The 62,621-nt window shown below is 36.7% G+C and overlaps 3 protein-coding genes across 3 annotated transcripts; 1 reads left to right on the forward strand and 2 right to left on the reverse strand.

Moving 5' to 3' along the window:
* Nucleotides 1–7,431: 7,431 nt before the first annotated feature.
* On the reverse strand, nt 7,432–8,168 carry LOC109022065. Its single transcript, XM_019004864.2, has one exon. The coding sequence runs from the start codon at nt 8,016–8,018 to the stop codon at nt 7,608–7,610; it is 411 nt and encodes a 136-aa protein (XP_018860409.1). The 5' UTR covers nt 8,019–8,168; the 3' UTR covers nt 7,432–7,607.
* A 34,105-nt stretch (nt 8,169–42,273) lies between these two features.
* LOC109006857 (aconitate hydratase, cytoplasmic) lies at nt 42,274–58,051 on the forward strand. The gene is made up of 20 exons (XM_018986267.2): nt 42,274–42,858; nt 43,790–43,894; nt 44,113–44,273; nt 44,352–44,444; nt 50,427–50,612; nt 50,852–51,013; nt 51,195–51,339; nt 51,443–51,585; nt 51,666–51,722; nt 51,910–51,989; nt 52,115–52,190; nt 53,461–53,646; nt 54,407–54,474; nt 54,586–54,704; nt 54,814–54,935; nt 55,826–55,924; nt 56,008–56,487; nt 57,000–57,098; nt 57,176–57,418; nt 57,704–58,051. The coding sequence occupies exons 1-20, from the start codon at nt 42,534–42,536 to the stop codon at nt 57,770–57,772; spliced, it is 3,018 nt and encodes a 1,005-aa protein (XP_018841812.2). The 5' UTR covers nt 42,274–42,533; the 3' UTR covers nt 57,773–58,051.
* A 1,990-nt stretch (nt 58,052–60,041) lies between these two features.
* Nucleotides 60,042–60,473, reverse strand: LOC109006854. The gene has a single exon (XM_018986265.1). The coding sequence runs from the start codon at nt 60,471–60,473 to the stop codon at nt 60,042–60,044; it is 432 nt and encodes a 143-aa protein (XP_018841810.1).
* Nucleotides 60,474–62,621: the final 2,148 nt, after the last annotated feature.

Genomic DNA, 62,621 nt, shown 5'->3' on the forward strand with positions numbered 1-62,621 from the left:
TCATTTCCCGAATATTCTTTTGATTATTCTGTAGATATTTTCCTATTGTTAGAGAATTACCATTTGTGGTAAATTAGCAGTTAGTTTGTTACGCTTCAGATGTATAAATATTCGTTAGTTGTACAGTGCTAGGGTATCAATATACACGGGAATATTCAAGCATTTTCCATCTCCTTCGTATGAAATAGCTCTCTGCCCTCTTTGATTTCTAAACCCTATTAATAGAAGAGAAATGGGATAAAAATGAAGTAGAAAGATGGGATCGAAATGAGGAAGATTCGCAAGAAAAGTTAATCTCGAAATGGGGCTTTCTACAGAAAGGGCAACACGAGAGAGACGAGAGATGTTAGAGAAGATTGCCAGTGGATTTCAAAATTAGTGAACGTTATTGAAGTAATGATTGGCCGAGTGAGATGAAAACATTGAAATATAAAATGAGTGCTTGTTTTCGCAGATTATCTAACAGTACGAAAACTTAGAAAAATTTTCAAATTTTGTATTTTATCTCTTAAAGCAAATGAGACTCGACACCGATTTATAAATAAATCCTAGAATAATAATAATATAATAATTTTTTTTATAATTAATGTTGTAGGCTCAAACATCAATAGAATGTTAGTCTATCAATAAACAGGATTGAAATATAATTATTTTAAATAATCTGTCTTTCGATTATATTTTCCTTTTTCAAAGCATTGTAATTGCATTTTATGTAGATATTGTGATGTAACTATGCAATCTTGTGTAATGAACATGGAGAGGACATATTTAATTTCGTGTAAGAAACTATAAAATATGGTAATCTCCATTTCTTTCTATCCCTTTAGTTGTGTACTTGATGATAGTTGTTGGGTAAGTGAGAGATTGATTGAGCTCAATAGGGTGTTACAAACACATAAGTTCTGAACGTGCTGAACTTTGAGACAGAGGGCGGGATAACAATCATAAAATAAGAGAAAGACTAATATTTCAAACAATATTTAGATTCAGAGATGAGTTGAGATGATTTGTAAATAGTAAAATAAAATATTGTTAGAATATTATTTTTTAATATTATTATTATTTTGAAATTTGAAAAAATTGAATTGTTTATTATATTTTTTTATGAGAATTTAAAAAAATTATAATGATGAGCTGAGTTTCTAATCCAAACAGAAGCTTAATTTGAAACAATGGGCCAAGATCCTATAGATCAAATGAGAGAACCAGGTTTAAACCTCCACCCATGTATCAAAAATAAATTTGAAACATAGGACGGGCACGCGCGCACACAAACATATATGTTCATATTGACTATGCCGACATTTTCAAACAAAAAAAAAATTGTCAGTATCCTTGGTACATTAAATAAAGCAAACTAGAGGAAAATACAGCTCGAATACAAAGATACATATATTTACACACACAGGGCATGCACACAAACATATATATTAAGAGAAAGAAAAATGCTATTAGTAACCGACTAGAGAAACTGCCAGGGAATCACGTCCGACGTGTCAAAAATGAAACGACCACGTTTCATTCAACTTGTCAAAACGCACGGTTTCTTCTTCATCTTGTTAGATCCAAGAAGCCCCATCTCCACGAAGTCACAGAAGTCTTCGTCTTCTCTAGAGCGACTCCCCCCTTCATCTTTTCCACGAACCTAGAGAAGTCCCTTTCGTCTTCTCCACCCACATTTGAAATCTACGTACCCAAAAACCCACAGAGTTCTACATCAAGCCCATTTGTCACCTCTTCATCTTCCCAAGTACTCAGATCTGAAATCCCCTTCCCACGAATCGAGCATAGTTCGTTGTTGCTGTTCTCTTACTTCTCTCCGCTCCTTTATGATGAACTCCACCTTGTTGTTTTCTTCAACGTCCTATACTAAAACAGGTAAACCCCAAAGACAAACACCCTCAAAGACCAAACAAAAGAACCTAGAAAAGTGAAACAAGAGAAAAAGACAAAGAAAAGTCAGAAACTGAGTTTGGAGAAGCAAACAGAGACGAAATCTGTAATTCTTAGATTCCCATAAAAGTGGTAAGGGATAGGGAAAGTTTTTTTTTAGGAAGAAAATAAGAGTGGAAACAGCAAAAATGCCCAAAACATTTACAACTAGATGGAAAATCAACAATTGAAAAGAAAGACATACTGGAACAATCAGATTAGGGATAAATAGTCAAAAAATCAATAGTCAAAGCCTTATTTTTCCCCCTTCAAGCCACGAACCATTGACTACAACAGACTACTCAATTTCAGTTGGCACTATCTCTGAGCAAGCAACTACTGGAGCATCTTTGGACCACAGAACCAACAATTCAAAGAAATGCATATTCTTCAACAACGCAAAAGGAGCCCGGGGGGCATCTAGTCTTTGTATTGTTCATGGGGGTAGACAGAGATGCCAAAAACCAGGTGCAACAAGGGTTCAGGGAGCCGAACTCCCCATTGCAAGGCACATGGTGGAGGGAAGAGATGCCAACACTTGGGTTGCACTAAGTGCCGAGGGGAAGACAGATTATTGCATAGCACACGGCGATGGCAGAAGATGTGGGTTCCTAGGTGGGTGCAAGTCGGGCCTTTGCATTAGACATGGAGGTGGTAAGATGTGTGAGAAGGAAAACTACAGTCGAAGTGCTGAAGGACAGGCTGGTTTGTGCATCTCCCATGGGGGTGGACGATGTTGCAAGTACCATGAATGTAAAAAGGGTGCGCGCAAGGGAGCACCATGTTCTGCAAGGCACATGGTGGAGGCAAGCGTTGCATATTTGTTGGGTGCACCAAGTGTAACACCTCGTATTTTAGTATATTTTTAATTGAAAGAATATTTGTTATTAATTTAAAAATTGATTCTCTTGTTTTAAATTTTCATATTTTAGTGGGTTTATTTTTATAATTTTTAATTTGTGAAAATTAAATTTGACATGTTTTCTTAATATTAATAATTGTTAGGCATTTAAATTTCTCTTTATTTTAAATTAGTTTATTGTTGGGTTTAATTATTTTATTTTCATTTAATCACTACGTTTGAATTATTTTATTTTACTTGTTGTTTTGAAACAGTTTCTGATGGATCATTTTTGTGACCCAAGATGTGAGGATTGAATCTCATTTCTTTTTCTCACTTTTTCTTTTTCTCTTTTCCTTTTCTTCTCTTTTTCTTTCTCCTCATTTTCTCCCATGCTCTTCCCGCATGTGAAGGCTTCCTCCCTCTCTTCCCCGTGCGATCCCATCTTCTCCACCTAGCCACCGCCGCGTGCCGCCATGCACCACACCGCCCAGTCCCCCCTCCTTCCCCACCTGCCGGCGACCCCTCCCCTCCGATCTCAGCCCCTCGCGAGCCGCCGTTAGACCCCACGCGCATCACCAAGCCGCGACCTTCTCTTTGCTCGTGCGCTGCAGTCGCGCCACCTCCGGCCACCATTTCTTCACCACTTCATCATCGACCTCCTAGCAACTCAATGCACCCAACCTCAGCTCCGATCCGCCACCGGTGAAATACATCCACTTCATTTCCGCTTTGGGTATTTTTGCACTTCAAACACCCTCTACGCTGCCACCCACGGCCAACCACCACCACCACTAGCTTCACCGACATCCCTGAGCCCTACCCTAGCAATCTCAGGTCTTGGTTTGTTTCGGTTCAAAAGTGAGTTTTTGAGACCCATGGCCACAGTGCATTTAGCACTGTTTTGTTGCTGCGTTGCCGCTTCTAGCACCTCCGGGATCTTTCAAAAATTATATTATAGCATTGTAAGTATTTTTCCAAAGAACTTTTGAGATTTAAATGTATTTTCGCGCTAACTCATATTTACTTTGAATTTGTTGGTTGTGTCGGACTGAGTCCGAGGGGTCAGTTGGATTGGATGATGGAGTTGTTGGTATGATTGGTTTATGCTATGAGATTTGTTGGCTGTTTCGAGTTTAAATATTGGTATTTTGTGTTTGACATAAATTATGGTGGATATGGATAATTTTAGTAAATGATGATATATTTTGAGATTATGGGGGTTTTAAGTTTTGAGAAATTAAAATAGGTTATTTAAGAAGCTTAGGATTAAATATCGAAATCCGTAATTGATTGAAAACTTATGGAAATTATGTGATTATTTTTATAGGTGATGATTTATAGTCGACTCGACATTGTTTAGAAAAATTCTGAAAAGCTAAGTCGTCCAGGTAAGCGGGGTTCCTATGCTTGATTTGCATAAAAATAAAATAGACTGAGATTGATTTTTGAAAATATGCATGTTTTGTTATGAAAAGAGATTTGAACTACCTTAATTATTTGTTCTGTATTACTCATGAGATTCTGTTTAAGAATAAAATATTTTTTGGCATAACTGGTGTAGACATAAGTTATTTTGCATTTTGCTTCTGAACTGTGCAAAAGAGAGCGAATATGAAAGTTTGTACATAAAATTATGTTTTGTGATTTCTGAAAACTATGTTCTGTTCTAAAGACGTTCTGTACTCTGATATGGTGTGACTTCTGAAAACTCTGTTCTGCTCTGAAGATGTTCTGTACTCTGATATGATGTAATTTCTGAAAACTTTTGGCATGACATTTTGAATCGGGATGTGGTTTGTGGATGGTGACTTATTTCACCTACCATGAGTGCTAATAGTGGCTTCTGTTTGGGTTGGTACCAACTGTTCTGTTTCTAGTGCACCCACTTTGGAAACAAAGTGGTTTTCTGGTGGTTTTTCTTGTGTGCACACTCAGGGCTCCGAGAATAAATAAGGGGAAGATTCACATTCTGTTTCTACTCGGTTAGCTACCGGGTTTTACACAATCCTACCACGGGGGTTAAACATGGCTTCTGATGTGATATGATGATCTGGTACGATAGTGGTCAATTATGTTATGCCAAAAGACTTTGAATAAGAATATTTTTTGAAACTTTCGCTCTGATATTTTTGATAACATGTTCTGACTCTGCATTCTGAAAATAAAAAACGTTTTGTTCTGCATTCTAAAATCTGTAAATGCTCATGTTTGCATAGTAGTATATATTCTCTGCTTACTGAGTTGTTGATAATTCACCTCCTTCTTATCTCCATTATTTTCAGATGATTTTTAGATATTTCAACTGAGGATCAAGACTATGAAGAATTGAGTGAGATGACTTAAGAATAGTGGATTAAGAATATAAAGTTTTCGATGAGTATTAGTGATTTTTATAATTATATTATTGAAATGTGGATTTAAGTGACATGTAGAGAAGTTGATAATTTTTTAGATTACTGTATTGAGGATTTTATATACGAGTATGTGTGGTTAATAAAATTTAAAGTGTTTACGTATGATTTGAAGCTTTTGGAAGAATATTAGCAATGTTAGAATTGATTATCAGGTAATATGAGTTAACTCTCCAGACACTCGGGGACGGGACGTTACACCAAGAGTGTTAACAGGAGCACGCAATTGCTTCCACAAGACCAATTGCAAATTCCTCACACCCAGTTTTTCTTGCAACCAAGTCAAGCTTCGTCTAAAATCAACTTTCCCTCCTTCCCGTTTCGTCTGTTCTATTTTTTTTTTTTTTGTTTTTTTTAATATATTGGCCACGACAGCCACAGTTCCCTCACAATTTTGCGAGCTCGGTTACTTGTAGCACTTCTGTAATAGAAAATCTAGGTGGACCAAAAAAAGTACATATTTACAATACTCAAGTACATTAACCTAATGTGCAAAAACAAAGTACATTAGCTCAGTCAAATTGATTGTTAGAACATAGAACATCATATGGTTGGACTAATATGTGCTTGAAACAACTTCAAATATCCCATGTAAGCATAATTCTATAGATTTTGAAAAGGCTTAAGTTTCTTAATTATACTCATCTATACTACTGTGCATCCAAAATTTAAGAATCCTACCTTTACAAATACACAAGGGTGGCATTCCAAGGTCACTCTACTCTTCATCACCCTCCCTACGTCTATGTTACATTTCTTCAAAGTATTTCCCAAAATGAAACATATAATCACAACCCTACAAAGCACTCCAACAAGACAAACATGACTTGATTTTGTTCTCTTAAGAATATATCTTAGTTCCATAAATATTTTCCTTAAGAGGAAATGGTAAGTATCACTAGACCACAAGGTTATTGTTAATATGACATTGTCATGAAACAAAAAGATATCATATGCCCAATTGATGCTACTATCCATAATTTGGCCAAACTTCATCAATTACATGGTCGCGAAATAAAAATATAATCAGAACCTAATGCACACCTAATTCCTCCAAAAATACTAATTCGATGGTGTAAAACTAGCTGAAGCAATACTCAAAACATGGAACTTGAGTTCAAATGACAGTTGCAACTACAAAATTGATGCATGCCAAGGATAAAACCACAGCATAATGCAAAGCCTAAAGCTCAAAAACATATCCGGTACACTTCTATAAATGGGAAGTCAATCTAAAGAACGCTAAAGTCCCAACAGTAATCTATGAATGCGAGACTCATCAACATTATCAAGCCATGTCAAGATTAATAGTTTACTATAGCACTAGAATCTTACTATTACATGTCTTAAAAATGGAATTGCTAACAGTCAACAGGGGCAAGCACAAACAGATTGGCCTGACAAGTTAATGCATGCTAACAACTTGATACCCAACACAATAAACCCAATCTACATTGTGTTTAAAAGTACATCATATCTATTAACAAGCGGTACTCACCACTAACCAGTGGTTTCAAAGTCCCACATGCCCAACTCAAAAACAAAATGCAAGAAAAGATGGAGCACTGGGGTCTTCTCACCTAACTGAAAAACAAAGATATATCTCTGGCCACAAATGGAAAACCGAATAATTTATCACAATTAGACGAAGCTATTAATGGTAGGCATCATGAGACCTATGATCTCTCGTACTGTCATCCCCAAAGACAAGTTGTTCCTCAAGCACTCAACATGAAAAGTTATACAAGTCAAGATGGTTAGACAATAAACAGACTTAAAATACAGAAATAACTACACAAAGCAAAGCAAAACAAGAATCAAGTCGTAGATAAAACTTTAGAACAAGCAAGATTGGCAGAGCATGCAAATGGAGAAAAAACCGAAACATGAAGACCAATTAAAACTTCAACTTCTTGCGCAACGCTACTGTTAACTCGGATAATTAAGCCATAGCATATTAGGTGAGGAGCAAATCAATTCAACGCAAAGCCTTCCCTTTTCAGCATTACATCTAAAACCAGTTTTTGCACTAGAAATGAAAAGAAAGATAAATAGCCGCATTGAAGAATTCAACCCGCAGCATCAAGTCCGGAACAAGCAATACTGTGATTTATAGTAAAGATCACTCAAAGTTAATGACTAATAGACTAATCACAATTTACTGAAATTAATTCCCAATCCAAGCAACAATTAGAACTAGAAAAACTCGGAATATAATTGAAATAAGCACTGGATCTGCAATTATAGATCTAAAATTGGAAGTTTTGGATGAATTTATTATCATTTTTCAGTTCTGTCTAAGAAATATTTTTTCCTTTTTCACATAAATGATCAAAGTACAACCAACTACAAATAAAAATCGCTCTACAAGATGAAAACTCCTCAGTAACCTCCACAGAGTGAGCTAAAACTACTTCATTTCAATGAGCGACGAGAATATCATTACTGAAAGCGTCGACGACCGGATCGGGCGCGTCCGGGACCGGGCTAGGGTTCAGGAACAAGACAGACTTGGCTGCCACGAGCTTCTTCCTCTGCGGGCAACGCGGACCGTAGATCCTGCTGGCAAAGCAAGGGATGCCGTCGCCCACACTAACCGGGAGTTGTTGACTGCCGTTGCTCGAAGGTGGAGATGAAGGCGGGGTCGAGCGGTGGATAGAGATCTGGGAAGAGGAGGAGATCGAGTATAGCAACCTGACTCGGTGAGTCCGAGCGCTGATTCGCAAGTCACGGATTTGGGCGAGCATGCCTGGTTTAAGATACTTGTGGAATGGCTCGGACCGGCTTGGGGATAAGGAGCATTTGGTAGACGCTCTGACCCTCCGGTTCATGGCAAAAAGCGAGAGAGGAGAGATTCGAGTATTCAGAGAGAGCTGATGAGATCAGGTTGGAGACTTGAGAGAGAGAGAGGGAAAGAGAGAGAGATGGAAGTAGGGTTTTTAACGAGGGGAGGGGGCGCAGAGGGGCGGGAAAGAAATGGAGGGAGGAAGGGTTAGGGGGGGGAGAGGGTGGGGGTTTGAAAGAGAGTGAGGCGCGGGATGGATTATTTGGGGTCTTGGATGACCTACTTTTTCACATGGGGTCGACGCGTGTTTTGTTGTGGTCCCTTTTCCTACATATCGTCACTACGTCAGCATTTAACTTGAGAGTCTGCGCAACAAGTAATTATTCGGTGCTATTATTAATTTGAAACATTTTATTAACTGCTCTAATTTATATTATTTAATTTATTTTTTTGATGTACTTTTTTGAGTAAACAGGTGTCAACCTTCATTAAGAGAGGACTTACAAAGTTGATTTAAAAAACAAATCAATTACAAACGTTACTAACTCCCCAGTACACTTTCGTGACTGACATGGTCTAGTCCAGACAGTAAATTTCTAAAGACCTAAATCTTCAGAGAGAATACCTTCTCTGTCCAGGACAGAGATTACAAAGCCCCATACCCTGACTAAGCAGGGTAGGGTATCCCAAACCCCAACAACTCCGTCAACGCGGAGGGGGGACTAATACTCCATTCGGACCAAAATCCGAAGGTACTAATTTTTTGGATTTTTATTTATCCTAGAGACTACATTACACAAAGAAAACTACAAAGAAAAAACACTGCAACAAAACAGAACACAGGAGCTGTTGTGGCGCGTGCAGTGCACGCGCCACTCTGGGGGGGGACCGCCAGTCGACCTTGGAGGTCTCGGACTCACAGACTCCAGAAACGCCGCACGTGGTGTTGGCGGAGGGCTCCCGGGTGGTGCGTGGAGGCCACACGTCGACCGACGCCGTAACTTCGAGCCGCGCGTGCGGGCTACTCGCCGCTCCGTTCGGTGCCGTATTCGGTGGTCTTTAAGATCGGCGGCAGGGCATCACCATGGCGGGGCGCGTGCTGGCTTGTGGCGGCGGGAAGACCTAGATCGGCGGTTCACACTTATTTCTCCTGAAAAAACACAAAAACACAAAACAAAAACAACAAAGAAGATAAGGGAAGGAGGAGGAGGAGGAGGAAGGGAGGGGAAGGGAGCCGAAGCTCCCACCCCTCACGCCGGATCTATGACCGAGTTTTTTTTTTTCGGCAAACCGAGAGAGAGCGCTCTATTCTCTCTGTCTACGAGTTGTTAAATTATTTTTTTTTGATGTACTTATTAGAAAAAGGTGTTGTTATATGTATTTATAATTTTATTTATATTCTTACTTATAAGATTTATTTTATTAATTTTTCTTTGAAATTTAAAATTTAAAATTTTATATTTTTCAACGTATCAATAATTAACATATGAAAAAATATAAGTTTTTTTTAAATATATTTAACATTTTTTATTAAAAAATTATATATTCAAAATAAAATTACACTCTAAAACGTCAAAAAAAGGAAGATTCAAATCTTGAATTCCTCTACCTTTTTATATTTGTATTTTTAATTTTTTTTAATAAATCACATAACATCACATTGTAGTATCACGCCAAGAAATAAATTTAGTGTAAATTATGGGACATAATAACATTGTCCTCTTAATTTATTATAATAAAATAATGTGATTTTATAATTTTTATTAATAATTCTTAATTACATCATTTTATTTTTGCACGGGAGTATTATGTCCTTAGTCTTGAAATGCATTTATGTGATACCATTGTAGAATATTATGTTCGTAGAAACTAGTGATCATATAAACTTTTAATGGCATGTTTTATGATAATATATAAATATCACACACTTTAAAATATCGATAATAAAGTTCTATGCACAAATACCGTACCGTTCTCCCACATCTTAATACAATCCTCCTTTCTTATTTCTTTTTTTTTTTCAACCAATTAATTGCGGAATCATTAGAGTCAGAATTGTCTACTATAATTATAAAAATTAAATAAATTAGGGGTATAACTAATCCGATTTTAGACATATTTTAAAACTGAACTTATATACATCGGTTTTGAGAATTGAAAAATCGATATCGGACTGATTCATCATTGAAACTAGAATTTTTGATTTTACCGATTCCAGTCAAATTTTTCCGATGTAATTTTAATGATGAAAACATCACAAAGTTTTATAATGATAACATATGATCAAATGTGTAGAAATATGTTTCTAAAAAAATATATATATTATAATTGCCATAAAATGTATATATCAAAAGTAGATTTATATTAATAACTTAATATTAATGTTCATGTTCAAGATTAAATCTTTATATTATATTCATTTTATTATTTTATGTTGTAAAATTAAAATTTATATGTTATATCAAATGTTATAACTTATATTAAGATTTATAAAATTAATTGTATATCATATCAAATGTTATATTAATTTTACATTATTAAATTATTCGACATGAATAATAAGATTTTAAAATTAGATGTTATATTAATTAGCAATTTAGCATATAATATACAATATAATATAAAAAATAAAATATATATATATGAACCGGTTTTGTCCGATCCAGTGTTATAAAAAGCAAAATTGGAATCGGACCGGTTCAATTGCAAAATTGGAACGAATACCAAATCAAATTAGTTTTACACCAGACCGAACACACCGGTTCGGTTCGATTCACTGGTTTTCCGATTTTCTTTTCAGCCCTAAAATCAATACATCAATCAAGCATCCATTCTCTACTCCCTCCTAATCATTACCCCTTTGTGATCAATAATTGATTAAATGAAATAATTTGTTTATGCAACTTCCAACTAATCTTAATAAGGTGAGTTCTGACACAAATATAATTAATGTGAGCTATGACTACATATTTAGGTCTAGGGTTGTGCACCAACTTTGTTGAAGTTAATATCCAAGAATCCGACTCTGATTTAGTCCAAATCCAAATTCGAACTCCAACTTCGAAAAACCCAAACTCTACTTAGGTCCGACTCACTAAAATAGGGCAGAAGCAGGAATAGAGGTTGGATTTGGACCTTTTTGTGTGCCACAAAAGCCCCTGCATTTAGGCCCCTGTAGCGGGCTCCATCTTTAAACCAGATTGTGCGTAGTACTAAATCGTTTCTTTGTGGGCTTTCAAGTTTTAAAATTACTAAAATTGTTACCAAAAAAAAAAAAAGATTTTACATATGAAAAAAGAAAAAGTATAACTAAAAATCTTTCATATGCTATGTAGACCTAAAAAGAAAAGAAACTTAAATATACAGTAGGCCCTTTTGACTATCCTTCATATACTATTTTTCATATTAAAGTCTTAGACTCCCAAAGCAACTAAAAACAATAAAATGATTATTAAACAACTACTAGTTCTACCATGGTTCCATCTAGTAGGGGTGCTACTTGCACCATACAGTGCGGGGCCACTCCCTCCTCGCCCCAGCCACTCAAGGGATGGGGGTGGGGTTTCCGCCCCCAACATTCGCCCCTGTGGTTCGAGGGCGGGGTATCCTGTCCGAGTACAGGGAAGCGAAGGTGGATACCCTATTCGCCCTCCTCCTTCCCCAAATGGGTCATGGGCCTAGAAGCTGTTTATGGACCCAAAATGTCACAAAAACAAAATGTATAATAATTAAATAGCAATAAATAATGCATTGAACTTACAAAAAAAAAATATAAATTGAGAGAAAATGAAGTACTACTAATACTCCTAAGACGTAAATCCTAAGCTATTACAATTTACAATAATACAATTTATAATATAACTATAATAACTAAACTATTACAATAATACAAATTAAGAGAAAATAATTACAAAATTACAAATAAGGGACATTGTATCAACGTTACAAAAAACTGAATATGTAAAATCTAAATGCAATTGAACATAAATGATAAAAGTAAACTGTTTGAACTTTGAATTTCACATTTGGGGCCGGTGGCCAAAGGAAATAGAATTTAATGTTGCCTGCTGAAAGTCGTGAGATCATAAAATTTAGAACATTAACAATTGTATAGGAAAATAAATTAGAATTATAACAATAAACAAAAGTTAAAATTACAAAGAACCATTAGAAATGAAAAAATTACAAATTAAAATCTGACTAAACAAGATGAGATGGGGATCAAGATCCGACATTAAGAATATATCATTTGAATTTCAGCTTGAAATTATAATTAAGGCTTGAAGTGTGCATATGATAGTAAGATTATAAAAACAATTAGATACCAGAAATTATATAAATACGAAAAAAAATTAAGGAACAATACAAATTGTACAAACCTATGGCAAATGACAATGGTGGGTCAGTATCCAATATGGTGAAGTCATACTGCAACGGAAGTAGACGTCGTATCATGCATGGCTACAACAATTAAATTTGAAATTAATACAAATGAAATTAATACAATGAAAATAAATCAAAATAATAAAATGAAATCAACAATTACCATATCTAGGCTGATCGCCACCCTCCTCCTCATCGGCCTCATTAAAGTCAAGAATATCTGAAATATGAATTTGAGTCCCTTTGATCCAGTTCTCTGTGCAAATCAATATCTCCACAGTGGTGGGGGATAAAGAACTCTGGAATAGATTCAATTTGTGTCCTTCAGCACTAAAGGTCAGTTCTAAAGCTACGGTGCTAATAGGGATGACCAAAATACTGCAGGTTATCTCTCCAAGAACGGTATACTTCACGGCATTACTCTTCCACCCTTTCGTATATGGGAGAAGATCCCCTACCAAATATTGATCTACCTTCAACTTTGCCTCTGTAGATTGATGAACCAATTGGAGGTTCTGTGAGAGACTTTGGTCCCATACCAACCTATGCTTTTTCTCAGCCCCAGCTTCTGGAAGAGACGCTGGGATAGGTGTAGGTGTAGGGCGCTACCACCCTTAATCATGGTAAACTCTTCAAACAATCTACTAAAGGTGTCTCTAACCATGCCCTCAATAAACTCAGCCCATGCGACCTCGTGTACAAGTCTCAAATCATATATTATGTCATCAATATTGAGCTGGGGGTCAAAAATAACAGCCAAATAACACAAAAGATTTTTCCTACTCAAATCCCCCCTCAATACTTGTCATATTTGACCCTCATCACTAATGTCATCTCTTGCATCCTAGGATGGTCACTCATATACATATCATCTAATTCTTCTTTCACTCTACATATTTGTTGAGTGAACTCATTAAATGCAAGGTACAAAGAACCAGATATTTTCAATGTCACATCGATGAAAAGCCTTAAAAAATCTATAAAGATTGCAACTACCTCTCAATCATCATCAATAGGCTTTCCTAATCCCTCGTGCTCATCAAAATATCTGACATATTGGATATCTTCATCACACAGTATTTCAAAAGTTGCCTTATATTCTTAGGCCATCTCCAACATCAAGAAGGTTGAGTTCCATCTTATAGGAACTTCAGTATAAATGTCATTCTTGGATGTTATGCATGCATTCCTTACATCAATTTTGAATTTCTCTAATATAACAGGAGAAAATCTCACAAATCTCACAGTCATTCTTACTCATGCAACCGAGTTCTCAACATCTTTCAAGCCATTAGACATAATTAAATTTAAAATATGCACAACACATCTTACATGCAAACAATCACGACCTAAGATTGTCTTATTTGCTTCTCTAATATAAGTCTTAAGATATTATAATGCGACATCGTTAGACAAGGCATTATCAACTGTAATGGTCAAAACTCGTGTCAACCCTCACTCCTTTATTGTTGCATCCAAAGCCTTCCCAATCGTCTCACCCTTGTGATAAAAAATTTGACAAAATTTCACAATTTTCCTATATAGTGTCCAATCACAGTCAATGAAACGCACAGTCAAAGACATGTAATTAAAATTTTAGACGGATGTCCAAGTATCGGTAGTAAGGTAAACAACTTGACCCGCCAATTGGCCCCTCAACAAATCCTTCTCCTTTTGGTAATGTTTTTTAAAATCTTTTGCCACAGTATGGCAAGATGGAATATTAAACGTAGGTTCCAAGCAACTGGAATATTTTTGGAACCCTCTCCCCTCCATAAACTGAAAAGGTAGCTCGTCCATGATAACTATACGAGCTAACTTTCTTCTACATTTATTGGAATCATACTTAGTATACTCCTTCAAAGTAGAACCTCCACTACTCTCATCCGCCATTTTTTTTATTCCAATCTCTAGTCTAGATTCATTCTTCTCTTGTAAGGATCTCAATATTAGACTCTTCTTGCATTGTTCTTCTAAGTACACGTGATGTACCATATTTCCTATAGTGACACCCATAAAGTTTACCACAGTGATTACACTTTGCTTAGGGGTTATTGGGGTCACCACCCTCCACCCTCTAGTTTGGTAAAGTGAGACCAAACTATGTAAACATATTTCTTGCTTTGTGTGGGCATGGGGGCAGGGAAAGGTTACGACTAAGGTCTGTAGGGTTAGTGCTTGGTGTCGGGTTAGGTGTTGGGGTAGGCCAGATAGGGGTAGGATAGCTATCACTTAAATCTAAAGGAGTAGAGGAAGACATTCTCCAAAACAAACAACGAATCTAAAATTAAAACAAAAACATGCCACTAACATCAACAATCAACACATAGGGTTTTATCGGAGTCTGCAGTCTGCAAGTGCACATGTAATTCAAGGAAAAACTCTCTTAGTCCAATGGTTTAAGTGCATGAATGAAGAGTTTTGAAATATCGAGTACGTCTATCCAATTTTGAGCATTGGCAATGGTTAGGCTATTGCCAAGTTCAAAATTTGGCTAGAATTTCAAGTTTTGGATATAGTATTAACATTTGATTAGGTGAATCCGCATTGGATTAGTCATCTTAAAGTCAAAATATTAATATAATATTATATATTTTAATAATATCTTACAACCTAATTCTACCCAACAATTTTTCTATCAATCTCAATATCAATAAGTAGGCAATAACCAACGTAAATGATGTCAAAACGGTTATGAAGATAACTTTGAGGTCATCTGGGCATTTTAAAAAACATCTTCTATGGCTTCATATGAATTCCACCAATTACCAAGTAAAGCTCCCACAATAGTATCAGATTGTTAGGCAAACCGAAAAGAACAGAAGCAAGAATGAAAGCAAAGGATCTCTCCAATGCCAACACTCAGACGACAAACAAATTCCATGGTGATGCCCCAACGCCAATACTCAGATGCAAGAATGAAAGCAAAGGACCATGGTGATGCTGAGCCTCTTCCCCCATGGAGCTCTTCGAAGAAAAAATTCCAAAATCCACTCAGTTACCAGTCCATGGTCACCGATCAAGGAGGTGGTGGAGGACAGTCATGATGCACAATCCACCTACAGAAACATCTTCTCGAACAATGGAGGCCTCAAAACTCGTGCATATCTTCGATTAAGGCCAAGGAGTCGAGTCTGTTACTGCACTCACTATTCCCACCTTCCCAACTGTTTTTCCTGATTTCTTTATCAGAAAACTGAAGAAAATAAAGAGACTTCGATAATACTGAGATAAGAGGGAGAGAAGAGCGACGAAGAAAATATTGCATAGAAAAGAGGGAGAGAAGACCGAGAGGAACGTAAAGAGTGAGGGAGAGAAGAGGCTGAGGAAGAAGACGGGTTCAAAGAGAGAGAGAATAGTGAGGGAAAGAGAGAGGATGGTTGGTGGAAATTATAAAATGAGTTCTTCTAGGGAGCAGCCGTTGTAGTGGTGCATACATTGCACACCCTAAATGGCTACTAAACCAAAACGTCCTGCGAAACCTTAATTCAAAACAAAATGTCGGTTTCGAATTTTCATCTCCATTCGAATTTGTCCCGCGAAACCTTCCTCCCTCAATAGCAACCCGCTTCAGCTTGCTCTGCCCAGTGCTTCCCGGCGACGCCGTGTCTCTCTTCAGCACCACCGAGCGACACTCCTCCGTCTGCCCAGCGCCGCCACTCCCGGGCGAACTCATTGAACGGAGCAAACCATATTTGAATCTAGCAAAACCCACCCTCCTCCCTCGCCATGAACCTGCGTCACCTTCCTCTTCCTAGCATCACCTCGTGACGGCGTCTCTATGTTAAAGGCCACCTCGCGACGCTCCTCCGTCTGCCCAGCTTCGCCACTCCTCGCGAGCTGATTAAACGGATCTACCCAGCGACAAGTTTCAAACAACTCTGTTTTGCCACCATCACTGCTCAGCTTTGTAGGTAAATGTTGTACTATTTTTCCTTCCATATGATTATGTTCTTCTTGTTTATTGAGATAGGTGAATTTTGGATTTTGTGAGATGGGTTTCGAAAGACTTTGGACATGGAGAAAAAGCCTTGTTTTATGCTTTTGACGACCTCTGCTTTTATAAAGTTTTTGAACTCATATTTTTTCTTCTACTGGAGAGAAACTTTAGTTTGCAATACTCTTTATTGCATTAGTAAATACGTATAAGTTAACTCTTTGCCTGTTGCCTTCCTTTGTGTGCATTGGAAAAGTACTGATTACGTCGATTTGTTTGGCTTGGAGCATCTAAGTCCCAAAGAGTGCACTGATGTTGATGTTTTAAAAACTAGAAAATTTAGAAATGACAAACAATGCACTGATGTTATTGTTTCATCTTGCTTAGTTGGGAATTAGTTTAAATCAGGAAATAGCAAGTATTAAATTAAGAGACACAAACATATACTAAACAATATTAGGAAAGTTTGAGAATATTATGATAACAGTGATGCTTAAGAAATAAGCAGTGTACAATTTGTTTTTGTAATTTATAAAGAAATAACTATAACTTTTTGCATCAATGGAGGTCTTTCCTGACGAATTTGGGGATATTAAAACTCGAAAGGTTGCATTCGTGTTGTGGGAGGTTTTGGGTGGGAGAAAATTGCCTTATCTTGTAGCATTCTTGTCGCATACCAATCAAAGAATGCTCACTGAATCTTTAGTAGTATGTATGGTTTTGGGTTCAGAATTTTATCAGAAATAATTGTCTTAATTATATATAGGATTTTAAGTTGTGCAAGAATATTCTACCGCTAGGGCCTAGTTGGAGACATGTCTTTTTATCAATATAACAACTTTAGGACAAAAAGTGAGCTACCCTAGGGATCCACCTGGCATTCATGAAATCATAAAGATGATCATGCATATTTAGTTACGTTCTGTTTTTTATCTGGCACAGGTAGTTGAAGTTAAGCAACCCAACATGAATGGTTCCTTGGAGGATCATCTTCTTGGTATGCTCCAAATTACTTAATTTGCATCATATAGAGACAACATTGCATGCTGGTCAAGGGCTTGTGATGAGATTCTAATGATACTACAACTTAGCACAAGGTTGATGATCACTTGAAATGTTACAAAGTCAAACAAACTAAATTTGAGAGTGAGAGTTTATTTTCATTTTCAAAGTTTTAAAACTTGGCACAAGCAGTTTCAAATCTCATGCTATCTTTATTTTATTGTGTCCATTTTTTCAGAGAAACCATGTACAAACCATTTTTTCAGACAAGCAGTTTCAAATCTTATCCTCTTCACAATTGATGGTATTTGATTTCTCTTTTTCATGACTTTGCAATGTGCCCGTAGCTATTTTTAATTAAATATTTGGTATCTACTTATCAAAAAAGTTGTTGATAACTTGATTGTAATTGTGTATGAGGTTGATTTTTTCCTGCTATGGTATAAGAAGCATCTTATTTCGTGTAAAATGACTTTTTTCACAGGTTGGATGACTTGGGTTCTACATTCTCATCATCTTCAAATATTGGAGTAACTAAATGTGGATTTGATGTTGATGGATTTCACCATGCTTCTCATCCAAGAGATGAAACATCTAGATCGTTTAAGAGGGGAAAGAAAAAAAGTTATGGTAGTGTTATTATAGTGTTAATACAGTGTATTACAATGCTAAGACTGTTATATTTCACTTCATAGAAAATGTATTTGAATTTATTGATTCACAATTTTTCCTTGAAAGGGTAGTCCTCTCTATTTGCTTTTATTTTTTTTTTCTTTCTCATATTATTCCAAAACTAGATACAGACTGTATTATGTTATTATTATTCCGTTTGCATGAAATCGAAAACCAGATACAACCTATGTTGTAATCTTGATGTAGCCAATTCTTATAGTTTTATTATGTTGGGTAACTAAATATGTTCTGATTGGGTGCCAAGATTATGAGGTAAAAGGAAACAAATTCAAGCTGCGACTAATTGCATAATTTTTAAAAAACCGGTACTATCAACCTGAGAATGCAATTGAAGTTAGGTTCATGTTGCACCATTAGCAATAATGGAATCAAAACTGAAATCATTCATGAGATGCGCACAAGCTATTTTCATTACAAAAGTTAACTTAATGAACTTACAGATACTCTTTTTGTACATCATGACCAAACCATAGGAGGAGTACCATAACAGTTGATCTATTCAATAACGATATAGTCCATACAACGTGCTATTTACATACAGTTTATCTAACCAATCCAAAAGTATTACAATTGTGACAACCCAATTTGATAAACTTGTCTGCTACAGCGGGGAGAATATTTTTCATCTGTGTATTTTTCTTCTACAGCCAACCATTCGTTAACTTTTGTATCAAATTGAAGATTCATAATTCAACTAGAAACGCTAGACTGCAAATACTTTTCTTCCACCTAACTCTTCCATATCTTATGCATATGTTCATTAATTTTAAGCATAGCCTGAGCATAAGAAAATAAAAATCAAACCTAACTTACTCCGTGTGTGTTCAAGAATACTATAGTTAGGGCTGATCTCGGTCCGGTCCGGTCCGGTCTTGGGCCATCATGTGGACCGGACCGGACCTATTCGGTCTACACTTTCTTCACCCTGGATCGGACCGACTCACATATAGGTCCGGTCCGGTCCGGTCCATTTCGGTCCGGTCCTGTCCAGGGTCGGTCCAGTCGGTCTGGACATGCCTAAAATGGGCCATTCAGCCCATCTAAATGTGATTTTTTTTTTGTCCAATTTCAATTATTTTCGGTCCATTTCAAATTTGGTATATTTTTTTTAACTAAAACTATTTAAAAAACTTGATTTTGAAAAATACAATGATAAAAAAAAAGTTAAAAGTTAAAACTAATCTATATAAAATAAAAAAAACCCAAAAAAAAAAATAATAATACAGAAGTTATTACAAATTACAAATTATAATCCAAAATTAACAACTTAAACACTTGACATATATGCATCAAAATTCTAGTTGCTACTTGCTACATCCAGCTTACTAATCTTCAAGTCAGACTTCAGTTACTCAAGAGTTAGGACAAGTAGGGCTGCGACAAAAAAAGAAAAAAACAATTATCAAGTAGAAATCAAAATTCTAGCTGCTACATCCAAACTAGCATAATCAACAACTTCGATAGAATTTAAAGCTTATAATATTCTCACATCTTTAGTCTTTAATCATCATTGGGTATAGGGCCAGTAGGCATTGAATTTGACCCCTCCACAGAATCAGCAAAGCACGGGTCCCCAACAAGTTCTATCCATAAAAATTTAAAACAAAACAAGTTAAATAAAGTTACATAACATAAAAGATAAAACAAAATAAACCACAAAATATATCAAAGGTAATTTTATTACATACCCATATCCAGCTGCTTCTCAAATTCCTCAACTTCATCCATTAAAGTCCTAAGTCTAATTGGAGTAGAAGAAGAACGAAGCCAGTTTTGTGCACATATGAGACCCTCAACACTCATTGGATTTAAACTACTTCGGAAAGGGTCAAGTACACGACCCGCAGTGCTAAATGTAGATTCAGAAGCCACAGTAGATACCGGTATTGCAAGCACATCACGTGCAACCTTTGAAAGTACGCGATATCTAACTGAATTCACCTTCCACCAAGTTAGAAGGTCAAAACTATCATCTTCATCCTCACATTTTTCAGCTAGATATCTATCAACCTCTGACTTACTTTCCAAACTATCTTCTGACTGCAACTGTTGCTTAAATTTAGCCATAATTTTTGCCTTTCTACTAGCCACATTCTCAGCTGAAAGAGCTACATCTTCATGTTGGGAACTTGTGCGCTGAGGAGAATGCCCTTCTTCACTTTCCATGTATGCATCATATATGTGGATAAATGCATTTTTCACCTTCCAACTAAAATCAAGTTTTTTTGCATGATTATGTGCATACATTTTCCCCAACCCAAAATCAAGATATCGCATCTTGTAGCGAGGATCAAGAAGAACCCCAACATAAAGCAACATATTTTGATTTTCCAAATTCTCCCAATACTTATCAAACTTTCTCTTCATATTTGTGGCCATTAATCCCACCACGGGGTTTCGTTCTTCACACTCCATATTAATGGCATCTTTAATAATAACCAACTCCGGGAAAAAAACATTACAAGTTACATATTCACCCCCCGAAAATTTTAAAGTTGCATCATGAAATAATGCAAGGAACCTCACAAACAACTGTACCTTCGCCCAATCGGATGCATTGGGAGGCCCTAACTTCTTTGATTTTCTCGTATTCACCACATGGTCTACATTTTCATCATCGACATCGTCGTCATCATCATCTCTAATACTACTAAGGAAGCATGGATCTTCTTCCTCCAACCGATCAAAAGCCCTTTTAAATTTTGAAGCCCTCTCCAACATAAGATATGTGGAGTTCCACCTAGTCGGTACATCTAGGCAAACTTGACTTTTAGATTGAATATCTTCCAACCCCACACATTTCTGATATGTACTCCACCTTTGAGGGGATGATTTAACATATTTCACAACACCCCTCACTTTCGCAATAGACTCATCATATTCTTTTAACCCCTCACGAACAATTAAGTTCAAAATGTGAGCACAGCATCGAACATGCAAGAATTCATGTTCCAAGATCGTGTCTTTCCTATACTTTGTTTTTTTTTTCAAATAAGAAACATCTCCATTATTAGAACTTGCATTATCAAGTGTCAGTGCAAGTATTTTTGGTCGCCCCCAATCATGCAAACACATCTCTATGCCCTTACTAAAGGTATCACCCTTGTGATTTTCAACCAAACAAAATGAAAGAATCCTCTTGTGTAACTTCCAACCATCATCAATAAAATGTGCTGTGAGACACATATAGTTTAGGTTTTGCACGGATGTCCATGTGTCCGTAGTGAGAGAAACTCGCTGCCCTCGAAGAGCATTTCTCAACTTTTGTTTTTCTTTTAAGAACAAATTAAAGCAATCATTGGCAACCGTCATACGGGATGGAATTCCTACCCACTTAGGGCAAACCACAAGCATAAACTTCCTGAAACCCTTCCCTTCAGCATGCCTAAATGGCAACTCATCAAAAATAATCATCTCTGCTAAGGCTTGTCGGCAAGTCTCAACACTAAATGCAATAGACACAAGTCCCCCACTACCACTACCACTACCACTTCCTCCCTCCACCTTCCAAGCTAGAGTCATCTGAGATTTATCCGTCTTCTTAAACGGACATTTCTTACACTGGTGCTCAATGTGATACTTCATGTTTTTCGTACCATTGATCTTCGTATCACATGCATACGAAGCACCACAATAATTACATGCAGCCCTAGGTTTAGTTGGATCACCTTTTGGAATTTTTGTAAAATGATCCCAAACAAATGACCTAACTCTACCTTTTTGTGACCCACCAACTGATTGATCACTTACAGTGGGTGGGGGTGGGGGTGGGGGTGGAGGCATGTTTGGTCTTGACCCTTGCACATCACTTGTAGAAGACTCCATCTATAAAATGGAGTCGGGACAAACAAGACAAAAGAATAAAAGAATTAGAAAACAAGGAAAAATTATATAGTGTTAAAGGCTTAAAGCCTTGTAAATTCAGAATAAAAGAACTATATATTATATTATATATATATAATATATATTATATATATATAACTTATGTATATATATATAATATATATCAGTCAACAACTCAACAAGTTCTACAAATTAATGCATCTCATATTATCAAGTTCTCAACTATATGAGTTATATTTTTCTACAAATTATATGCATCACAGTCACAGATTCCAACAAAGCCTTTCTACAAACAGCAAGAGTGCCAAGTTCCAATACTGCCAAGGGCCCAAGAGTGCCAAAATTTATACAAATTTTATGCATCTCATATTCCCAAAATTTCTACAAATTATATGCATCTCAGTTCGACCAACAAAACAAAATTTTGCTTCAACCAAAAAAAAAAAACATTTCGAAGTCCCTGACCCCGTGAGTCCGTGCTCACAACAACTTCACAACAATTTTTTGACACACATCATCCAAGCTCACAACAACTTCACAAATCACAACTAAAGTCAAGAGTCACCATAACACAAGCTCACAGAACCAACATCGGCGTTCGGCGCCGATAAATACCAACATTCATGATCAATATAGGCGACGATTAAATACCAGAGACTAGAGAGAGAGAGCGAGAGAGAGAAAGAGAGAGAGAGTACCAAAATCTCGACGGAGGGGGGCGACCGACGGGCTGGAGGAGGGTGGATGCGAGTCGCGACGGCTAGGGTTTTCTGAATCGCACACGGCACACAATCGCCTTTCGGGGGAGAGGGGGGGCGAAATGAGGAACTGGGAAGGGGGGAAAACTAATGTTGAAACGGCGTCGTTTGGATTGAAATTGGACCCAAATGGCGGCGTTTCAACATGCGGTTTATTAAAAAAAAAACTGAGTTGCGTGAAACGACGCCGTTTCACGCAACTCAATTTCAAAATCCTGCCATTTCACGCCCTCCTGGACTTAAACGGCGCCGTTTAGGTCCTATTTTATACTAAACGGCGCCGTTTCGGCTTCTTGGCAGTGGGCAGTGCCCAGTGCACTTGAGTTATACAGTACATATTAATTTTAATATTACATAATACATTAATAATTTAATACTATAGAGTATAGACTTATATATTAATATTAATATTACATAATACATTAATAATTTAATACTATAGAGTATAGACTTACATATTAATATTAATAATACATAATACATTAATAATTTAATACTATAGAGTATAGACTTACATATTAATATTAATAATACATAATACATTAATAATTTAATACTAAAGACTTATAGACTTATATATTAATATTAATAATACATAATACATTAATAATTTAATACTATAGAGTATAGACTTATATATTAATATTAATAATACATAATACATTAATAATTTAATACTATAGACTTATAGTGATTAGTATAATTTTTTTTTAATACCATAGGTCCTTATTAGAGTCTATTAGTAAACTAATACTATATAAGTTATAAATTATAACTATATATAATATAATAGATTAATAGTATTAGTAATTTAGTACTAGATTAATAGTATTAGTAATTTAGTACTAGACTATTAGTATATTTTTTTCTAATACCATATTAGAGTCTATTACTATACTAATAGTATATATTATATAATAATACATTAGTAATTTAGTACTAGACTATTAGTATATTTTTTTCTAATACCATATTAGAGTCTATTACTATACTAATACTATATATTATATAATAATAGTATTAGTAATTTAGTACTAGACTATTAGTATATTTTTTTCTAATACCATATTAGAGTTTATTACTATACTAATAGTATATATTATATAATAATACATTAGTAATTTAGTACTAGACTATTAGTATATTTTTTTCTAATACCATATTAGAGTCTATTACTATACTAATACTATATATTATATAATAATACATTAATACTATAGAGTCATAGACTTATAGTGATTAATTATTATCAATCATAATTAATATAAGTTATAAATTATAACTATATAATAGATTAATAGTATTAGTATTGGACTATTAGTAATATAGTATAGGCTATAGCTATATATTAGTAATATACTAATATTAGTTATAGTGATTTAGTATAAGTTATAACTATATTACTATAACTATAAGTCTATAAGTCTATAACTATTAACTATTGTCTTAGACTCTTACTCTATGTTAGACTATTACTAATTTACTAATATACTATTAGTATATATTTTTATTAATACCATATTAGACTTTAGAGTCTAGAAGTAGAGTCTAGACTATTAATATAATACTTGTATTAGTATAAATATTAATAATTTAGTATTACTATAAAATTATAAATATTACTATTAGTATAAAATTATAAATGTGTATTAGTTAATAATTACTTAATGATGAATTAGTGATAGGATTAGGTTAATTAGTCAAATGAAAATTATAAACTTAATATATATAAATTATTAAATTATATATATATATATTTAATTCGGTCCGGTCCGGTCCGGTCCGGTCCGAAAACCCGCCGGACCGTGGACTGGACTGAATTAATTCGGTCCTCTGATTTTTGGACCGGAACAACTCTCGGTCCGGTCCGGTCCGGACCGAATTGGCCGGTCCGGTCGGTTTTCCCGGTCCGGACCGCCCGATTCTCACCCCTAACTATAGTCAGATGCCATATCTTCAATAGACCATATAGAATGCAGGAATGATGATCATCATACTTGGACCAAGTGTTGTGAAAACATAAACAAAAGCTCACCTCATGAAAGTGATACCTTCTTCAATGTTTAATTAACAATTCTATCTGTGGCACTATAAAACATATTCATAAGTATTGTCTTCCCTACAAAAACCGCAATAGTTATTAGTTACTTTAGTTAATTGTATTATTTTTCAGTAAACCATTTTGAAACAAGCTAAATGGACAGAGAAACTCAAAATGACTGTGAAGGAAAGAGGCTTAAATCCACAACAACATATTTTGCAGTGATGAATGATTCTCAAAAACCAAAGACAAGTTCAAACACAAGAGTCTGTCTCATTTACAGAATTGAATACATAGTAATAGAGCCTAGTGAATGCCTTTGTTAACTAAGACCATCAAAAAATTTACTCAAGCACTGGATTTCAAGGAAGCCAATACCAGCAACTCATAGAGGCACAACCCATGCATGTATGTAGCGATGACAATTTTAACAATCAAGTACCATAATTCTATACTTTATGAAAAAGGGGCTTCTCGCCCTTCATTAATTGCCAAAATGTTACATCATTCAAAGTACATAAGGTTAGTCGCCTTAAGGGTGGATTGATTACAGATAGTCACCAAACTTAATAATGTACAACCTAATTGAAGGCACATGGTAGCTACGACAAAAACAAGTGCTAAGGCGGGTCCCATTCTCTGAAATCAGGAATCGGTCGGGATTGACTCTTCTTCCTCGGCTGTCATGATAGGGTTTGAACCTACATCAAAGTCTAAGGTCCTGCAAATGAAACCATATATAGGTTAGGCAACTATGACAAGACTGCTAATGAGAGATAGTGCTATCGAAGATGCTATGAAAACTTTTCATATAAATGCTGGACGAACACATATATGTGTGGAAATGAATCACCCTCACTTTTATAGCTACGTGCATTCTCAAAATCTAGCGAGGAATCACCATTTTAGTTAAAACATATATACAAAGGCATGACGAGGAATCACCCTCTAAGGACAGTGCCCTTTCTTTATGCAAAATAGATAAAAACTAATTAGTAATATTATGGCGATGAATAACCAATCCCCATATAAGTAGAAAACCTGTAAAAACTAGTATTCGACCTATTTCAACCTAACAATATTTTTCCACCACCCAGGTGCTCATCATATTGATATTTGCCACACAAGCATTCGTTCACTGTACAGGCAAGTGTTCACCACACATGCATATACACAAAATTACTTGTTACACTGGTGATGCTACTCTACTCGACCAACCAACTTGAGGACATCATCACGTGACACGCCGGTAGATCCCACATCCCAACTATTAGGTATGGAAAAATATAGCATCGTTCCACCCTACTCCCCACAAGGTATTCTTCTTCTCGTGTGATGTATGTGATAACGACTCACAGAATCGTCTCGAAAAATTTTCTGTCCCATACCACCCACCCACCACGATATCAAGGGTTCCCCATAGGGTCTCATTATCAAGTATTGTAAACAATTAAAACATTGAAAGTATTGAAAATTAGCAAGTACATATAGATAGAAACATAATGGTTGAAATACTTATGGGTTAATTACACTTTGCCCCCTCAAATTTTCACTCAATTCACAATGTGCTATTGAAACTAATAATTGCATCAAAGTGAACCCACTTACTTTCAAAACTTATCAATCCCTCCCTTCTGTCTATCAGCAGCGTCAAATGTAACGGAAAGTGCCTTCATGTGCTGCTCTTGTGCATAACATTCATTGTAAAAATATAATTTTCATCTAATTTATTATCATTGACCATAAAAAAATATAAAATAATATATGCTATTAATTAATAATAAATCATAAATCATATGATAATTTAGTAAGTAGTAACTATCAACATCATAAATATAATTATAGTAAAATATTTTTTTAATAAGTTAGTTACATAATCCACATTAATAATTCACTTAATTTTAATTTAATAATTTAAACAAATTTTTTTATTAATTTATTTGAAAAACAAAACATGACAAAAATAATAAAACAATTAGGCCGGAACGGACCGATCAGACCGGACCGGACCGACATAGGTTCAGAGAAAATGATGGATAATTACTACTTACTAACTTAGACTTTACTCTTTAGTATGCATAATTATTAATAATATCATACATTTTATATATGGTTAATGAATATCAAATAATTTTATTGTGTACATAGATTATTCATACTTGCTTGCAATTTAGGTTACAAATAATTTTATATATAGTTATTCATATATGATTTATTATTAATTGATAGTATATATTATTTTATATTTTATATGGTCAATGATAATAAATTAGATGAAAATTACATCTTTATAGTGAATGTTATACACGTGAGTAGCACGTGGAGACATTTTCCGTTACATTTGACGCTGTCGGTAGACGGAAGGGGGATTGATAAATTTTGAAAGTAAGCAGGTCTACTTTGATAGAATTTTTAGTTTCGGGGGCACATTGTTAATTGAGTGAAAGTTCAAGGGGGAAAAATGTAATTAAACCAATATTTATTTATGCTTGTAGAATATGGAGAGAAGTTACAGAATTAATACAATGCTTTTTATACACAACATTTACCCCATATTACTCAGCATTGTTTTAGAAGTTAACCTACCTTCTTACGCTAGAAGTTCTCTTGTTTTCTCTCTGCTCCTTACTTCCTACAACAGTTGTCTTCACGAGCTCTTTAGTGAATAAGGTCTCGAATGTGAGATCTTGTCCCACGTCTAGGTCTTTTAAATAGAGTAGGATTATCATATGTCCTTTTTGGCGCATATCTGACTCCAAATATGCTTGGATAGGAGTCATGCATCATTGTCTTGTCATACTGTTGGATGATAGAGATAGATGGCCAGGGCATGGTCTGCACACCCCTACGACCTGCCAACTCCTCAGTCCTCCCTTGAAATAGGGTTTTCCACTTGGCTTCGGGCCATACTTCTGAGTCCTAACGTCATGACACAACTTATTATGCCTTCACATATCATTGCAGACCCACTCTGAATGTGAACCTTCAGATGGAGTGTGAGATTCTGCGTATGACACTAACACCTTTCTAAGCTCTTCTGTGCTATCTCAGAAAGTTCCCACGTCTGGGTTGGTATGTCCTTAACCGTTGCTCATCTAGGACGAGTAATCCTATATTTCCTTGGACGAGTGATCCTATCTCACCTTTGGCAAGTAACTCTTCATCCAAGTTCACCAGTTACTTCAGCTCATCATTCTCGCCCTCATATTAGGCATCTTTTCTAGCTTGCCTACCATGATCAAGACACTCATCCCCACCTACTGTTGATTCCTTAAACCATTGAAGTTGTTCTCATGTTTGACTTCCACTCAACTCTGACAATGGTTTGTCCCCTTTTGCATTAAGCAGTACCCTTACATCCTCCTTTCCTTATAAAGAAATTCGTCATCAAAATTCAGTGAATGCTCTCCCTTGTCTAACCCTCTAAAGGGAGGCGAGTTCAGATGGGGGACCCGGCGATGCCTTCAGTTGCCTTCAAATGCAGATGGGGCTTTCCCTCAATTGCGTCAGCAAGCTGACCTTCTTCATCGAAGGTCGATACATGAGATGACTTATGTGTCTTTGTCTTCTTCTTCTACCGTGCCCACTAGTCATGGTCTCTTGTATCTTAGTACTTAGGCCAGGTTTGGCTTCACAGGACATCAGTAAATCCTCATCCTTGCCCTAATTTTGCTTATCACATTCCAGCACCGTCCTATTTTCTCTTCGTTGTGCCACACTTGTGCATGCATGGTTCAACATTTTGGATATTAGATTCCTGGCCTTCTGAGCACTCTCTTGGTCTCGGCAACGTTCCTCCTCAAACCGTCATTGTTCAATCTCTCTTTTCTCCTTCTCATGTCGCTCTTCTAACAACCAAAGTATAATTTTGGGAGGCATGGCTACCTTCCTGCCAGTTCTTTTCTCCCACACCATTTTGTCCCTCAAGGGTTGCAAATTTGAGTTGAGGATTAGGGAAAATGATGGCATATATATATATATAGCCTCATCCTTCCTCATATATTGTCTATCTTATCCCTACCTCATGCATTATAGCTTATAATTACGGCTCTAATAAATATGAGAACTGCTCTCGCATGACCTGCTCGTTTTCCCATGTAAACTTCTAGTTTCCTTCATTCTCCCATTGCACTTTTACCAAGGGTGCAACTTTAGATCTCAATCTCTGTTCTTTCCTATCTCCAATACGTACTGACCTTTAATCGTACGCAAGATTTAGTTGTAGTAGAACTAGATTTGGTTCAATTGCTCAAGACTGTTGGTTACAGAAAATTCTCTTAAGTGAGGAAACATGGAACACGTTGTGAATACATTCATAATAGCAAGCAACCAAGTTCGATACACTACTAGGCTAACTCTTTCCATCAAAGTCCAATATATCTTGGGCTCAACTTTCCTTTTAGCTCAAATCTCTTAACACCTTTCATCGGGGACACCTTAAGGTACACTCAATCACCTTCTTCAAATGTTCTTTCTCTCCTCCTATTGTGGGTGTAAATCTTCTGTCTACTTTGGGCAATTGCCATCCTTGCCTGTATGAGTTTGATTTTTTCCATCATATCTTGGATAATCTCTAGTCCGAGTAACTAAGCCTCTCCTACTTCATTATTTCCCAATAATATCCCTTCTTAAAATCTCGATACATCTTTGTTCCTCTCGGATGCATGTTTTTTAGAATAAATGGTTTTGAGAAATGAGCTTTTGCCAAAATTTCCTGTATGACCTTTGGGTTACTCGAAATCACTTTCCATCCTTCGTACATCTAGATCCCATCCTTGCCCAAACTAAAATGGGCAGGTCCTTTACCTATGCAACTTTCCATCACATTTCCAACAACTTCCGATCCCTTTCCTATTGCTCTCACAATTCCTTAAAACCATTTATCATCAACTATTGTAGAGCGGCGAGAACCTCTTCTGATTACCTGTCTTTCACCCGTAGGAGCCTCATGTCTTGAAACAGCAAATATACCTCTGAAATTTTCCCCTTGCCCTTTGTCTATGACCTACAACTAAGGGCATCAATGACTAAGTTAGCCTTACCCAGGTGGTATTCAATCTCACATTGGTAATCGTTGACGATCTCCAACCATCTCCATTATCATTCTTTTGCATAAACAAGTGCTTTAAGCCCTTGTGATCCATGTATACCTAACACTCTTCCTCATATAGATAATGCCACCATATCTCCAGAGCAAACATTACTGCTACTAATTCCACATCATGAGCGAGTAATCTTTTTATGATCTTTGAACTATCTAGATGTATAGGCTATCCCCTTGCCTCCCTATATTAGAACACATCCTAAGCCATACTTCGACGCGTCCCTGAATACCACAAATGGCTTAGTTGGCTCTAGTAAGGCTAAAACGGGGGTAGTGGTTAACTCTTTCTTCAGTTCCTCAAAGCTCTGCTCTTCAAGTGATCTCCATGCTCCTTAGCATTTCGGGAGTATATTAAGATATCATCTATGAATACCACTACGAAAAATTCCAAGCATGGTCGAAATGCCCTATTCATGAGATGCATAAAAGCTGCTGGGGCGTTCGCCAACTCGAAAGATATTACGGTGAACTCATAGTGATCATACCTAGTTCGAAAAGTTGTTTTCGACACATCACCTTCCTTAATCCTTAGTTGATGGTACCCAAATTTGAGATCCATATTAGAAAAGACTGCAATTCCTTTTAGTTGTTCGAATAGATCATCTATCCTAGGCAATTGACACCTATTCTTAACAGTCACCTTGTTCAACTCTTGATAATCAATACACATTCTAAGCTTTCTTTTTCATAAATAGTACCGGCGTTCTCCAAGGCGCGGTATTGGTTCTAATGAACCCTTTTTCCAATAACTCCTGCAATTGGTTCTTTAGTTCCTTTAACTCTATTGGAGCCATCCTATAGGGTGCCCTATGGACCGGAATAGTCCCTGATTCTAAATCAATTGTGAACTTAATGTCCCTGGCAAGGGGCATTCCTTGTAATTCCCTAAAAACTTTCGGAAATTCTCTTACAAGTAGCATGTCCTCCATTTCCTTACGCATCCCTTTCCTTAGGTCAAGTGTACTAGGTAGGCCTCAGTTCATTTTATCTAGGCCTGTGCAGAAATGGTGTTAAACCGAACCGTCCGTACAATCCGAGCCTACCCGTCCGATAAAAGCGGGTTAAACTAACTTGCGGATCAAACCCGCTAACTGTCGGTTTCGATCCGACAATCTCCCTTCAAAACAAAACTCCTCAGGCTTCCTTCGAAAGGTAACGTCCTCTCAAATCTCCTCTCCCTTATCTCCGATTCTTGATCCTTTTTATCAGATTTGAATTCATCTGCCTTCTTGAAATAATTTTCTCGATTTAGTTTTCATGTATATATGATTTTCTACCTTTTTTTCTTTTGGTGGGTCTCTGATGAACTTCTCTTCGTCTTTTTCTGTGGGTACAAGCTTCAGTTGTTGGATTTTATTCTTCGGGAATACTAGTGCTCCATAACTGCAACTTGTCTGAAGCAGAGAATCACATGGATCTCGGAGGCTTATCTTCGCTACAAGAATTGCATCTATCAGAAAATAAATTTTGTAGGCTACCTCAAGGCATCGGTCGTCTCTCCCAATTAAATTTTCAGAACTCCCTGCAAATTTACAGATCCTATTTGCAAATGTTTGCTCATCAATGGAAAGGCTCTCACTTTCACCGAGTTCACAATTAATTGGTCTTTCCCTCAATTACTGCCGCAAACTTCTTGAGATTCAGGGCTTGAATTTGGAATCAATTTCATACATTGAAATGATTCAGGACAAATATTCTCTAGGTTCTCTCTCTCTCTCTCTCTCTCTCCAACGTTTTCTGGAGATTTTTTTTCTTGGAAACTTTGTGGAGGTCGATATTACACGGGTTGGCCCGATTATAGTCGGGTCGATTTTTCCCCTGTTTCACTTTCTGACGGGTCGGGTCGGGTCGGCCCAAAACACAGTCGGGTTTGGTCGGGTTGCAGGCCTAATTTTATCAACTTTTTCTTAGCCCAAAGTGAGGTGATCACTTCTGGTAGGGGCATAGTTTACTTCATTTAAAGATCCTAGACTCCATTCTCGATGCCTGAAAGGTTACCGTTTTCAAACGACAATCTATACTAACAAAGTGCCTAAACAACCAATCTATTCCCAAGATAACGTCGAACCCTAACATACCAAATAAGATTAGATCGGCCTCCAAAGGAACTCTCTCTGCCTCTAATGAACTTCCCTTAACTACTTTGGTACAAAACACTATTTCTCCATTCGTATTGCCACTGACTCCCTAGCTCATCGGTTGCATCCGAAGGCCAGCCACCCTAACCAATGAGGAAGATGCAAACGACTAGGAGTTTTCAAGTTGACTAAGGTGCTTACATAGACTTGCGACACTCTCCCTATGATAATCGTCACTACTTACTATATGTAAAGGGCTCATATGAAGAAATTTTAACTAAGGCGAGTAATATCCTTATACTTGTGATAACTCCAACTTCCTGCGCCTCTTTGGCATCCTCATGGAACTCTCCTGAGGTAACTGTGTATACCTTGGCTTGCACAAGCTGCCTTAGTCCTCTACGTCCTATTCCTGGCATCGTTCGTTGTGGTAGGGGTGCCTGGGGACAATCCTAAATGTAATGTTCCATTTGTCCATATCTATAGCACACATTTCAGGCTTGTTGACAGTCTCCTTCATGAGTTCTATGCCAAACTTTACATACTGGCATCCTTCTGCCCATTCGTGAACCTGGAACGATTAGTGGTCGCCCACCGGTCCTCAACATGAATTTCTGTGGAGTTCCTAAACTACTCCCTTCTCCTGCTACTATATGTTTCTTCGGATTTGGAGATACAACCAACGAGTTTCACTGATCCTGCTCGGATATAGATGCCTTATGAACTAGTTTCTAAAAATCTGCACTCTTCAAACAGGCTACTTGTGTGTTAATGTGGGTTTGCAACTTGTCCTAAAATTGCTCCACCCTATGGTCTACCAACTCCTTAGTTCTTATTTGAACGAGGATCCTCTAGTGTTGTCAGAAAATACTTCTGAATTTTGACGACATGACTTGTTTCGTCTTCAGCTTTAATTGTAGAGCCACTCTAGATGTGACCTCACAGATGGAGTGTGGGCTTTTGCGCTTGTTGCTAATACTTTTTCGAACTCTTTTGTGTTATCTGGAAAAAGTTTCCATGTCTAGTTGAGTCAATCGTTGTAAATAGTTCCTATTTGGTAAGTGATCATTTCTTGCCTTGGATGGGTAGCTTGTAACTTGCCCCAACTTATCAGTCCTTTCAACTCCTCGTTCTCGTCTTCACGGGAGATGACTTTTGTAGCTCATATGCCATGGCCGAGTTCCTCATCTCTTCCTCGCTCTAGGACATGGTGTCTACTCACCCAGATGTTGGACTAGCTGCACTCGGTGTCTCCCACTACTGGCTCCACGAATGGTCTATTCTCTTTCGCGTTAGGTAGGACCCTTACCTCGTTATAAATAATTTTGTCCTCTAAATTGCGTGAGGGTTCTCCTTTATCTAGTCCTCTCAAGGGAGATGAGTTCAAACGGGGGAACCTATCAATGACTTCGGTAGCTTCTGATTGGAGAAAGGGCTTTCCCTTAATTGCATCAATAGTCTATCCTTCATCATTTGAGGTCGAGACATGAGGTGACTCCTCACGTCTCCTCCACTTTCTTCTTCACCCTTGCCCTCATCTTACTCATCACGTTCCAACATTGCTCCCTTCCTTTATTTTCATATTGGACTCGTGCCAATGTGATCCAGCATTTCGGATATTAGACCTTTGGCCCTCCAAGCACTCTCCTCGTCACAGGAATATTCTCAGTCGTTGTTGTTCGCCTTTTATTCTCTTCTTCTAATGCCATTCTTCTATGAATCACTGCATGACTTCGGGACTCATGGCTGCCTTCTTGGCAGTTCTTTTTTTTCGACACCATTTAATTTTCCCAAGGTTCGCAATCTTGAGTTAAGGTTTAGGGAGAATGACAGTCAAATTATAGACGCGTTCATCCTCATGCTTTGTCTATAACACCCATACCTTGTGCGTTACAATTCATAATTAGCCTTGAATAAATATGGAAATTGCTCCTACGTGATCTGCTCGCTTTCCTATGTAAACTTCTCATTTTTCACATTTCCCCATTGCACCTTTACCAATGGTACGATCTTAGACCCCAGTCTTTTCTGCATTATGTCCATGAATCATATGAGTCTTTCTTCGTACATAAGATTTGGTTGTAATTAAGCCATATTTGATTCAATTACTTGAGGCTTTTGGTTTCCGAAACTTCCCCTAAGCTATTAGACATGAAACACGTTGTGAATACCTTCGTGTTCCACTGGCAACAGACTTGATACGCTACTGAGCCAACCTTCTCCATCACCTAATAATGGCCAATATTTCTTAGGCTAAGCTTCCATTTTAGCCCAAATCTCTTAACACCTTTCATTGGGGATACATTAAGGTAAATCCAATCGCCTTCCTCAATAGCTAGTTCTCTCCTCCTAATGTCGGCGTAACTTTTCTATCTACTTTGGCAGTAGCCATCCCTTCCCGTATTAGCTTGACTTCCCTCTTCATCTCCTGGACTATCTTGAGTCCGAGTAATTGTGTCTCTCCTACTTCATCCCAACAAATAGGCGACCTACGCTTTTGCCCATAAAATGCCTCACAAGGGGCCATTTGGATAGTTGCCTGATAATATTTTGTATTCAAACTCAATAAGGGGAACACGTTGCTCCCAGAGTCAATTGAAATCCAATATACAGGCCCCTTAGCATGTCCTTTAAAGTTTGAATGGTCTTTTTCGATTGTCTATCCATCTGCAGGTGATAAGCAATGCTGAACTTCAGTTTCATGCCCATTGCCCTTTTGTAAGTTTCTAAAAAAATGAGACGTAAACTTAGGATCTCGATTCAATACTATGGTCTTAGGGACTCCATTTAGTCTCACTATTTCTCTTATATATAGTTGGGTGAGCTTGTTCATCATATCCGTAGTAGTGATCGTTAGGAAGTGAACACTTTTGATTAACCGATCGATCACTACGCTTATAGCATCCTTACCCATAGGAGTTTAGGGTAATCTTATCACGAAGTCCATTGCGATATCTTCCCATTTCCATTCGAGAATGGTAAAGGTTGCAGGTTCCCTTGGTGGTCGCTGGTGCTCACGTCGTTACCCTTCTACACATATCACATCTCTCGACAAACTAAGCGATGTCCTTCTTCATTCTTTCCCACCAATATCCTTTCGTGAGATTTCGGTACATCTTCGTTCCACCTAGATGCATGGCTAAGGCGTCGATGAGCTTCTGCCAAAATCCCTCCCATGACCTCCAGGTTGTTTGGGATCACCTTATGTCCATTGAGCAACAAAATCCCATCTTTATTTAAGCTAAATTGGATGAGTCCTTCGCTTCTACTAATCTTTCATCGGAGCTCATATAACTTCTGATCCTTCTCCTGGTGCTCTTGCGATTCCTCGAACCCATTTATTCTCAACTATTGTAAAATGGCAAGAACCTCCTCTGGTGACTTGTCATTTACCAATAAGAACATCATGTCTTCTAACAGCAAATCCACCTCCAAAGTCATTCGCTTGCCCTTGATTTTTGGCTTATGGCTCAAGGAATCGACAACTCATTTAACCTTAGCCGGGTGGTATTTAATCTCGCACTGGTAATCGCTGATAGTCTCCAACCATTTCTGATGTCTCATGTTGATATTCTTTTGGGTAAACATGTGCTTTAAGCTCTTGTAATTTGTGTATGCTTCGCACTCTTCCCCATATAGGCAGCGTAGGCAGCGTCGACATATCTTCAAAGCAAACACTATTACTGCTAATTCCATGTCATGGGTGGGATAATTCCTTTCATGATCCTTCAATTATCTAAATGCATAGGCAATCACCTTACCTCCCTGCATTAGAACACATCTAAACCATACTTTGACGCGTCACTGAATACTATAAATAACTTATTCGATTCTAGTAGTGCAAAAACAGGAGCTATGGTTAATCATCTTTTTAGTTCCTTGAAGCTTCCCTCACACTAATCAATCCATACAAACTTAACGTCCTTCCTGGTCAACACTGTGGGAGGGCTTGATAACTTTAAAAATCCCTCCATGAATCTACAATAATAACTGAATAACCCTAAGAAACTCCTAATCTTTTGCACAATGGTAGGTTGTTCCAAATCCATTATTGCCTCCACCTTGCTAGGGTCCACCATGATTCCTTCCCCAGTTACCATGTAACCTAAAAATCTTACTTCTTCTAAGAACTCACAATTAGTAAGCTTGGTGTACAATTGATGATCTTGGAGGGTCCTCAACACTATCCTCAAGTAATCCTCATGCTCAACATTTCAGGAGTATATCAGGATGTCATTTATAAACACCACCATAAATAAATTCAAGAATGGTCAAACACTCTATTCATAAGGTTCATAAAAGTTGCCGGGGCGTTTGCCAATCCAAAAGCATTACAGTGAACTCGTAGTGACTGCACCTGGACTGAAAGGTTGTCTTAGACACGTTGCATTCCTTAATCCTCAGTTGATGGTACCTCGACCTGAGATCAATCTTGGAAAAGATTGTTGCTCCTTGTAGTTGATCAAATAGATCATCAATTCTGGTACCTATTCTTAATGGTCACTTTTTTCAATTCTTGATAATCGATACACATTCTAAGGGTTCAATCTTTCTTCTTCACAAACAATACTGACGCTCCCCAATGTGAGGTACTGGGTCTAATGCATAGTTCTGAGACCAAGTTGTGGTGCCTCATCTCTCATGAAAGATTAAGTGAGATTCTGTGGTGTCAAGGATGCTGGCCTATTGGTCAACACCTAGAGGATTCGTTAGGCATGTAGCAATCTTGAGGGAAGTACACGTGTATGAAATTCGTTTTAAGATAACATAGTGGAAATATAAATAGAACACATTATTGTAACAACTTAAACATGTATGTGCCAAAAACTAAACTTCATGAAAATAGGGGCTTCTCACCCTTCATAACCTCAAAATATATATCATTCAGGACATATATAGTTAGTTGCCATAGGTGGTCGACTAAGTTACAAATGAGCACACGACTTAGTTATGAACATCCTACAACAGGAATATGGTAACTACGACGAACACTAGTGCTAAAACGGGTCCTAGCCTCTTTAGTTAGGACTCAAGCAGGATTGACACCTCTTCCTTGGACGTCATACGAGGGTATGGACCTGCATTAAAGTCTATAGTGTAGAGAACACAAGTAGGTTAGGCAACTATGACAAGACTGTTAATGAAAGATAATGCTATTAGAGATGCAATGAAAATATTTCATGTAAATATTGAAAGAATTCGCAGGTGCATGGGAGGTACCAGCCTCTCTCCTTGCAGGTACGTGCATTCCTTAAAACTTGACGCGGAATCACCTTTTCGGGGCATAGGGCTATCTCTTTATGCAAAATAGATGAAAACTCAATAATATTATTATGGCAATGAGTTACCCATATCTATATAATAAAAAATCTATAAAAACCAGTATTGAGTCAAGTATCGTTCTTTGCTCATAGGCATTCCTTCAGTAGGCACACACACTTACTCAGAGGCACACATCAAAACTTGTAGTCTCGGGTATGCTACTCTACCTAGCCGCAACCAACTCGAAGACACCAACATGTGATACTCTAGGGGATCCCACATTCTGACTATCAGGTGGGGCCAAGCACGAAATCGTTCCACCCCACCCCACCCCACGATGCATTCTCCTTCTTGTGTAATGTATGTGGTAACGCTTTGAGGACTAGTTCCAAGGAATTCTCTGTCCCGTACCGTGATTATAGACTCTTCCCAACTTCGCAAACACTTACACGCAAACACTCACACACTGGCATCCTGGGTTTTCATTTAAGATATTGCATTAAAAGCAGAAAATGGTTAAAGCATCGAAAACATTGAAAGCATGATAAATCAGCGAGTAAATATAACTAAAAATATGGTGTTGGAAATGTTTATTTATGCTTGTGGAAAAAGGGAAGAAGATTACAGAAGTGATACAATGTCTCTCGAATACAACATTCACCCCACATTACCCAACACTATCTTAGAAGCAAACCTACCTTCCTACGTCAGAAGTCCTCTCGTTGCCTTCATGTTCCTTGCTTTCCGCAATAATTGCCTTATCGAACTCTTTAGTGAATAAGGTCTTAAAAATGAGATCTTGTCCCACATCTAGGTCATTTAAATAGAGTGGGAATGTCAGATGTCTTCTCTGGTGTATCATTGACTCCAAATATGCTTGGATGTCTTTCATCCTTGTCCTGTCGTAGTACAGGATGATAGAGACAAGTGACCAGGGCATGGTCTGCACGCCCTAAAGTCTGCCAACTCTTCAGTTCTCCTTTGAATGAGGATCCTCTATATGGTGTCGGGCCATACATCTGAGTCTTGACAACACGACTTGTTGCACCTTTACCTTTAACTGGAGAGTCACTCCGGATGTGACCTCTTAGATGGAGTGTGGGATTCTATGCTTGTTGCTGACACTTCTCTAAACTCTTCCGTGTTATCCCGAAAAATTCCCATGAATCGTTGTGTCACTTGCTATCCGTAGTTTCTGTTTGGCAAGTGATCATTTCTTGCCTTGGGTGGGTAGCTTGTAACTTGCCCAAGCACATCAGTCCCTTTAGTCCTCGTTCTCATCCTCACGGGAGTTGAGTTTTCTAGCTTGTCTGCCGTGGCCTTGGGACATGTCAGCCAGATTCCTACGTGACTAGTTTTTTTGAAATATAAGTCATGTGGTTTGGACCTTCCATTGTGGCGTTATAGATTACATGTAAGACACATATTATTTGTTGAAAGTGCTACTGCATTTTTGATATGGTAGATATGAATTTTAAGATGCATATATATTAGAACAATAAATAAGATAAATGTAAAGATAATTATAAATTTATGCAACAGATTTTATAAATGAATATAATTATATTTGAAATAAAATGAAAGAAACAAAAATTGTAAAATTACTTAACACATAATAAATCAAGTGTTTAGAATTAATTCATTATATTGAAATCATAATATGACATATATTGCTCCACTCGTTATAAGACCAATTAGACATATACATAATAATAATAATTATTATAATATATAATTATAATAATTATTATAATAATAAATAAAAATAATACAAAATAAAATAATATTATTTTTATTATTTCAGAAACTACATAGATATAATTGTTACTGGAATGATAAAATGTAAAAATAGAATATTAATTTGAAACTAAAAAAGTATAATATTTTCAAATGAATATAATATTACTTTAGAAAGTGTTATTAGTATGATTCGTTATTATGAGAGATAATATAAAGATAAATATTATTTTTTTGAAACGATATCCAATAATAAAAAAATATTATTCTATAAGTTTAAAGATAGTATTTTCATTTTTAAACTTAAATATAATATTATTATTCTGTACAAATTTGGAATTGCAATTTCAATTTTAGAAAATAAAAGCATGTTCTTACCAAAATAAATTTTTAAAGAATAAATTGTTAATGATTTTTTAATGATAACTTTACAAAAATGCATTACAAATAGATTAGTATGAAATGCATTACCACAAAAAATAAAATAGTGAATATGATAAATTAAAGACCAATTATAAATTGATGCATAAATTGGAATCTAAGAATACTAATTGCATTTTGGTAAATGGAAATATTATTAATCCAATAACAATGATTTATTTTTATGAATTACTGTGAAAAATAATATGAAGATATTTTTTTTAAATAATATTATATGCAAAAAATACTATTATTTTTAAATGTAAGAAGAAATATAAAAAAAATCATAAGTTGTTAATTCGTTCCACAAAAGTTCAATAAACAAACACCTTCAATTGAGATTATTTGTAAGATATTAATATTCATTCTTATTATTATATTATTATTATTATTACATAATTTAATTATATTTTTAATGATCAATTGTAAGATAAAAATATAATTATGAAAATACATCTAAAGTCATCTTAATATATAAATATATCTAAACACATATAAACTCATCTTAGGTGGGCTCTACAGAACTCACTCCACTATCTTAACTCACTATTATTCATAGAGAACTCAACTTAGTTCAACATCCAAACGTAGCTTTAATGATATTTTGAATTCAAATACAAGTCACTATTCACGAGGCTATCGCTTCTTTTATTGTTGTAGAATGAGTTTTGCTAGTCATTATCCCTAGTGCTAAGGGTGTAACAGGTCCAGTCCGGTCCGGTTTTAGACAAATTTAGAACTAAACTGGTATGTACCAATTTTACATTTTTTAAAACCGATTATGCACCGGTTACTCTTTTAAACCGGTACTTCTGATTTTACCGGTTTGCGATCCGGTCCGATCATTTTTTTGTTTTTTTAAAAATATTTGAGTGATTTTTTTCTTTTTTAATTCTTACTTCTTATGATAAAATGTTATTAATAATTTAATATATATACTTTATATTTACAGCATATGATCAATTAAATTTTCATCTTTAAAATTAAAATTTTATTTTATAAATTATAATAACATTATCTCATATATAATTATATTAATAACATATGATCAAAAAAATTACAAATGTTCATATTTAAGATTAACATTTTATGTTATAATTTATAATTTATAATATAAAATTATTTCATATATGATATATAATTATAAATAAAAATTTCATATATAATTATATATTATATATAAAACTTATATATATAAAATATTTTGTATAATATATCAAATTAATTTATATATATATATATTTTTCCCAACCAGTCTGGTTCGGTCCAAAAAACTACGGATTCGAAACCGGATCACATTCGGCCGGTTTTCATAATATAGGAACTGGTCCTGGACCAAATCGGTCCGGTCTAATTTTTCGGTTTAAATTTACATCCCGATTCCTCACACTCCACACACCATAATTTTTTATTTTATTTTATTCTTCTTAAACTTATTAAAATATTCTACTAATCATCCATTTACTACACATTTTATAAGAAAAAAACTAAAAAAAGATAAAAAAAATATGGTGTGTGTTGTATGGAGATGATTGATAGAATTTTTCTTGTAGAATAGATTATATAGAATAGTTATATAAAAAGAAAAATTATATTCATCATCTTTACACATCATATTTATTATTATTATTATTTTTTTAATATTAAATATGTGGTATATAGATAAAAGTAAAAGAATGTAATTAATTTAAAAAGAATAAAATAAAAATATTTAAAAAATATATATATATTGTATGTAGAAATGATGCGTAGGAAATTTCATTTAAAAAACTACTATTGGAGGAGAATTTCGATCGTCCAACTCCTCCGACTAAAAAAAGTAACCGTTCAAAGATGAATAGAAAACTAAAAAGTAGAAAGGTCTGAGTAGGAAAAGTCAACATTTAGAATTCCCACAAAGCAGCTTTTAATACAAGTCCTATTTCTGCCAGGTTGAACCGTCACCGTTTGACCCTAGACTTGTCCGTGTTGCTTCCCAAAGGCCACAATTCGCAATCGCATTCTTCGTAGTGCCCCTATCTTCCGGGACCAGCTTCTCCTTAGGCGTTTGACAAAGCCCGAAAGGCCACGACGCCCACCACGAGGCCAGGAATAACACTTCACCAATTTAAAGTTTAAACAATTATACGTCTCGTTTAGAACCGAAATTCCCTTTAATTTATCTTATTTTATTATTATAATTTTTTTTAAAATTTTATATAAAATATAAAAAATAATAATAATATTAAAAAATATTTTAATAAGATTTTATTTAACTCATTTCAAAATCTAAATAGGATCATAATATTTATCGTTCAAATATTGTTATGAAAAAATTATTAAAATTATTTATATAAATAATAACTTTTAATAATATAATAAAAGAGTAATGTAATATATAAATTCTTAAATTCTAAATACGCCATTTATAAAAAAAAAGTTATACTTTCTTGTACACGGAGGATAGGATGGCAAGTAAGGTGTAATCTAACTTATTCATGCGCTGGAATAATTAAAGTCAAATGTTTATACAAAAACTAAGATGTGCGTGCCATGTGTGTTGTCTATACATACATACATACATACTAATCAAGCAAATAAAATGATGCACGGATGCTCACATCTTCTACGGTGAACCATGCCGAACCGTCTACAAAGATGCACGTACATTTAAAGATGGTAAGATTCTTTGATTTTATTTTTTCTCATTTTAGCATCAAAATATTATAAATATAAATATTTTTCAATTTCAAATCTTTTACTTATTCATCTTATCAATATAATTTTTTTAAATTTTTAAATAAACATAAAAACAGAAATTTTAAATTCTAAAATTAAAATAATATTAAAGAATTATATATATTAATAATATATTAATTTTTTTTATTTATTGTTCATAAATTATTTTATTTCTACATACTATGCAAACGAGGCATTAGTATACGGGATGATTTTACTAAACGATTGGCGTTTTGATATGATAGTAACAGTATAAAAAACAGCTTACGACAGGGAATCCTGCCTCTCTCGGTTCTCTCTCATCCGGTGTTCTTCTTCTTCTTCCTTCTTTTGCTTCTAGAAAAACGGCACGCAGCCCTAGAGGCCCCCCCCTGTCTCTGTCTTCTTCACATCTCCACACGCCTCTCTCTCTCTCTCTCTCTCTCTCAATGCTCAAGAACGTACAAAACATCCCCATTTAAAGGCATTAACCGTTGCCAGTGAACCAATCCTCCCAGTCTTCTCTCTCTCTCTGAGCTCAATCCTTATCCGACACCGTTTTCATGTGAATTCGTGTCCGCCAGCATCCTCATCCTCATCAGCGTCATGTATATAACGGCCTCATCCTCGTCTTCGGCTTCCCCAATCCTCAGGGCTGCTGCTGCTGCTTCTTCCTCTTCCTACCTTAGGGCCAGGTTCTTCTCTCCATCTCTTTCTCGAAGCTTTGTCGCCTCTTCTTCCCCTCCCAAGCACTCTCCTTCTCTTCCAGCCTACCGATCCTTGAACTTCTCCTCCGCTGTTCGATCCGTCCGCTTCTCCCCCCCTCGCTGGAGCCACGGTGTCGATTGGCGCTCTCCGATCAGTCTCCGCTCTCACGTCAGGGCCGTAGCTCCCGTGATCGAACGCTTCCATAGGAAGATCGCCACTATGGGTACACTTTCTTTTCTCTTGATTTCCATAAATTCCGGAGCGAATTTTCTCTTCTCACATTTTTTTTATTTGGTTTCTGATATACGATGATTTATTTTCTCTGTTTTGGTACTGAGAGATCGAAGTAGAAAGGAAGAAAATGGTTCGGATACTGCAAGTCAGCTGAGCTGAGCTGAGCTAAGTAGTTGTAGGCTCTGTTTGATAGCTCAGAAGGCTCAGGAAATGGAAAAGCTATAACGTCATTTTGATCCTTTTTCTTTTTCCTCGGCCTCTCTTTGGTTTTGCATTCCATAAAATTCGCCGGTGATTCACGGAGTGTTTCGAGATCTTTGATCGTGAGCAACTATAGCTGTTTATTCAGGGAAAATGATGAGATTTTCGAAAATTTCATGTTGTCTCCATGTTTGATACATCATGTACTCTTTTTTTTTTTTTTTTGGCGATACATCATGTACTCTACTCAGCTAAGCTGAGTACGTGAAGGCGCTGGCCTCTGTTAGTTCCCACGAAAGCGAAGGAAATAGAAAATATATATATATATATATATTATACATCTCATGCATTTATGTATCTCAAATCTTGATTATTATTGTTGTTGTTGTTGTTGTTATTATTGCTATTAATGTATTTCCATTTCACCATTTCACCATTGCTATTATTGCATTTATTTCCATTTCAAAAATTGTTATTAATATTAGAAATATTGTTATTTATTATTATTATTATCATCGTTATTGCTGTAATTATTTATTTGAGAAATTTTGAGGCTTTTGGTTGTAGATCCAGTTGTGTACGGCTGGAAATTAAAAATACGCAAATTTTTTATGCCTAGGAAATATAAAAACAGTGAACCTAATGAGAAGTCTTTGAATAAGCACATTTTAATTACTGAAGGAAATTTTCGTTCTGATTGTTCGTCTGTATGGTTTCAGCCTCTGAAAATCCTTTCAAGGCAAACTTGACTAGTCTTCCCAAGGCAGGAGGTGGCGAGTTTGGAAAGTTCTACAGCCTTCCATCTTTTAATGATCCAAGGATCGGTAATTTTTCCTTCAACTACGTTTTACAGAAATATGTTTGTTTTTATGCAGCAAATAACTTCATTTCTCAACTATATCATAATAGTTTTGGGAATTATACAATGATTGAACAAGAAAAAGATAAAGAAGGATAAATCACTCTCAGCATCTTCTAAGTTATGGATTGTTGTTTATTGGAACTCAATTGCTGACAACATTTACTCATAAATGTATAATAGAGAAGTTGCCGTACTCAATCAGAATCCTTCTGGAGTCTGCAATTCGTAATTGTGATAACTTCCAAGTTAAGAAGGAAGATGTTGAGAAAATTATTGATTGGGAGAAGTCTTCTCCAAGGCAAGTTGAAATCCCTTTCAAGCCTGCCCGTGTTCTATTGCAGGTACCTAATGAAGTTGAGCATACTTAGTGACTATTTTAAACATGTCTTCCTCTTCTAAGGGTTCTCATCTGTTGCCAGGATTTTACTGGAGTTCCTGCCGTTGTCGACCTTGCTTGTATGCGGGATGCCATGAACAAACTTGGAAGTGATTCTAACAAGATTAACCCTTTGGTGTGTGTTGTTCTTATCACATGTCTCTATGACATTGTTGAGTTACTGATATAGGTTTCATGCCTGAAATTTCATATTTTGGCTTAATAACTTTAGATGCTTGTTGACCACATTTTGTGTCTACAATTTTGCATCTAGTCTTGATAGTGGTCAAACTTTAAACATTTGTATTGTAATAGTATTTTGTTATTGGGTATTAACTATTTGAGTTATAGGTCATTAACAGTTCCTTTTTTTTTTTTTTTTTTACTCTCTCCTTGTTTTTTTTCCTCTCCGTACAACTTGCGTTTTTTTTTTTTCCTTTCTTTTCCCGTTTGTTCTTTCTCCTACTGATGGAGCTTTCGGGTGTTTGAGGGTGCTTTTGAAGGATATTAATATTGGTATGAGATGTTTATCAATATTGAATCAAAACTGTTCGAGGTGTCGAGGGATGGGAGGATCGTGATTCTTACAGAGAAGGGATGGAAAGTGATAAAAAAGATGAACTTGGGACTGGGGACAGTACGTTGGTTTTATAATGCATTGGAGGTGTGCTTGAAGGGGGAGGGTAAGGGTTTGTACACTGCACATAGGGATGGGGACAAGGGCTATATTGCTCAACGGTGTTTCAACTCGCGGGGAGAATACATGGCGTTGGTGGAGTATTGTGGAGGAGGTCGTCGGAACTTTGTCTTCATACCAGGGGACAGGGATAGAGTGGGCTGGAGAAAACTTGTGATGGCGCTGAAGGAAGCTGGAAGTGGTGGTGGTTTAGGGTGACAGTTACCACCAGTCACGACTGTGCAGAACTCAAATTTTCAATCGTACAGTGATGTTCTACGGGGTAGCAGAGAGGTGGAGAGGCCTCGAGATGTGAACTGCGCAGAGAAAGTGGGTTTGGTGAAGCAAGGTCCTGTCACTTCTTCGGGTAATGATCTGTTGCGGGAGATGGCAGAGTTGCTGTTGTGCTAAAAGAAGAAAGCGTGATGAAGGCGTTATGTGAAATGGAGGAGCAGTTGGGAGAGTTAACAATTAAAGTGGGATGGCTAAAATGGTGTGTTGAATTAAAAGGTATAATGGGATTGGGCCTGGATCATGGACGGGATATTGAAGACCAATGGGCCAGGGAACATGTAGGTAAGGGGAAGGGTAAAATAATAGGCCGTGAAATTGGGCTTCAGCCCAATAAGACCCAAAAGAAATCTGGCCCTTTTTGGAGGAAGACGTGTAATCGGTTCCGAGAGGAGGAAGCTGGCCCATCGGGGGGTGGGGCCGAGCCGCCTCTTTCGGTGTTGCCGCAGACAACCTCGCCGAAGGTGGTAGTCCCTACGGCAGAGGTAGTGGTGCAAACAAATGTCTCGAAAATCGCATAGAAAGGTGCGACGGAGGCAGGCGACTCTATGGCGATGTCTTTGGGGCCTGAAATTCATGCAAGGGAGGAGATGGGTTCATCCCTCACGAGTGGGTTGTTACAGGGGTCAACTACGGGGGATACTCAGACCCCTCTGGCACAGAAATGTGCGATGGAGGCTGGCGGCACTTTTAAGAAGTCCTTGACAGCTGGTGGCACTGGTTCAATCTTTACGGGTGGATTGCTACAGGAACCAATTTTGGGGGATGCTCAGACTCTCTTGAGGATTGACAGTGATCAATCAGGTATGTCTCAATTGGTTGATGGAGAAATTTTTGTTGGGCAGAAATCGAATCCAGAGGTTAATGAAGTAGTTGGCTCAAATAGTGATGGAGAAGCAAGTTTAGAAGGAATTAATATGCAGTTGGTGATTTGTGAAGGGGAATGCATGGATAAAAGAGAGGCTGAACCATTACGAGTGCTTCCTCCTAGCTCCAATTCTGAGTTTATTCCTGATTGGGTTCTTAAGAAAGTGGAGGAATTGCAAGTTTGTGCTGGGGTGTCTTGTATAGGTTTTGAAGAGCAGTTTTGGGCTCTTATTATAGCTATTGAAGAGAGTAGATTGAAGTCGGCTACAAAGAGAGATAGAGAGCTTAAAAGACTACAATGCTCTATAAATTATGAAGGGAAAGAGGGAAGTTGCAGTAGGGATAGAATGAAAGGGAGGGGTATGACCATTGTCCATGAAACCTAAGATTCTATCTTGTAACGTGCGGGGGCTTAATGAGCGCAACAAGCGTCTCTGCATAAAAACCTTGTTGCAAATGTGGAAGGTGGATATAGCGTGCCTTCAAGAAACAAAATTAAGATTTGTTGAGCGAAGTCTTATTCGTAGTGTATGGGGATGTCCTTATGTGGGCTGGTCATACTTGGTGTCGGAAGGAGCGTCTGGGGGGGTGCTTTCGATGTGGGATAAAAGAATTGTGGAGGTGGTGGAGGAGTGTGTTGGGACTTTCTCGGTGGCTTGTTTATTTAGAAATGTAATAGATGGGTGGGAATGGGCATTTGCAGGCATTTATGGGCCAAATCGACATAGAGAAAGGAAAAGGTTGTGGGAGGAGTTAGTGGGTGTATATTGTCTTTGGGATGTGCTGTGGTGTATGGGTGGGGATTTCAATATCATTCGTTTTCCAAGCGAGCGATCAGAGAATAATGGCCACTCAATAGCAATGGAAGAGTTCTTTGAGTTCATGTTTGACTTGAATCTTATGGATCTTCCCCTTGCTGGGGGTGAGTTCACATGGTCTAATAGTAGGGGGTGGTCGAGACTAGATAGGTTTCTTGTTTCTCCTTCTTGGGAAACCCACTATTCGGAGCTGTATTAGAAGAGGATAGCCCAGTGTTGCTCGGACCATTTCCCAATTATGTTAGATTGTGGAGGCATTAATAGGGGTCGTCAGTATTTCAAGTTCAAAAATATGTGGTTAGAAGTGGATGGTTTTGCTGAGAAAGTTCTTTCCTGGTGGTCTTCTTATTAGTTCTCAGGTATTCCTAGTTTCATCCTCGTTGGGAAACTTAAGGCATTAAAGCAAGATTTAAGGAGGTGGAACATGGAAGTATTTGGCAATATTGATAATCAGAAAACTAGTCTATTAGAGGAGCTTCAGAACTTGGAGGAACAGGCGTTGAGGGGAAATGCTTCGGAAGAGGCAATATTGAGGAAGAGTGTAGTGGTGGCTGAATTAGAGAGGATCTTGTTGATGGAGGAAACATCATGGCGCCAAAAATTCAGGGCTCTTTGGTTAAAAGAAGGGGATAAATGTACGAAATTTTTTCATAGAGTGGCCAATTCTCATAGGCGTAACAACACTATTGAGTCCCTTAAGTCAGGTAATTAAGTTCTCTCTTCTTCCTTTGATTTAGAGAACCATATTGTGAATTACTATGAGAATCTGCTCACAGAGCCGACTGGTTGGAGGCCAAAGCTTGATGGTTTGCCTTTTGAGTCCATTGACACGCAGAGTGCGAGTTGGTTGGAAAGACCTTTTGAAGAAGATGAGGTACATAAGATCATTAGTAGCATGGCCAAAGACAAAGCACCTAGATCGAATGGGTTTTCGATGGGGTTTTTCCAACATTGTTGGGAGATAGTGAAATGTGATGTTATGCGGGTCTTTTTTGAATTCCATGCTTTCCAAAAATTCAAAAAATGCTTCAATGTGACGTTCATAGCCCTTGTTCCGAAGAAACAGGGAGTGTTGGAAGTCGAAGATTTTCGTCCCATTAGTCTAGTGAGTGGGATCTATAAAATTATTTCCCAGGTGCTGGCTAATCGTTTAAGTGTGGTGATGGAGCAAATCATTTTGAAGTCTCAAAATGCCTTTGTGCGGGGGAGGCAGATACTTGATTCATTTCTTATTGCTAATGAGTGTCTAGATCAGAGGTTAAAGGAAGGTAAATCATGTATACTTTGTAAGCTTGACATGGAAAAAACCTATGATCATGTAAATTGGGATTTCCTCCTTTACCTACTCTGGAGATGTGGTTTCGGTAACAAGTGGATCTCATGGATTCGATATTGCATAACTACTGTGCGTTTCTCAGTGCTTGTTAATGGTAATTTGGTGGGTTTCTTTTGTAGTTCACGCGGTTTGAGGCAAGGGGATCCGTTGTCTACATTTCTTTTCGTTATTGTTATGGAGGCACTAGGCCGGATGGTGAAGGCAGTTGTTGATGGAGGCTATATAGCGGGTTTTTTGGCAGGCAATGGTACTTTTGGTTTTGTCATAATCTCACATCTTTTCTTTGCAGATGATACACTTCTCTTTTGTGAAGCGGAGGTAGGCCAAATACAAGCCATAAGGGCACTTTTGTTGTGCTTCGAGGCGGTAACGGGTCTCAAGGTTAACTTGGGCAAATCTGAGATGGTGGCGGTGGGTGTGGTGCCTCATATCAGTACACTAGCAGAAACGTTGGGGTGTGTAGTGGGTTCTTTGCCGATGAAATATTTGGGCCTTCCTTTGGGGGCCACTTTCAAAGCTAGAGGTATATGGGAAGAGATTATTGAGAGAGTAGAGAAACGATTGGCAGGGTGGAAACGGTTGTATTTATCGAAGGGAGGTAGACTCACTTTGATCAATAGCACTTTATCCAACCTACCAACTTATTTCTTATCCCTATTCCCGTTGCCGGTAGGGGTGCATCGTACCGAGAAATTATTCCGGGAGTTCTTGTGGGGTGGTCTGGGGGAAGAAACTAAATTCCATCTTGCTAGTTGGAATAAAGTTTGCTCTCCAGTTTCGAGTGGTGGTTTAGGTGTGCGCAATTTGAGGACTTTCAATAAAGCGCTTTTGGGAAAGTGGTTATGGAGGTATCAAGAAGAAGGGGAGTCATTGTGGAAGGAAGTGGTAGTCTCTAGACATGGAGGTGCTTGGGGGGGATGGTGCACTAATGAAGTAGGGGGGGTATGGTGTGGGTTTATGGAGATATATAAGGAGGGGATGGCAGTGCTTTGAAAATAATGTTAGATTTGTAGTCGGTCAGGGCACTCGCATCAAGTTTTGGCAGAATGTTTGGTGTGGAGAGCGTTCTTTGGAGAGGGCCTTTCCAGCTCTATATAATATTGCGGCTAATAGGGAGGCTTAGATAGCGGATCTGTGCGTGATTGCCCAAGACTCTTATCAGTGGGACATTTTATTCACTTGGGCTAATCATGATTGGGAGTTGTCTATTGTTTCAGAATTTTTTACCTTGATATACTCCTCAGAAAGATTAATGGCACAGGATGATAGGTTACAATGGAGGGGCAAGGACATCAAGAAGTTCTCAATCAAGACATACTATAAAATTCTGGTATCACAAGATAATGCACATTTCCCGTGAAAAAGTATTTGGAGGTCACACGTACCTTCCAAAGTGACTTTTTTTGTGTGGACTGCGGCACTTGGAAAAATTCTAACCACGAATAATTTAAGAAATATGGGACTCATAGTGATGGACTGGTGTTATTTGTGCAAAAAACATGGAGAATCAGTGAACCATCTACTATTGCATTGTGAGGTGACGAGAGAGTTGTGGAATGGGATATTTAGTAGAATGGATGTTGCATGGGTTATGCCGGCAAAGGTGGTTGACTTGCTTGCTTGTTGGAAGGGTCTACAAGGTTGTTCACAAGTAGCAGCAGCTTGGAAGATGATCCTGCTGTGCATTATGTGGTGTATTTTGATGAAAAGGAATGCACGCTGCTTTGAAGATAGGGAGCGATCGATGGAGGAGCTTCAGAATTTTTTTCTACACACTTTACTTTTATGGTTCTCAGCCATTGTTCTTAATGGAAACAGTGTACATGAGTTCCTAGCTCTAATTTAGTTTTTTTAAGAATGTATTTAGGTGTTTTCTATTGTTTACTCCCTGTGTACATAGGCCATGCCTATTTTCATTCATATTAATGAAAATTACTTTTTACTGATAAAAAAAAAAAAAACTATTTGAGTTATTTCTTCACTTCTTATATAACTTGATGCATACATATAATAAAGAAGTCTTTCTTATAATTACATGGTGTGATGTAGACTATTTCCTAATATATCATGTTACTACAAGGTATATGCGCAGTTATTTTTGTCTCACTATCTTCCATTCTAAATATGCAGGTTCCTGTGGATCTTGTAATTGATCATTCAGTTCAGGTTGATGTAGCAAGGTCTGAAAATGCCGTGCAGGCCAATATGGATCTTGAATTTCAGAGAAACAAGGAGAGGTTTGCTTTTCTTAAATGGGGGTCTACTGCTTTCCACAACATGCTTGTTGTTCCTCCTGGTTCTGGTATTGTGCATCAGGTAAAGTAGTCCAGAAGCCAATGCGGAAGATCATATATTGTCAGCTTATTTATCTAGTGTGATATATTAAATATACTGCATCAGCTATAAGTCATCACTTTTACGTTTCACTCTGCATATTTGAATCATCTGTTTTCTTTTTCAATTAATATGTGGTAAATGAAGATTAAGAATGTTGAATCTTGTAGACAGTCTTACACATACTTGGCATGGAATGACTTGACATGTTGAATTCTCAGGTTAATCTCGAATATCTTGGACGGGTTGTTTTTAACACCGATGGCATACTTTATCCGGATAGTGTGGTTGGAACTGATTCCCATACAACCATGATCGACGGGTTAGGAGTTGCTGGCTGGGGAGTGGGAGGTATTGAAGCAGAGGCAGCAATGCTTGGCCAGGTAATAAGTTCTGAGCATAGAACGGATAATCATGCAAGGATTGTTAGAGGCATATTGGATTATAAGTAATTCATTTATTTTGAGTTTCTTTCGATACAATTTGCTGCTCACTTGAATTATCTTGAGTGGAAGAGTGCTGCTGCAGTTTTGCTTCTAATGCCTTACTATTTGACATTGACAGCCCATGAGTATGGTGTTGCCTGGTGTTGTTGGGTTCAAGTTATCTGGAAAATTGCGCAATGGCGTCACTGCTACCGACTTGGTTTTAACTGTGACACAAATGCTGAGGAAGCATGGTGTTGTTGGCAAATTTGTGGAGTTCCATGGTAACTCATTTTTCATGAAATTGTGTTAGCTAACATTAAACTGCAATGGTTTGTTTGTGCAACTAGATAGATCTAAGGTGATCATGGTTGTATGTGCTTCTAGGGGATGGAATGGGTAAACTATCACTAGCTGACAGGGCCACTATAGCCAATATGTCTCCTGAATATGGTGCAACTATGGGATTCTTCCCTGTAGACCATGTCACTTTACAGTATCTCAAATTAACCGGAAGAAGTGATGAGACGGTGAGTAGGTAATTATATTTGGTCCCTTGGAATATGAAATTCTTATAGCATCAAGTGACTTCTTTCTTTCTTAACATTAGGTGGAAATGATAGAAGCTTATCTTAGGGCAAATAAATTGTTTGTCGACTATAATGAGGTAAAGGTCTTATTTCTCGCTTATTTCTAATTTTTCATTGTTTGAGTATTTATTTGCATCATATTTTCTTTGAGGTCTTAACCAGCAAGAATTCTACAAAGAATGACTTGGTTTCATGTAGCTACCATAGCTCCTCTTGCCTTTCTAGCCTGTGTTATGAATACTAACTACTTTCGGTTAAGTTCAGCCTCAACAAGAAAGAGTGTACTCCTCTTACCTACAACTGGATCTTGCAGATGTTGAACCCTGTGTTTCAGGACCAAAAAGGTGTATACTTTCTTCTCGCACAAACTCACTCACATTGACTCTGCTTTGTTCAATTCTTGGTCTTGAATTCATGTTTCACATACTTATTGTTTGAATCATTTTATTTGCACCTTCTGTTTTTGTAGACCTCATGATCGGGTGCCTTTGAAAGAAATGAAGTCTGATTGGCATTCTTGTCTTGACAACAAAGTTGGATTCAAGGTTGGTCAAACCTTTTGCTCCATCAACCTGTTTTTTTAATGTTTTGGCCCGATCAATCTGCATGTTATTTTAATTTTATTTTAGACATAGTTATTTAAGTTCTTTTTGTTGTAGTCTACTGTTTTTTCCCTCTATACCTGATAACTTCTATCAAGCATGCAAGTGTATACTTTAGTTTGATGTAAATCCTTTACCAAAGATTAACCAATAGAACAATATTTGGGACAAATTATTTCCCAGTGAGTGATCAGACTGGAGATGTCTAGTTCAATTGAGGATTGCGTTACCCAACTTAATCTCATGCAAATCAGATGGACCAAATTCAGATCAGATCATTATTGCAGTTAAAAGCCATGAATCCTGGTACCTACGGAAAAAAGCCATGAAACCCCGGTGCTTAATCTTTAAAAAGGACAAGATTATCACCATGACCGCTTTCTTAATTGTCAATGCTGTGTCATCATGATGGTTTCCATCAGCAATTAGCTATTGCTGATGGTTCTGTGATCATTTCTGCTACTGCTCCATCATCACTAATTCTGGTGCTTCTTGCTTTTACTATCAAAATCAACTTCCACCCCATCCATACAGTTGTTTCCTCGTTTTGGAACTTAAAGGCATCTCCGATATTGAGCTATTAAAGTGCTACCGAAATGGCCATTACTGCTTTTTGGGTGATGATCAATTATGGCCTATGTAATTATTTGGGTTGTGGATCTTTCGTCAGGCAGCTTATATTTCAAGTCACTTTTCGTTTTCCTGTAGTTTTCCTTCACAGTTCATCGATTAGTCTTGTTTTAGGGTATATTAGTTTTGGTGGTGATGGGAATGTTGTACTTTTTATTTTTTCCTATGAGTGGCAGCTACTTACAGTATTCATCTTATCTTTTTCTCCGCATAATGTGAATTTTTGCTTGAATCGATTAAGTGGTTGTAGACTATTGCATGGCTGGGTTAGCTATTGTATTGGCATACCTATCCACCCATCCTCTCTCTATCTCTCTCTCTCTCTCTCTCTCTCTCTCTCTCACACAGATTGTGCATTACCAGGGATGGGAAAATCAATTTTTCTCGGATCATAACTGAAGTGATAATGTGGACTGATCTAGTCTGTTTATTTTTATGTATATGTGTGTGTCAAACTTTTTTGACCGCAGATATGATCTCTAGTGTCCCCACAAGCTTGATTAGATCTCGACCCATGTATGGCACACTTTTCTTTTTCAATTTATTTGTTTACCATTTTTCCTTAACATCTCACCGACTACAGGGGTTTGCTATACCAAAAGACGTACAAGAGAAAGTGGCCAAGTTTTCCTTCCATGGACAGCCAGCAGAGCTTAAGCATGGTAGTGTTGTAATTGCTGCAATCACAAGCTGCACCAATACATCAAACCCTAGTGTCATGCTTGGGGCAGGTCTTGTTGCAAAAAAGGCTTGTGAACTTGGTTTGCAGGTTAGTCATGGATACGTTTATGATGTGTCAGACTGTAAGAACGCTGCCCTCCATTTCCTTTTTCCCAAAATTTTTTTTTATAAGAAAGACAACCGTATTAAAACGAATGAAATAGGTGATTTCCATGTATACAGGACGTATACAAAAGAAAATACCTAAATACACCTAAACACCTAAATACATTTTTTTTTTTTTTTTCCTTTTTGTAAAAAAGAAAGAAGCGGAAAATGACAACAAAAATTCATGAGCTAAAGCTCCATTAATCACTAAAGCAGAGAAACAAAGCAATACGAGTGCACAACAAAACTTATAAAAAAAAAAAGAAAAGAAAAAAAGAGTGCACAAAAAAATTCCAAAGTAAGCTCCTTATCATTGAAACACCACTCATTCACTTCTAACCAAATACATCACATAAGACACAGAAACCATCTTCCACGCCACGGGCCCTTGAGAGCAACCATATAGCCCATTCCAACATGCAAGAAGATCAACCACTCTCAAAGGCATCATCCTTTTTCCCTAAATTTGGCATATACAACTTTTTGTTGGCCTCCCTTTTACCGTAAGAAAGTAGAAGATAAATGTTTTGATGCCTTGGATCCCATGTTTTATTTTCTTATTGATCAACAATTAATTCTTGAATGTTCCTAATTAGGTGTTTCTCTTGTATACATCTTTTGTACTTGGGCTAGCACTCTGTGTTTTATAATAAAATGTTCGATTGCTTATAAAAAAAATGAATTCTTGAATGTTTTACCAGGTCAAACCATGGGTTAAGACAAGTCTTGCCCCTGGATCTGGAGTTGTTACAAAATATTTGCTCCAGAGGTAATTCTTATACAGAGACATTTACTTTGAACATTTAGTAATGTGAAGTAACTACTTGATTTCAGTACATATGATAAAAATCTCTGCTAAATATGGTTTTGCTTGATGCAGTGGACTGCAAAAATACTTTAACCAGCAGGGCTTCAATATTGTTGGATATGGCTGCACAACATGTATTGGGAATTCAGGGGATTTAGATGAATCAGTTGCTTCTGCTATTACAGAAAACGGTAAAGTCTCTCTACCGGGAAAGTTTTCTGTAACATAGCTTAGGCATGTTGACTATTTTTTTTTCTTTTATAATTATCCCCAACTAAATTTACCCGGTTGTTTGTGCAGACATTGTGGCAGCTGCTGTACTTTCTGGGAACAGGAATTTTGAGGGTCGTGTTCATCCATTAACAAGAGCTAACTACCTTGCCTCGCCTCCTTTAGTTGTTGCCTATGCCCTTGCTGGCACGGTATGTAGTCTTTATTACCATGATGCCTACGTATCTTTGGTACAAAAAGAATATTGATACAACAATCCTTAGAATATGGAAAACCTGATGCATTAATCCAATGGATATGAAAAATGAAATGACAGAAGGGTCACTGTACTTTTTATATCCACCAGTTTCCTTGGATTAAGCTTCACGCAAAAGTTTTACACCAAGAATTTGAGTTGAACTTTATATTCAGTATGGGACTATTGAGTCATATAATTTTTTTTTTTTTGATAGGTAAATGATTATATTATATTAAAACGACTAGGCATAGCCCAAGTACACTATTGAGTCATATAAATAGTTTAATGTCATTGTTATTAGTACCTAAATCTCAATTTATTTTGGTCTAAGGACAACAAGATTCCCAAATCCCAGTGTCAGCTCCTTGTGGAAACCCAGTAATGTCTGACAGGCACATTCAACGTTTGAGTGGTAGAAATTGACTGGATAGTTTCTTGTTGTGTACCATGTAAATGCATTGTTTCCATGAAACGTAGTGTGGTGGTATTATGATATTGAAAAGGGTTTTGTAGTAGGTAGTATATTGTTTCTGTAGAAAAGGAGACATGAACTACATCAAACAGGTGTGGGTATTTTGCATTACCTCTCAGCACTTTTTCCCCTGCATCAGCTCCTGACTCTATGTTGTGGCCAAGCATTTTGAAACTATAAGATGCTTAGCTCTGTTAGGAGTCCAACATTTGAACAGTTGCAATAATCAGTATGTGTATTTGTTGTCACAACACTTCTACTTTTAATTTGAATATTGAATAATCAATTAGAAGTTAATTTTCAGAAATTTTCCATGTCACATATTAATTATCCATTGTATGCCCATTGGGTGACATGAAATTGTTTTCTAGGTTGACATTGACTTCGATAAGGAGCCAATTGGCACGGGGAAGGATGGTAAGAGTGTATATTTTAGGGATATCTGGCCTTCTACAGAAGAAATTGCAGAGGTATAAATTATAATGATCAAGTTCTGTTATAAAGTTTTAGAATATGCATGGCATAAATTAACTTTGGATGGCATGCTGTTTAGGTTGTTCAATCCAGTGTGTTGCCTGAAATGTTCAAAAGTACTTATGAGGCTATTACAAAAGGCAATCCCATGTGGAATCAGCTTTCAGTTCCAACTGGCTCCCTGTATTCATGGGACTCCGACTCAACCTACATCCACGAGCCTCCATACTTCAAGGGCATGACCCTAGATCCTCCTGGAGCCCATGGAGTGAAGGATGCATACTGCCTACTGAACTTTGGTGACAGTATTACAACAGATCACATTTCCCCAGCAGGAAGCATTCACAAGGACAGTCCTACTGCAAAATACCTTCTTGACCGTGGAGTAGATCGCAAGGACTTCAATTCTTATGGAAGCCGCCGGGGCAATGATGAAGTGATGGCTAGGGGAACTTTTGCCAATATTCGCATTGTTAACAAGCTCTTGAGTGGGGAAGTGGGCCCAAAAACAGTCCACATTCCTACCGGCGAGAAACTCTCTGTTTTTGATGCAGCAACGGTGAGCTCCTTTATATCTAGTTGTTGCACAATTTTTTCATCCTGATCCTTTTTCCTAGTCAAAGTTTTTGCTTGAGATGATTTTGTGTACGAGGAATTTGTCCTTTATTTTTGCTGGAGCACATGCACTTGATCTGTCAGTAATGCTGGCCTGTGAACTTCTGGGCTGACCTAAATTAAAGAAAACGTTGCCTTTATGCCCATACTCCCTTTCCTTTTTTTTTTTTTTTTGTTGGTATATTAGGTATATTCAACCAGATTCATTATTATTCCCTTGTTATGTGGTGTTGTGAATTCTTATTTACTTATCCCCAAAAAAAAAAAAAAAAAAAAAGTTACGTGAACTCTTATTGAAACAGTTTCTAAATGAGGCATTTTCATTGTCTGAAATAATAGTGGCTTTTGTGATCTGAAGTAGTTTCTTGTGATTCATAGATGCCACCCTTAAGTGATAACGATGATCTCAAACTGTTGATTGTTGAATGTTATGTGTTTGGCCCTTGTCTGTTTCAGAGGTACAAGGCTGCTGGGCAGGACACCATCGTACTGGCTGGTGCTGAATATGGGAGCGGAAGCTCCAGGGACTGGGCCGCCAAAGGTCCAATGTTATTGGTGGGTTTCTCAATATCCTTTCTGGTTGTCTTCAATATTTTCTGGCAGTCATGTGTCCTCACATGATTATATTACAGGGTGTTAAAGCAGTGATTGCCAAAAGCTTTGAGAGAATTCATCGCAGTAATTTGGTTGGAATGGGTATTATTCCACTTTGCTTCAAGTCCGGTGAGGATGCAGACACACTAGGATTGACCGGCCACGAACGATACACCATTGACCTCCCAAGCAAAATTAGCGAGATAAGGCCAGGCCAAGATGTGACTGTCACAACTGACAGTGGAAAATCTTTCACCTGCATTGCCCGCTTTGACACTGAGGTATTTCCCTCTTTCATTTGTTTGTACAATTGCATTCAGTATTGCGGAGAAGAGAAGGATACTGGATGCGTTGTAAGAAAACTGAATTTAAAAAATGATTTTATATGCTTAGATTCAAATGGAATAAGAATTATACTTGCCATGTTCATATGAAATTGTCAAACAAGGCATAAAAGCAGTGTTAGATTAGAAAGCTTTTTGTTTCCTTGCACCATTTTTTGTTTTGCGGATTCTGAGGAATTTTTTATTCATGGGAAATGATTTATATGTTGTTGTGTTTTGCAGGTGGAATTGGCTTATTTCAATCACGGAGGCATTCTGCCCTATGTTTTACGGAATTTGACCAAGCAATAAAACAATTAGGAGTGCATTGTTGGATTTTCGACCTTTGCCATATATCCATCCTTGTGAGTTCTTCCTTCCATGTGGGGGTGAGTGAATAAAACTTCTTAATAATAGGAAACAAAAAAATCCGTTTCACGGGATATATAGCAATTTTCAGCTTTTGAAACATAATCATAATCGAGGGTTGCCAAGGATATATGTTTGCCTATTTCAGGAAAAGGAAGAGTATACTTTAGTCAATGTTTTTTATCATTTATTTATTTATTTATTTTTGCAATTACGTTCTAATAGTGTATATGCTGTTTAGTTAATTTTGAACCTCAGTGCATGAAATAGAGGGACGGCATAAGTATAAACTTCCAGATGATTAACTCATGCACCGAGTATATCAGCATAATGCGATGGAAGAAGTAACACGAGTATAGCTTTATATAGTACTATAACCCAGAAACTTTCGAGAGTAAATTGATGATGTCCAAAGTCAAAGATGCTTGATCAAATTATTTGCTGCACGGTAGGAATAAGACAGGCTATTTATATACAGTAATTGACTTCCAAAACGATAGCAAAAGTTGACCCAACTTAAATTGCTAGGGCGTCATTATCATCTTTGTCAACCTACAATGTCTACCAATAAATAAATTAGAGTGGTGTTACTATGCCGCCTGGAGACGACTGCTTTCTGTGCTGTCTAGTGCGATTTGTATATATAAATATATATATATCTATACATTTTATTTCAAATATTTTTTAAACATTTAAATATTTTTAAAAAATAAAATAAATATTAATACATTAATAGTCACTTTTTTAATCATTAAGAAAAATAATTTTTTTAAAAAAATTTAAATATATGAGCGGTTAAAATAAGGGAGTAAAATGAAAAGGTATATTAGCATTTCTCTATAAATTAAGAACATGAACTATTTCTCTATGAATTAAGAACATGAACTTTAAGAAGACAATTTCTTGCTATCGTAATTTAAATTGATATAATATAATAATACCAATATATTAGAGTGGCGTTACATGTACTTACATTTTTATTTAGAAGATTTGACCCTTTTAAGATTAAGATCCTTCTAATGTGCCGGCCAGCTCTTATCGTTGGGCATGTCCGTTAATGCAATCTCACTTTTTTTTTTTAAAATATTTTTTAACATTTTAAAAAAACACATTCAATCATAGTAATAAATTTTTTAAATATTTGAAAAAAAAAGGAAAAAAAAAAAATGCACTAACAATCAAACTGAGACAAACTATCATTTTCCTTAAAGATTATATCACATTACATTTTTATCTATTCTTCATCCATCTTAATGGTCCGCATCAAACGGAAGCGCAATATATCAGTTTTAAAAATTTGGAACGAAAAGTGTGAACTATTTATTAATTTGAGGATGAAAAATGTATTTTCTTGGTTTGAGCTCGCATAATTAATCTCGTATGTTTACTCAGATGAGATGATATAGATGAAATGAATTGAGATAAAAGTTAAAAATTGAATAAAATATTGTTAAAATATATTTTTTAATATTATTATTGTTTTAAAATTTAAAATTTTTATTTTATTTTGTATGAAAATTTGAAACAATTGTAATGATTAAATGAGATGAGATATATTGTGAAAATAAAAAAGATGAGATAAGATGTGTTGAGACGATTGGATGGCGTACCTAATTGGGTGTCTTTGTTATATCAAATTAAAATACAAGCCATCACACACAAGCCCAACCGGAATCGACCCTGTTGCTTCTTGCACGGTAAGAAACGCGTTTATAACAAGTGAGAGAAAAACTTGTGGCAAAATAAGATATAGCGGCGAGCTTCTTGTGACTGGTGAGCAAAGACTGATCTTCCATGAAAGGCTTGCTAATCAAGTAATTATGGGCTAATACAGTTAGATCTTCTACAAAGAGGATATATAAATATATATATCTATATATATATATATATATACGTGTGTGTGTGTGTGTGTATGTGTATGTGTGTGTGTGAAAGAATAACAACACTGACGGAATCATCATGCCCTTATAGCATGGAAACTAGATCACAGGTCCTTTAATGATTTATATATATTCCCATTACATCTAACTCAAAAGTAGCACAATGATATATATATGGTGATCAATTAGCCACACCATATCCAATGAAAATTGCATACAACCCATCACACAGATATATATGGTGATCAATTAGCCACACCATATCCAATGAAAATTGCATACAACCCATCGCAGAGAGAGAGAGAGAGAGAGAGAACTTGTTAGATTGATCTTCAATGGTCCTCTGGAATGCTCGCCAAAGCTGGCCTCCAACTGTCACCATCACTTGTTTTAGCTTTACAAGTCCTTGATCTTGTCAACTTCATTGCACTTACCAATTCCTCCACAGAAGAATATTGAAAGTTCTCCTCCGAATTCAGTATCTGTTTCAACTCTTTCAGGGTCACCACCACTCTAATCCTCACAACCCGGCTCCTAGAATCACCATGATCTGTACTTCCTCTACCGACATTATCATCGTCTTCTTGCAGCTTGAACCTAACCATCTTCTTCTTAGCACCATCCGCCTGCAGCAGCTTCACTGGTTCTGACTCGGGTCGAGGACATGATTCTGTTTGTTCAACCACTTCTTCTTCTCCCTTTGGCAGCTCTTCTTTCTCATCCTGTGTTGCAGTCCTAATATCACTACTCAAGCAGCTTCCCATGATAGAGATGAAACAAGAAGATCAGAGAGAGAGAGAGAGAGAGACCCAGACAGAGAGAGAAACATATACATATGTAATATATGTAGATCAGAAGGGTGGAGGAAGCTGGCACATGAACTAGCGGTTGTTGCGCCGAGGAGTTGAGATTCTTCTGCTTGAGCGTAACATCACTCATATATTAATTAAGCATATCCCTATCATCTTTGTATAATGTGATTAATATTTTAGTTTGTGGCGAAAGCGTTGATCCCTTGTCCACGGCCACTGGCGTACTTTATAAGTGTGTCAGGCAGCTGTTAACGACCAATATCATATCTTATTGCATGCAGAGATTACTGTTCAATTCATTGTATTAGATTCTTCATGACTCGGTCCAAAGCATGCTTTAGCTTTATGCATAGTGACAAACTACCTTTGTGTTAGTTTGGTTTAAGGCCCCCCTCCCCCTAATCACGCTGAAAAGCCGGAGTACTGGAAATATTGGTTTCAAAACTAATATGTTCAGACGGGGCATCACGACAAATTTATGTTAAATAATCATATGCTGGGTCTCCCTTATAATACCAATCTCATTGCATATGAATTCAACTGCAATATGATTTCTAATTGCATGCATTGGATCATCATGTTATTTAAATGCAATCTCCACATGATCTCTATCTGCTATGATCATGAGGTGGAACTTCTACTTTGGGTGATTGATATAATCAGCCGAGTTATTTTTTCCCTGTTGGAATTGTAAATTCATCTCAACTCATTATTACAATTTTTTCAAACTCTCATACAAAATATAAAAATAATTAAACTTTTTTCAAATTCTAAAACAATAATAATATTAAAAATTAATATTTTAACAATATTTTATTTAACTTATTTAAAACCTTTTTAATTCATTTTTAAAATCCAAACTCTCCCAAGAGAGAGAAAATAAGAAAGAAAAGACCTTCAGCACTCAAAACTACAAGAAAACGTCCACATCAAATATATATATCTAATATATAAACTTGAAACCATCATAAAATATGGGTTTTTTTTGTTTTTCTGGGTGGTCCAATCAATGTATGAAGTCTCATAAGCATCTTGAGTTGCAAGTACCTTACTTTCAAAGCAATTTTAGTTTTGTACTATAATTGATACTCTTATATAAATGCATGGTCACCCAAAATAACGGAGAGGATCATGAAGAACCGCGTCATTTTCCCAGAGCATTGCATTGCTGTATATATATATATATATACAGAAATATAGACAAGGGTTAGGGGATTGTAGTGCGTACATGAAAGAAGTGAAAAGCACGCAAAATGTATTTGGGTAGTGCACGTGACATGTCTTTCAATTTTTGGGGACTTCTTTGAATACGTTCCATGATATTAGGGTAATTTGTTGAAAATATGAGGGCGTTTACGCGTGAACACAGTTTATAATTTGCAGCAGCAGATGAGGAGGCATCACATGATGGGTTCGGTAGGGATTTCTTTCTGCATTGAAATAATTGGGGCCTTTGCCTCATTGTGAGTATTTCTTCTTTGTTAATAGCAGACTGCCACCAAAGGTCCCCACTAAATATTTTGTTAAGCTTTTTCTATGAACGCCACGTCACGTCACGTCACGTCGTCACCACCGACTATTTTCAATGGCTCTGTTTTCATTTTATCAAACAGATTGGCTACATAAATAGAGAGACAGATCGAGCTTTTCAGTTTCCAAGTAGTAATTACTTTGACAGTTCATTTATTTTAATTTTTTTTATTTAATAATTAAAAAAGTTGACTATTAATAAAAAATTAAAAAAATAAAAAGATTAATTTGACCTAATGGTCTATTTACAGTAGAATAGCACCGCTCTATTTCTTTTAAATAATTTTGGAATTTCTTTTTGACAAAAAGAAGGAAAAGCAATAGGAAATTTCAAGCTGCCTACGCAAAAGATAAAGGCAAGGCAATGAATAGTTGTTTGACCACAACTTTTTTTACATAGTCCGAAACATAATCATACGATAATCACTTCTTGTTTCAAACAAACGTAAAGCGTTAATGGGACTTTAATCAGCAGTCCTATTAGCATCATTGTTATTATGCAACCAATTAAAATATATTCACTCAGAAAGTATTGTTCCTGCCAAGATATGAATGAATTTCTTACTATTT

Source organism: Juglans regia, chromosome 1 (genome assembly GCF_001411555.2).
Source record: "Juglans regia cultivar Chandler chromosome 1, Walnut 2.0, whole genome shotgun sequence".
NCBI lineage: Eukaryota > Viridiplantae > Streptophyta > Magnoliopsida > Fagales > Juglandaceae > Juglans > Juglans regia.

Excerpts from the sequence above, each read along its gene's own strand:
- LOC109022065 (XM_019004864.2), bottom strand. The coding sequence starts at position 8,018 with ATGAACCGGAGGGTCAGAGCGTCTACCAAATGCTCCTTATCCCCAAGC.
- LOC109006857 (XM_018986267.2), top strand. The coding sequence starts at position 42,534 with ATGTATATAACGGCCTCATCCTCGTCTTCGGCTTCCCCAATCCTCAGG. Across the intron at positions 44,274-44,351 it reads CTGCCCGTGTTCTATTGCAG|GATTTTACTGGAGTTCCTGC; the intron begins GTACCTAATGAA and ends ATCTGTTGCCAG. Across the intron at positions 54,475-54,585 it reads ACAAAATATTTGCTCCAGAG|TGGACTGCAAAAATACTTTA; the intron begins GTAATTCTTATA and ends TGCTTGATGCAG.
- LOC109006854 (XM_018986265.1), bottom strand. The coding sequence starts at position 60,473 with ATGGGAAGCTGCTTGAGTAGTGATATTAGGACTGCAACACAGGATGAG.